The sequence below is a fragment of the Meriones unguiculatus genome, chromosome X, assembly GCF_030254825.1.
Source record: "Meriones unguiculatus strain TT.TT164.6M chromosome X, Bangor_MerUng_6.1, whole genome shotgun sequence".
In the NCBI taxonomy this organism is placed as follows: domain Eukaryota; kingdom Metazoa; phylum Chordata; class Mammalia; order Rodentia; family Muridae; genus Meriones; species Meriones unguiculatus.
The window spans coordinates 58,903,251-58,975,339 of NC_083369.1; the positions used below are offsets into that span (position 1 = coordinate 58,903,251).

Below are 72,089 nucleotides of genomic sequence, written 5' to 3' on the forward strand. Positions count from 1 at the left end.
CCTTTAGAATTGTTCATCAACCTCAGGTAGAAATATTGGAACTGATTACATAAGTCATCTATACTGTATAATTGAACGTTTAATATGGAGGGCTATTAATAAATAAAGGGGGTGGTGCACATCAGTAGGTTTTGCTGAAGGATGGGGGAGGCAGGAAGATCATGATGAGTTCGAACAGGAGGAGTTGTGAGTATACAGATACATCCACATATATGTGTGTATACTAGGAGAGTGGTTAATGTGTATAATAGGAGGATGGTTAATGCCCTTAAGCAATGGATACATGTGGGTTTGATGGAGACTTGTGTGAACTCCCATTGAGTATTTTGTTAATCTGGTTTCCATTTTGTAGTGAAATGAATTATTAACTTTAATCCAGTGTGCACTAGGTACATTAACATATATTTCATAAAAGTGGATCCAGTATCATAGTTGCTGAGTGAAGACCTCAACTCTTGTTAGTAATTCAGTGGGTGCAGGTTATTTGTTTTGTTTTGTTTTTAAGGCAGGGTTTCTCTGTGTAACCTTGGCTGTCCTGGACTCGCTTTGTAGACCAGGCTGGCCTCGAACTCAGTCATCCTCTTGCCTCTGAATCCCTGAGTGCTGGGATCACAGGCCTGCACCACTGTGCCTTGCTCACTGAGTGCTTCTTGGTGCCAACATGCTTCAGTATCATGAGCCAGAGGGTGTTAGTTAAGCTAATTCACCTAAACCCCACGTTTCCTTCCTGTGCAATTATGGGTATTTGAGAAACAAAGCAGATAAAGCCTTGCTGATATGTGAGGTGAAGGAGATAGGTGATTGGTCAGGTTTATAAAAGTTGTTAAAGTTCCTTGGTTAGGCCTATCAAAAAGGTATTCTGAATTCACTTTAGTGGCCCCTCTAGCAATCAAAGTATCTGTTCTTTGCTAAATCTTATTTTCCCTTTCAGAGAAGTTCTCTGGGTATATATACAGGTATGGATAGTAGGGGAGAGAAGCATGTCACGTTTTCAAAATCCAGTAGTTACAGGATTAATTACTAGAGTTGGTAAAGAAGAAAATAATGTATTTTTTTAAAAAACATTTTTCCTTGTGTTTTTCAAACCCCTGGTCTTACTGTATTTAGTAGAAAATTTCCTGTTGTGTTCCAAAAGTAAAGATGATGGTACAAATAATTATATAGCCCAATGCTAGGATTGCTAGACAGATAAATGCATTCAGGAAACTCATGCTGTTTTTACTCAGCTATGACTTCCATAGCAACTGTTATTGCCAATTCACTTTGTGTACTTGAGGGTTTTTTCCCCCTGCACTTTAGTAGGCTGCTAATAATAACTGCTGGTGTAATTGATTAAATTAATCTTAATATCCATTTCTTACTATCTCTTTTTTTAGTAGGTTCTCTCTAGTGAACACTAGTATACAATACAAATATTCTAAGTGCTTACTGACCCCTATTCTTTTAGTTCAGGGCCTTCTTCCCCACAATACCTTGTACCTGATACCCCAGCCATTCCCTTTGCAGTACACAGATAAATTTGATAAGCCATTTCCAGTACCTATAAATTTATAAACATTTTAATTTTGCTTTGAAACAAAGTAAAAGGCACAGATGCTCTGCCATTCACCTTTCACCTTCATGCTGAGCAAAGCCACCATAAATCATGTTTGGTCATTTTACCTCTCTATTCACTGAGACCTCAGGATTGATTCAGTGTAAGTATTAGTAATGTGGGAATCTGGAATACCTTGCCCCCATAGCTTCCTTGCACATTCTAGAGTTGCATATTCTAATCTTAAAAACAAAACAAACAAACAGAAAAACTACTTACATCTTACAATGAATTGTCATTGGGCACATTCAAACAAGATAATATTGTGGGCTTAAAAGTATTCAGTTAATGGTGGGAAATATCTTCTCTATACTAATATTTGGCTGAAGGATCAGATGTTCTGTCTTAAGCCCCAATAACATGCCACAGACTCCTTTGTAATTCATGTTTATTTCTTAGCTGCAGACAGCATGCCCTTGTTCCAGACCATCAAGGATTATGTTGTAAATTTCTTGTGATAGTTATTAAAAATTGCATGTGGAATATGTTCCATCCAAATATATTCTAATACTATAAGAGCCATTAGATCAGTTGTTCTCCACCTGTGAACTGGAAACCTTTTGGGGGTTGAACGACCCTTTCACAGGGGTCACATATCAGATACTCTGCATATCAGATATTTACATTATGATTTGTAACAATAGCAAAATTACAGTTTTAAAATAACAATGAAATAATCTTATGGTTGCGGGTCACAACAACATGAGGACCTGTATTAAAGAATCACAGTGTTAGGAACCTTGAGAACCACTGCATTAGATCATTTGGCCCAAATAGCAGTTACTTTTGTCCCAATTTTGACCCGTTACAGGATCTCTCCCTGATTTTAGTCCTACTCAAAGCTGGTATACTTGCATGTCACTCACTCAGTAAATGTATCAGCGCAGCAACTCCAACTTACCAGTGTTTTACTTTCACAAAAAGTGGTCACGGTGTGGTGTTTTCTACTTAGTGGTGAAATACACCAAAAATGTTGTAATAAGTGTGGTGGTTTTCCATGGTTGTCCCAGTATATTTTCAAAACTATTGGACCCCTCAAAATTTCACTGACAAGAATCTCTCAGCTGTGTTACTCACATGTACTGGTCCTTGGATGTAACTATCAATATTTTCTCTCTTGGTCTAATTGTTGGTGTTACCTGTGTAATTGATGAAATTGCCCTTCAGAATATCCATATGATCCAAATCTTTGTAACAAATTAGGAGTGTTTTATATCCCTGGAGCAAAGCCATCAATTATTTAGGCTGTCTAAATAATGTGAATGCAAGTTACTCCTATTTGTTCTACATGAGAAATAATTTCATTGGATTGGTGGCTATATACCATGTATCTGAAATCATGCTAATCTCTCCTAACATAGATAGGTCTAGTACAGATGAGATAGTTGTTTTGAGTTTTTGGTAACTCTCTCCTTTCTCGTACTATTGTGGAATTTTTTTTTTTTTTGTGGTCTACACTGGCTAATAGGAAAATAATTGGCATATTTTTCTACGTATCATCAGCTCTTTAAAGGTGGCATGAATTTTTATTGTTTTCCACAGAATTTTGTATAGGTGTTTGCTGTTGCTCTGTATTTCACTGTCTTGGCTATAGTAGCATCTTCAAAGTTTATACTTACAGATATTCCCAGAATCAGAATAAATTTTTCTTCACAGATTAAGGATGTGCTGATTAGCATTAACTGTCAACTTGACACAACCCAGAATCACCTGGGAAGATTTTGACTGAAGAATTAGCTAGAACTGGTTGGCTTGTGGACCTTTGTTTGGGGAAGTGTATTGATTGTTACCTGATATAGGTAGACCCAGTCCACTATGAGCAGCCCCATTCCCTAGGCTGGGCTTTGAACTATGTAAGTTTAAAAGCAGGCAAGAAAGGACTTGTGTATTTATTCTTTCTCTGCTCTTGACAATGGATGTGATCCTTTAATTTTCTTTCTTGACATCCATGCTATAATGGTATAATGGATTATAACCTGGAATTGTAAGCCAAATAAGCCCTTTCTTCCCTAAGTTGCTTTTGTCAGGTTATTTTTTACAGCAAAAATAATTGAAGAACACTGCCCCTATAATCAGATGCTCTGTGGCCAGATAGTCAAATTGGTAAAGTGCTTGTCATGCAATCATGAGTCTCTTTTGATCTCCAGAATCTACATACAAAAACCTCAAGCACGGCGGTATCTACTTCTAATTCTAGCAGTAAGGAAATAGTGGCTGGTGCATGGATACCTAGGGCTCAACCAGCCTGTCTTTATCGGTAGCTCCTGGCTAGTGAGATACTGTGTCTTTTCAAAAATGCTGAATGTGCCCAAGGAAGGATACCAGAAGTTGTTTTCTGGCCTCAATACATGCACGCGCACGTACGTGCCACACACCGCGTGCGCGTACACACACACACACACACACACACACACAAAACCACAATATAACTAACTTTTTTAAAAAAAATTTGCCTGTAAGCGTGTCTGTGCACCACACGTGCCCCTTGTACCTGTGCAGGCCAGAAGAGGGAGTCAGTTCCCTGGGGACTAGAGTACAGGTGGTTATAAGCTGTCATGTGTGGGTGCCTGGCATGGAACCCAGGTCCTGTGGAAGAACAGCCAGTGCTCATAACTGCTAAGTCATCTCCCCAGCCTACTTCCAATTTTATTTTGTATAAAATATTTACTACTCTGTGTGTATAAGTGTTCTGCCTCTATGTATGCCTCTGTATGTGTACAGAAGTTAGAAGGAGTGCTGGATCACCAGGAACTGGAGTTACAGTTGTTTGTCAGCCACAATGAGGTTTCTGGGACTTGTGTCTCAGTCCTCTGGAGTAGTAGCCATTGCTGTTAACTGTTGAGCCATTTCGCCAACCCCTCTATATTACTATCTTTTAATTATATATTCAAAATTGCCAATGTTAATAAATATACATTTAAGTTCATTTCTATAACATCAATTCCTCACCAGGTATGCCCTATGATTTTTGTCTATTAATAATAAAATTATTTTTTAAATGGAAAAAGATAATTAATTTTCCTCCATTTTCTTCTGAACCCTACCTTACCATACATTTTCTTTGTTTTTAGATACATTTTTGTGCATGTAATTCAAAGGCTATATCTATAGTCCCTTTTCTTTTTGTTCAATGCTGAATCACTTTATATTTAATGCTAGGTCTAAATACCCTCTACCCAAATTCATGAGTTGAAACTTAATTGCCAATGTGATAGTATTAAGAAATGGCACTGCGAGCTGGAGAGATGGCTCAGCAGTTAAGAGGACTAGCTGCTCTTCCAGAAGACCGAGCTTCAATTCCCAGGACCTACTTACAGGAAATACACAAACACCTGTAACTCCAGTTCCCAGGGATCCAATGTCCTACTTTGGCTTCCATAGGTACTACAAGATGGTACACATATACACATGCAGGCAAAACACCCATGCATATAAGATATATATATTTTTAATTTTAAAAAAGCAGTGGGATTTTTGGAAGGTAATTAAATTATGAGATCAATACTGCTAGCAGGGATTGAAGGCACATGCATACAAAAGCAGTGCATGTGCACAAGTACACACACATACACAGACATTTTATTTTGTATGCTAATCTAAAAATCATTTTTAAAAGGCCTTGAAGCAGTTCATTTTCTTCTGTGAGGACACATTATTCATCCTTTAACCCTCTTTCATCATTTCTGCCTGGCCAGACACCAAATACCAGTGTCTTGAGCTAGAAATCTCAGCCTTTAGAACAATAAGAAAAAAATTCTTTCCTTCCTTCTTTGCTTCTTTCCTTTTGAAGTAGGATATCACACTGTATATAGGTTAGCAATCCTCCTGCCTCAGCCTCCAAAGTTCTAGAATTTGGAACCTGAGTCATCATACTCAGCTTATAAATTTGTCTTATACATTATTTAGCAGCATAAGTACATATACCATTTTATGCATTTTCATTTGTGTAGTGTAATATGTCTATCTGACTTTCTTTCAATGTTATTGAACAAATTTAGATGTTTCTATTTGTTCTATTTGTTAAGAAAATTAAGCATTTCTGTTTTGTCCAGTCAGATTCAGTTTTGTCTTTTTAGTTGTGAGCTCTAGCATTTAAAAACCAAGACATCTCTCCAGCCCTGGTTATTTTTATAATGTGTATGAGTGTTTTGATTGCATGCATGTCTATGCACCAAATGTATACTTGGCTCCCACAGAGGCCAAAAGAGAGTATTGGTCTCCTGGCATTAGAGTTAAAAATTGCTGTGTGCCACCATGTGGGTTCCAGGGCCTGAACCTGAGTTCTTGCAAAAGATTGTGTAGAACATGGCAGCAATAGAAATCTATTACTTGGAAAAATGTACTACTATATAAGTTTCAAGGAGTAAGTAGACTTCATTAGGCACTTTTCTAAGATGAAGGGCCCCAGGTCATTTCAATAAATGAAAGGACAAATAAAGCACTATACTGTGAAATAACATGATTTTCACAAGACTCTGTAAAGCTTTAATATGGTTGATTTGTTTACTAAAAGAGAGAAGAGGTAAGGGAAGTGAAAGGGGATGAAATCAAGGAAGTGAGAACATTAGTAATATAAAAAACATATCTCAACTTTGTCCAGCCAAGCAAAAGAAAGCTATTGATGAGTGACAGCAATATGGAGGTTGGAGGGATGTACACACGAGGAAAAATGAACAGTGGAACAGATGCCATAGCTCTGAAGAGACATGACAAGGAATTAAGCAATAAAAGTGAGGCTGGAAAGAGAGCAAACACAAAAGAAACCACCATACAAGTCTGCTGACTTTGTCTATTAACAAGAAAACCTATGGAGTTTGTCCACTATTACCGGTGAATAACCACAGCTTCCAGTAGCAACATGGATGTAACTTAAAAGCAAAGTGTTAAATAAGTGAACTAAGTCTCAGAATTTTATCTAAAGAAAGTTCAAAACTTTGTAAGCAATCAAAAGTAAAGAATATTATTTATTCACAACGTGAAGTTGGTTGCATTATATAATTATTTACTTTTGCTAAGTAATTTTAAAACTGCAGGCAAACTTTAACATTATCAAAGAATTCAAAGTTTTAAAATACAGTGTTTTTTTTTTTAATTCTGAGAATTTCATACATATTTCACCCCTTACTCCTCCCCTGAGTCCATCTTTTCTACCTACTTCCTGCCCACTTCCAACTTCATGTCCTCTTTGGTTTTTTTTTTTTTTTTCAACAACCCAATGAGTCCAATTTGTGCTGCTCATACATTTATGGTTATAGGACCATCTGCTGAAGAGTGGAGGGGCCACAGCCTCAAAGAGATTTAGAATACTGGGCATGTGTTTCTCTTTTAAAGAGATTTGTTTGTTTGTTTTCTGAGGCATGGTTTCTCTTCTAACTGTCCTGGAACTTACTTTGTAGACTAGGCTGGCCTTGAGATCCACCTGCCTCTGCCTCCCAAGTGCTGGGATAAAAGGCATGCACCACCACTGCCTGGTTTTAAAAGAGATTTTTAATGTATGGACTCTTACAGAGTTGATGAACAATTGTTGAGACTATCTAATAGAATATAAGTTGTAATTTACTTGAAAGAGTGTAATACCAAAGATGAAATTGTTTCTTTTAAACTTCACTTTTTGGGGTCTGGAGAGATGGCTCAGCTGTTAAGAGCACTTACTGCTCTTGCAGAAGAGTTGGATTTGGTTCCCAGCACCCTTGTTGCAGGTCTCAACAATCTGTTTCAGTTTCAGGGGATCTGACACCTCTTCTGATCTCCTCGAGATCCTGCATGAATTATGGTTACTCACATACACTAAATCACACACAGATACACATAAAATTAAATAAATATTTTTTAAATTAAAAAATACATCTCTGGTGGTGCATACCTGTAATTCCAGCACTCAAGGATGCTGAGGCAGGTGGATCTCTGTGAATTTAAGACCAGCCTGGTCTACAAATCGAGTCCAGAACAGCCAAAGCTACACAGAGAAACCCTATCTCAAAAAAGCAAAAACAAAAACAAACAAACAAAATTATTGCTGTAAAACAGTTTGGAATCTTTCTAATTTACTTTAGGTATGATAATAAGCATGATGTAAAGTCCAAAACAAATTTTGTGTTAAAAAATGAAAAAAATTAAATTTAGTTACTTGTTCTATCTTTAAATTAATTTCTTTAAAAAATAATTATACTTGTACTTACTTTAAATACTGGTATGTCTGTATATGTGATCATTTTTCAAAATCTTTAAAATTTAATTCTTGGTTTCAACAAACTGAAAAGTATACCTGGGGAATTCTAAAGTACAAGTATTACACTGCCTCGCAGGCCAGCCAAATAGATTACTTCCATTAAACACATAATTATATTCAATTTTCAAAGTAAAACTCTTATCTTGTTTAGTAATACCTGGTTTTAAATGTAATTTTGGTTATAAAAAATCACTCTTTAGGCATAAATCTCTGTGACAATTAGTATGTTTTAAAGGAAGGGAAGTAAACATAAAATATTGGAGTTCTGAGCGGTTTGGTTTCACTGAAAGTGATGAGAACTAAATGATCAGTACTATTTCAGTTCGTCCACGGAGTGCCAGATTTACTATCATTTAGAGGGTGGTTTAAGGGGCCCTGAAGGTTTAAGTACCAGATTTTGCTTATTCCAATTTCTGTACTAAAGTTTATAAAGCAGGCAGAAATGTTTTTTTAGAGCTATTTCGGAGGCCGGATCAAGCGAGATCTGGCATTAAAAAAGGTGGTGTTAGATTGGCGCTTCAGTCCCCACCGTATAAGGACGTTTGTTTTTACATCCCGCGCTTTTTGCCCTTTGCCCTTGGCCATCTTTTCTTCCTCTCCGGGAGGAGGTCCTTGCTGCAGAACCACGGGGAAGGGGGAGGCCTCCTGCTGGTGCATGGCTCTCTCATTGGCGGACCCTGCAAGCTAGACCGAGGCCCGAGCTGCAAAAAGAGGAAGCGAAGGAGGAGAGGCGGAGCTAGACGGGAGGCGGTGCTAAAAAAGCCTAACGGAATCCAGACGCCAGTGCAATTGTGCGCGCCAGGCTGCGACGGCGGTGGTGTCGCTGAGAGCTGTAGCTCAGCTGGTGAAGTCTTCCCCTCAGGAAGCTCGCTAATCTGTCGCCTCCGCCGCCGCCCACGCGGCGGTAGCGGCAGGCGGCCTTGCTGGTGCCTCCCTCCTCTGCCACCTCCACCCCTGCCTGCTCACTTGCCGGTGCCGTGGAGAAGGCGGCGGCAGCTTTGGCGGCTCCACTATGGCGGCGGCGGGGAGGGGGGACAGTAGTTTTAAAGTAGACACCTGCCCTTGCCTCAGAGAAGGTGAGTTCCCGTCCCGGGACGCGATGGCGGCCTGTTCGCCTTCGCCGCCTGTCTGCAGCTAGCCGGAAACCCCGGCTGGGCGCGGTTCGACACCGCCCCACCCCCCACCTGCTGTGGCGCAGTAAAGGCCAAGCTTGCCCCGCCCCGTCCCGCCCCGCTCTACCGGGCTTGGTCCGTCCCACCCCACCCCACCCTCCCCCACCCCACCCTCCCTCATTATGCCCTAGAGTGCCAGAAGAACTGAAGTTGTAAAGGACATCCCTAACCTCCCTTCCCCAAAGGCCCCCAGGCAAAGGAGTGGCAGATACTCGTGAGGCTGGAGTTTCTAGGGAAAAAAATATACACATAATTTTTTTGTCTTAGCTAGAGATGCTTTAGTGTGAAGTAGGACATCGAGGTGCGATTTGGGAAGAGGAGGCAGAGAAGTGCTGTAGATCTCGAGGGCCAGGGTAAAGGAAAGGGAGAGCAAAGAGAGACTATCAGAAATTTTAATAGGAGCGCCCCCCCCCCAGGTGAAATTCAACGTATTGCAGGATAGAAACTCAGGGAAGAAACTCGGCAGGGAGATATTAACAGAGAGATGGAGTTAGCAAAGTGGGGAGGTTAGTATGTGTACTTGAGCTTTAGAGGAGGAGAATTTGCCAGATGATAGGGTCATAGGTTCCCCTGGAGCAGTGAGGACTGTACTAAAGAGAAACAGTGTTTGGCAGGAACACAGATTTCAGAAATCATTTGGAGAATTTCCTTCAGTATTTGAGGTTATGACCTAGTAAAACACTGTTTAAGGGCCCATCTTTAACATTTCTTTGTGTTCAGCTAAGTGCTGTTGTACCTGCCAACACTTACTATGCCAAACATGGAGAGATGTGTTTGAATATAGCTACCTTAACACAGACTATCATATCTCTGTAAACAGCCTACTATTAGACTGTGAAGTATGCCATTGCAATGTGTTTTAAAGCAGTTTTGGAGATGTTCTTAAATGGTAAAGACTGATTTTGCTGCAGAAGCTCTCAGATTTAATAATTATTGTAAAGTATTTGCTCGATTACCTTATCTTGCTCATCCAAAGTGAAAGACTGTGAATGTAAAAATAGAAGAAGCAATTTTAAGTTTCTTTCTCTTTGATAAGGACACTCATTAAAACTAACTCATTAAAATTAACCTCATAAAATAATATCTTCACATTAATAAATTATATACCCTTGTGGGCAATTCCATAATATTTCACACCTTTCACTTTGGTGGAATGGCAAAACGATAAAAAATCCCCCATAATATTTGTAATAGGTACATTATATTAATACCACCTACTAAATACAGAAATTGGGAATCCACTGTGATATGGTAGTGATTTATCAACAATCTTACTGAAAACAATTTTTGAAAGGCTTCATTCAGCCATGAAATATACCATTGTTTGGAAACTCCTGTGCTTTTACATTTTCAAGGGGATTTTGTTATTGCTTTTTCCTTTTTTTGTTTGTTCTGTTTTGAGACATGGTCCCATGTAGTTCACACTCGCCTCAAACTCACTGTATAGCAGTGGACTGATCCTTCTGTCTCCACCTCCTGAATCTGGGATTACAGGTTTGTGCCACCATGCCAGGCTTTAACTTGTATAACAAGCTTTGTCTATAACCAGCAAATAGGTGGGAGTGTTTTTGTAGACATCACACAGTTGGCCCTGGTGAGCTGTTCATGGTAAGGTTTAGAAAGAGTATTTCATAGAAAAATGGCTTTTTGCCTCGCTGTGTAACTGCTTTGGTTACAGTGTCTTTGAATATATGCAAATAATAAAAGCATTATAAGAGAGAGAATTTCAGGGGCCTGCATGATGGCACAGTAGGAAAAGGAACCTGTAACACGCTTCAGGACCTGAGGTTATTTCCTGGAATCCACATAAAAGGAGAGAACTGACTCTTACAATTTGTCCTCTGACCTACATACACACACACACACACACACACACACATATACAGTGTGGCCTTGTGTGCTCACACAAAGTGAATAAATGTAAAAAATAATTTAATAAAGTCAAAACAATATCTGGAGTCTGGCACAGTCAATACAGATTATGTGCTCATAAAACCACTAGACTTTGTGATCCTGAATTGGTCCCAGATTTCCTTGATTTGGGCTTCCATTACTGAAATAAGGGACTTGGACAAAACAAAGTCTGAGATTAATTTCTGATCTGAAAATATGAATGATGATTTTAGAGATTACGTTATTTCTTTTAGTAGAATTTGGTGGCTGCATATAAAAACAATTCATAAATCATAAGAAACCTTGACTATAGTTACCACTTGACACTCACTGAATAAGGAAATCTATGTTGAAATACTGTTGAGAAAGTTTACTAAGATATGAAAAAAGCAAATGAAATTGTTATTTTAAATTACCTGTTGTTTCATTTTAGTTTAAGTATCCTTCATTAACTCTGAAGTCCAAACTAAAACCCCCTTACATTTTCACTTTAAAATGGTAAATATTTAACACATTGAAATATCTTCAAAACACTATTAGGCTTCAGAATTTTGTTTAGATATTTATAAAACACCATTTTTCTAGTTGTACTGTACAAAAGACAAGGAAAAATATTTCTTAGTTGTGTGCCAATATCTGTTTTTCTAAATCTTCGTATGTCTCTGAAATATGTCAGCAGTGTTATCAGGATCACAATTATTATCATGATCACGCCTGATAATTATTATAGATCATGTTCACTATATATATATATATATATATATATATATATATATATATATCACAGTATAATCACAATCACTCCTGTTAAGATCATGAAAAGTGGTTTGAAAAGCATTTGCTGGCCCATTTACAGTTTGTAGCCAACACTCACAACGACCTTTTTCTCCCTTAGAGTTGGTAATGAGCAAATGGCAAGAGACATAAAAATTGTCATACAGGGAATGTTCAAAATTTATCAAAAAATTCTACTGAGATATCTAATAAAACAACTTAAAACAAGCAAAAGAAATGCCAAGAAAATAATTTGCAAACACACACAGACAGAGAAAGAGAGAGAGAGGAGAGAGACAGAATTTATGGATAAAGGGAGTCAAACAACATTTTAGAACTCTTCATATTTCATTTAGTGAAGTTTTTAAAATAATAACAAAATGAATTGTGATCCACTAGTGGTGCTAAATGTATTTGTAGTTTCATTAACTCTCCTTGCATATTTGGTTTTCCCTTAAAAAATCCAAGTTTGTATTTTAGATTGAAAAACATTGTGGATATCAATTTCATTGTTAAATAGTTCCAATAGCAGTCACCTTCTCATAGCAATTACAAAAGGCTTTCCTTTGTCTCCCTGCTGTTTAGTAAAACTTTGGGTCACTTGTCACTAAGTTCTCAATCATAAAACCTAGTTAAATCTTTCCTAAATTTACTAAGTAATCAATGAGTGCCAGTGTGTATGTGAACCATACTGGTTAGTACTAAGAACTTACAGTTCAACTTAGAAATAGGAAAAGGAACCTGTAACACGCTTCAGGACCTGAGGTTATTTCCTGGAATCCACATAAAAGGAGAGAACTGACTCCTACAATTTGTCCTCTGACCTACATACACACACACACACACACACACACACATATACAGTGTGGCCTTGTGTGCTCACACAAAGTGTGAGACATTAGAAACATTTGTAATGGGCCTGGACATATGACTCACTCAGTGGTTAAGGTAGTCTACTATTTTTCCAGAGGATCCAAGTTCTGTTCCTAGCAACCACATCAGGAGGCTCACAACTGCCTGTAACTCCAATTCCAGAAGTCTGTCCCCTAATGCATGCATATGGCATATATTTATGCAACACACACAAATACACATAAATAAAAATATAAAAAGAAATAGCCATAAAAAGAGCTCAGTAGCAGTTTGTGGACAAAAAGTGTTTGGTAAGTGTTTGCTTCAAAAGCATAAGAATCTGAGTTCCACATTCAGGCCTTTACAGCCATTGAAGCAGGACAGTCTCCCCAAGCATGGTTGGCTACCATAAAAAGCTAAAATGTTACTCTCAGGATGCGAGGCTAAGCACTGCACTCAGGGTCAGTTGCTTTCGACCCAGAGAAGAGCATGTCTGATTGCATGCGGGTTGATGCCCCAGGTCCCGCCTCTGAGAAAAAGGTATCAGACGGGTCTGATGCTCTTTGGGTGGATGACACCTAAATGAACATCAGTACAAAGTCCCAATTTATTTCTAATATCAGAGATCAGACCTCTACTCTTGCCTGATGCGTCTAAAACAAAAAGGGGGAACTGTAGAGAGCTGCGGAATGCTATGCCTTAAAGATGGAGCTGGTTTCCGCCTTCCACCTTCCCGATGGTGAGTGCTCTCTGTCACAAACAACTCCACATTTGGCTAAGGCCGAGGATCTGGCTTGCTTCCATGTATGTGGACCTATCTGCATTGCCCACGTGGCATGCTGGGGCTGGCTACCCAGAAGCTATTTAAGCTGTGGGCTGGCTTTCCCTAGGGTCAGATGATTGTTCAAGGTTCCTGAATAAACTGCATTGAAAAAAAAAAAAAAAAGAATCTGAGTTCCATCCCTCAGAATCCATCTAAAAACATGCATTGTGGTACACACTTGTGGTCCCAGATTAGAGAGGCGAATGCAGGAGGACCATTGAGGCACAGCAGCCAGCCAGTGTAGCCTAATTGGTGAGCTCCAGGCCAATGAAAGACCATGTCTCAAAGGATGTGGATAGCATTCCTGAGGAACACACCAAAGGTGGTTGTATCCTCCCCCCGCCCCGACCCCTACCCCACACGCCAGTGTACACACAGATGCGTAATAAAAAAAGAAAAGAAAAATAAGCTCAGGTGTGCTTGATAGTAAGATTATAACATAAATAAACAAGTAGGGCAAGTATAGTTTTAAATATAACTGGTCACACCCCTGAGCTATGAGTACCATTCTAGTGTTTCTTATAAAACTACTTCTGTGGTATACCAAATGTGCACACCAAAGCACATTATATTGTGAGTCTAATATTGGTATCTGTCAAAAATAATTAGTAAACAGGATTAAATTTCTGTTTCCAGCATTTGGCAGATTGGAGGTGTCTAGAGTTGAGTGTCCACTTATTAGTGTCTGTCCCCCCTGAATTACATCAGTATGTAAAAATAATCACTAATCATCTTATGTAAAAATAATCACTAATCATATTCTTAGCCTTGTACATTTTTTTCACATGCATTAAACTGTTGACGAGAGTAGCATATATTTAGTCGCTATCTTATATAAAGCAGCTGAGATGGAATCAAGGAAATTAAGATTACTCAGGACATTAGCTATATTTCTGGTTTCATAAGCATGACTCCTGAGCTCCCTAGCCACAAAGGCTTATCGTTACAAAGGTCAAATACTCCGTGTGCAGAAAGACAGAACAAATAACCATCATAAGCATAGTATTCCCAATCATTTTAATTGTTTTATTTTGTTATTGTTGAGGTGCCATGGAAAACTCTGCACTGATTGTGATGACCTGTGTAAAAGTACAAGAAGTTCTCAAACTCATAAGGCAGAAGCTATTTTAATAACCTAAAACTAAGGATGCAAAATCACACTGTAGTTATGAGCATTTCTCATATAGACAGGTATATATTCACATTTCTAGTAAAGATGATATTTCTGAGGACTCTTTAAATGGAGTGTGGCCATTAGAGACAAAAGTGTGTTAAAAATGTTGTGGCAAATCTAACATGCCTCCTTATTTTCTACCTCAAGAATATGATCTGCTGGTTTTTTTCCTATGATTATGATAGTATTAAAGGAATATGGAAGTCAAGTCAACTTTTGCCAAAAATCCTATTAATGAAGGACGTTTTAGGAAGGTTATCTCTAAAGGTCTATTCACTGAAAATATAGCTCATGTATTCTTTGCAAAAGCAAAATTAATCTTTCACAGATTTTTCTGTCAATAACAATGAGATTTGCAAATACAGTAAAAGCAGTTCACTATTTTGGATTTTTTTCTATTTTGTCACTATTAAAGTAGAATATATAAGTTCTTTACAATGCTGTATTTCTTTATATCAAGATCAACTAGACTATCAAATTCACAGTTCTGCAAAGCTTTAAAATAGCTAATATTAAATAATTTCATAATCATCTGGGTTGCTCTAAGGATAAAATTTTGTTATTTGAGAATATGAGATAGATTTTCATAGCTAGAAGCACCTAATTTGAGTAAGTTTAAATTTATCAGGCTAACCAAAGAATATTTTATTACACCAAACAAAGAAAGTTCTCATTCCGAGAACTGAGGAAATGTGGTAACCTTGCATTTGCTTTCTTCAGAAATAGTCTATAGTTTATAATTCCGTAAGTGAAATTGGAGAAAAACCATAATTCTTTTCTAACTTCTGCCATAAGTGTTAACTTTTTGTTAGAAAAAAATGTATTTCACTCTAAATTTCCTGTTACTTAATAGTAGAAGAAAGTTCCAAATCATTTGGATTTCACATGTAGTTGCATTATTTTTTCTTTTTTTATTAATTACACTTTATTCATTTTGTATCCCCCCATAAGCCCCTCCCTTCTCCCCTCCCGATCCCACCCTCTCTCCCCTTTCTGCATGCATGCCACTCCCCAAGTCCACTGATAGGGGAGGTTCTCCTCTCCTTTCTGATCTTAGTCTATCAGTTCACATCAAAAGTGGCTGCATTGTCATCTTCTGTGGCCTGGTAAGGCTGCTCCCCCCTCAGGGGGAGGTGATCAAAGAGCAGGCCAATCAGATTATGTCAGAGGCAGTCCCTCTTCCCATTACTATGTAACCCACTTGGACACTGAACTGCCATGGGCTACATCTGTGCAGGGGTTCTAGGTTATCTCCATGAATAGTCCTTGGTTGGAGTATGAGTCTCTGGGAAGTTCCCTGTGTTCAATTTTTCTTGTTCTGTTGCTCTCCTTGTGGAGTTCCTGTCCTCTCCAGCTCTTACTATTTCCCAGTTCTTACATAAAATTCCATTCACTCTGCCCAACAGTTGCCCATCAGGCTCAGCATCTGCTTTTATAGTCTGTAGGGCAGAGGCTTTCAGAGGCCATCTGTAGTAGGTTCCTAGTTTGTTTCCTGTTTTCTTGATTGAGAAGTTAATGTCATTTTACTGTAACATGACAGCTTAGCTGTTTTCAAAAGTCACAATCTAACAGAAAAAAATTAGTTTCTGTAGAGTGAATTTGCTTATATATCATTAAAGCATATATTCTGATAGAAACAATGAATATTTTAATCAATATGGGGAATTCTATTAAATCCTAGGTGTAGAATGTTACCAGTATTAATATTCATAATTACAAATCCATTTCTCTGCTGTTACTATTTTCTTTCCCTAGACTGTTGCAATTATTTTTGAATATAAACTTACAACCATAAATTTAACATTTTATCTTCACCAATCCTTTATTTCTTCTATGGTCCCTAATCTCTTCTTTTATGAAGTAAAGTCATAGATTGGATTGGTTCTAAACTACAGGTGGGTTCTACCCCACGGAGATTAATTGGCAATGCTTTCAGACATACTTGGGTTTTCATACTAAGGAATCCTCCTATTAGCTTACTGGTCAGAAGCCAGGGGTGCTGCCAGATAGCTGCAGTGTATTTTAGGACAGCCTTTCAACAATGTTATATGACACAAAGTCACTGTAAAGGTCACTTTATTTTTCAACCAAAGATTGAAAATTATGCAGTAGATCTTTTAAATAAGACTGAAGTGAACTAGGATAATTATACCTAAGAGTAAATAAAAATTTTAAAGCTTCTAAGTGAGTAAATAAGCATACTTTTATTGAGTATATAGCATGTGTTGAACATTTGGAAATAAACGTATTTGTCAGATCTTAGGAATTAAAATTATACATTATATTTCTATATAATTTGATGGAAATAGTTTAGCATAGTTAAATGATTTACTCAAGGTTACGTCTTTTTACTAATACAACATTTTTTCTCATTGCCAAGAACTATAGATTAAAGTCTTTAACTTCATTGCAAATTTTATGAAAGTTATATTTTCTCAAATTACATAAACCTTCCACATAGGAAGGAAATAAGTCAAAAAACAATTTTTTGAGGTAGGGTCTCACTGTGCTTTCCTAGTTGGCCTAGAACCCTTTGTGTAGTCCAGGTTACCCTCAAACTCAGATATTTGCCTGTATCTGCCTCCTAAGTGCTGGGATTAAAGGCATGAGCCACCAGTCACCACAGAAACATTGTTATTAATAGGAAAATAGTGTTGATCCATTCTCCAACCAAAGACTGAAGCCACATTTAAGTATAAATCCATTACATTGAATGGATGAACTTTCTTATTTGATAGCATATATAATTTGTCACAAAACTACTGTTTCATTTCAAACCATCTCCTAAATGTGGAAGAGAATCACTTGCATCATGATACCAAAATAAAGTTTATCAAATAAAGTCAAGTACAAAATAAGCTTTAGAAAAGAAATGTAAAAGGTTAGTCTTTGTAAACAACTAAGTAGTTGATAGCAAAATGAAACTGTTTCTCTTCGTGTAGTACATTTAGCCACTCCTTTCTTTTGAAATTAAGTGTCTTTATAATTTCATATTTACCCAACAATCAATAAAAGTTTTCTCTTCTATATTAATAAGGAAAAGGAAAAATGAGAAGAGTATAAGGGGCAAAAAGGAAAGAAAGGATATATATCCCTCAGGTTTCTTCAGCCATGCCTCAGTTATTAAATCCCAATTCTTTGACAAACACTAAGTTTAGGGGCCCACGAGTACTCTAGGAGTTGCTACACAAGGGGAGCAACAAAACCAAAATATCTGAGCAAAGGAGTCTTTTCTGAGACTGATACTCGAAACAAGGACCATAGCTATTTTTAAAAAAGGTTTTTCTCTACTCGGTAGTGCTAGTCACTTGGGTCACAACAAGAAAGTTGACTCTTCCTCTTCCAGCAGCTAGCAGATGCATGCCAATAGACTCTCAGCCAAAATAGCTTCTTTTCCGAGCCAGACTTGTTTTGTTCTCAACGTCTAAAGAAGTCTGCCATGCAACATTTCAACCTCTTTAAGAAGTAGCTCTCAGGGAACTCTTGTACAGAATTAGATTTGACTCCTGACTCTAACACATAATAGATGTGTGGCTTTGTGATGATCTCTCCAAGCTTCACATTTCACTTTTGAGCAGGTATATTCACATTCATAATGAATGTAATATACATGCTGCTTGAGGATAAATTGGACAGCATAGAATGGTCCTTAAGAAACAATAAATTTGTTCTCAGTGGAAATCCAACTTCCACAATCCTCCTGATAACAAATTTAAGACTTAAAAACATTATTTTTAATTTGGGAGAAGAGGGTGCATGTTAACATATGCCACAGGAGGGATGTAGTGATCAGAAGATAACCAGTAATCAGTTCTCCCCTTCCACCATATGGGTTCTGGGTAGCCAACCCAGGTCTTTAGGTCTGGCAGCAAACACCATTGCCCACTGTGCCATCTCACCAGCCAAAGAGAGATCTTAAAAGGCTTAAGTTAGTTGAATATAGCAAGACACAATGTAAATGGAATATAAATATATATTGAATCTTCTTTGGGATCCAGAAACATTTCTGTCCATATAATCGTATTCTTAAGGAGTACAGTTGAATCAACCCCAGGTGGAATAGAACCATGTACTTGTCAGAAATCAGCTGAGTGTGAGTCAGCAACATAGTGTGACATTATCTTGAGCTATGTTAGCAGAAGAAAGTATGTATTCAAAATATGGGTTTATCAGAAGAGGGAGAAAACAGGGAACAGGACAGAGGCCTACCACTGAGAGACTCTGAAAGACACTACACATCAGGGTATTGAAGCAGATGCTGAGACTCATAGTAAAACTTTGGGCAGACTGCAGGGAATCTAATGAAAGAAGGGGGAGATAAAAAGACCAGGAGGAGACAGGAGCTACACAAGGGGAGCAACAAAACCAAAATATCTGAGCAAAGGGGTCTTTTCTGAGATTGATACTTGAAACAAGGACCATGTATGGAGATAACCTAGAACACCTGCACAGATGTAGCCCATGGCAGCTCAGTATCCAAGTGGGTTCCCTAGTAAGGGAAATATGGACTGTCTCTAACATGAACTCAGTGGCTGGCTCTTTGATCACCTCCCCATGAAGGGGGAGCAGCCTTACCAGGACATAGAGGAAGAGGATGCAACCAGTCCTGATGAGACCTGATAGGCTAGGGTCAGAGGACCTCCCCTATCAGTGAACTGTAGGAGGGGCATGGGAAGAAAAGAGGAAGGAAGGGTAGGATTGGGAGGGGACAAGGGAGGGGGCTACAGCTGGGATATGAAGTAAATAAATTGTAATAAATAAAAAATAAGAGTTCAAGTATACTTAACACTGTCAAACCATATATTTAAAATAGTCGCAATGCTACATTTTATGTTTTTCAGATTTTAAAAACAAAAGATGGAACAGAGTGCAGTCGTCAAACATGTAATAACAGCACTAAGGAGGCTGAGGATATAAAGTCAAGGCCAGCCTGAGTTACATAATGTGATGCCTTCTCAAATTATGACATTGTTAAAGGGACTGTGGTTAAGTTACACACCATATGAAAGAACTTCAATTAATTCACTGGAGAAGTAAAGAGAAAGGGAAAGAAGAAAGTCTAACTATTGAAGGAATGTTATACTAGACAAAAGGGGATTTAAAGATACCATGTGTTAGGAAATCAAAGTAGATGCAGTGGAAGCTCTAAGTAGTATTCAAAGTTTTGCTCCTGTACCAGCACCATTGGTATTACCAGGGAACTTGTGAGCAATTTATAGGTTCAGCCCCAACCCAAAACTATTGAATCAGAAATTCTAGGTGTGGATTTGGGTGCTTGTTTTTATTATCTCTCTATCTCCTGAGTACTAGGATTGTGGGTATTTACCCCCATTCTTGGGACTGAACCCAAGACATTATACACTCATCCAGATGATTCCCATCCCCACCCCTGAAACCCTGAATAAGAAAAATCATTCACGAGCATGTGTTCCAGAAAATTTGAGATTCAATTATAGTTGAACTGCTTAGGACAACTTGTTATTTAGATAAAATTAAAATAAATTGTAATATGTTTTTTTATTTAATTTTATTTTTAATTACACTTTATTTACTTTGTATCCCCCCTCTACTTCCCTCCCTCCTCCCCTCCCAATCCCTCCCTTCCTTTGCTTTCTCCACACACTCCCCTCCCCAAGTCCACTGGTAGGGGAGGGTATCTTTTTCTTCCTTCTGATCCTTGTCTGTTAGGTCTCATCAGGAGTGGCTGCATTGTGTAATATGTTTTTATTTGACTTTTATTGATATTGGTATTTTTTTAGTTAGAATACAAAACAGTGGCTCTCTTTATGATATTTTAATACTTATTCATACTCACCTCTTCTTACCCACCCTTGGTTTAGTTTGTCCTTTTTCTTTGATCCTTTCTTTATGCCAAAAATATATTTAATATTTGCATTAAAATTTTACCCATTAATTTCTTTTATTCTCACCATATTATCCCCATTTAGACCCATTCCTCCACTGACATGGTCTGCCTTTGACTTCCATGTCATATACGTATACAAATAAAGATTAAATATATTACGTTAGCTAAAAGTTATAGAATTCATGTATATAAATAATATATATGTAATAATGTAAACTTTAGAGTGAAACAAATAATAGTAGGGTTCAATAGGGCATTTGAATTTAATTCTGCATTAAATACAGGGAAAGTAATGAGTTAACATGTGTATTTAATATATATATATATATATATATATATATATATATATATATATATATCTGAGTGTGGTGCACACCTTTAATCCCAGCACTTGGGAGGCAGAGGCAAGTGGATCTCAGAGTTCAAGGCCAGTCTCTTCTACAGAGTAAGTTCCAGGACATCCAAGGCTACACAGAGAAACCTTATCTTGAAAAATCAAACAAAAACCCAAGCAAAGCAAAAAAAAAAAAAAAAAAAAAAAAAATGGTATATGACGTACATATTTAACTGAAATTCTTCAAAGAAGTAATTTTTTTTCAGAGTCTAGCTAATTCTGCTTAATATGTCCCATTCATTTTCCTGCAGTGGACAAAGTTCCACCTGTACGTATGAATGAATTTATTTGCTGTGTATAAATATTATATTTTCGTTATCCATTTATTTGTTGATGAGCATCATGGCGAGTTCTGTACCTTGATAATTATGACTACTGCTCTAATCAACAGGGATGTGCAAATTTCTCTGGGGTATATTTGCCTTAGGAATATAACAAAAGCTTATATAGTAAGCATACTTCAAGAGTGAATCATCACTCATCTTCTTTTATAATTTCCCATTTTCATGCTTTTAAATTTTTATACACTAGACTTAACACTTTCGTGCTATACAGAGAATTTGCCAGTGATGATATTTGTAGATGGTAAGGTTGAAACTCCACTTCTTTTCAGGGACAGCCTTACTTAAGCTCAAACGTCTACCATGTTGATAGTAAATGCTAAGCTCAGCCAATACCCTTTAGTTTTGAGAGATGGACATTTTATCTATATATCTGTAGGTACTTCTAGTTCAAACCTCAAACCTACAACTGACTGCTAATTGAGATACCCATGTTGAGTCACTCATTTCTGTCTATTTAATGTAAATTCAATTCAAGTGGCGTAATATCTCTTGTCATTATTTCGTTTCATTTTAAGCTCTTCATTGTTATTTATACTCTTGCCTTCTTTAAAATACTTTTCTTAGACATTTATTTTGAAATGTATGTATTAATATTTTTAGTTAACGCACTATGTAAGTTGTTTTATTTTGACATTATCTTGTATATATATCATTATACATTGTTCTATTTTGTCTCCTTTCTCCACTGCCCTCCTCTGTGCCCCTCCTTCCCATGGTTTGTTCTCTTACACCTCTTGGAAGTAATCCGCCTCCTACTTCCTGTCTCTCCCCCCCCCCTTAGCTGTCATCCTTCCCTTTTATGATCCCCTTTCTAGCTTAATGATCTGCACACATAAATGCATGCATATGCACACATGTATACATAGGTATATATAAATACATATAATTTTAAATCTAGGTTCCATATATGCCAGAAAACAAGCAGTATTTTTTTAGAATCTTGCTTATTTCCCCTAGCATGATTTCTAGTCCATCCATTTTTCCTGCAAATGTCACAGTTTCATTTTTAATTATAGCTTAGTGAGATTCCATTGTTTACATGTATTTTTTATTTTAATTCTTTTCTTCACAATTTATTCATTATATATCCTGATTGAAGCCCCCTCCCTCAACTCTCCACAGTCCCACCCTCTCTCCCTCTTCCCTTTTCCCCTTCCCCTAATCTACTGAAAGAGAGAGTTCTCCATTATTGCCATCTGCTCATAGCTTTTTAAGTCTCATCAAGACTGCCTGGATCCTCTTCCTCCATGGCCTGGCAAGGCTGCATCATCAGGAACACGTAATCAAAGAGCAGTAAACTTCATGTTAGAGTCAGCCCCTGCTCCCCTCACTCAGAGATCCACGTGTAGACTGAGCTGCCAGTTGGCCACATCTGAGCACGGTGTCTAGGTCCTCTCGATGCATGGTCCTCCATTGGTGCATCAGTCTCTGTAGAAACCTCTGGGCCCAGATCTTTTAGTTTTGTGGTCTCAGTGTGGTGCTCCTGTCCCCTCCATGTCCCTCTATTTCCACCCCTTTCTTCTTCCATAAGACTCCTTGCTCTTTGCCCAAAGATATGCCATGAGTCTCAACATCTTCTATCCCCTGTTGGGTGAATCCCTTCAGAGTACCCTCTATAGTAGGCTCCCTTCCCTTTCTTCTCTTCTACCACTTCTGGTATCTATCCTGTTTGCAATTCTGAATGAGATGTAAGCATCCTCCCTAGGTTTCTCCTTAGTGTTTAGCTTCTTTAGGCCTGTAGATGGCTGTCCTATTTTAAATGGCGAATATCTGCTTATAAAGTGAGCATATACCATGCCTGTTTTTCTGTTTCTAGGTTACATCACTCAGGATGATCTCTTCTAGTTTCATCCATTTGCCTCAAAAGTTTATGATTTCCTTATTTTTAATAGCTGAGTAGTATTCCATTGCGTAGGTATACCAAAATTTCTGTATCCATTCCTCCTTTGAAGGATATCTCGGGTGTTTCCAGATTTTGGTAATTACAAATAAAACTGCTGTGAACAGAGTTGAGCAAATGTCCTTATTGAATGGTGGGTCAATTTTTGGGTATAGGCCTAGGAGTGGTATAGCTGGATTGTGAGGCAGTGCTATTCCCAATTTTCTGAGAAAGCACCAGGCTGATTTCCAATGTGGTTGTACAAGTTTGCATTCCCACCAGCAATGGAGGAGGGTTCCCCTTTCTTCACATACTCTCCAGCATGTGTTCTCTCTTGAGCTTTTGATCTTAGCCATTCTGATAGGAACAAGATGGAATCTCAGAATTATTTTGATTTGGATTTCCCTGATGACTAAGTATGTTGAGCATTTTTAAAAGTGTTTCTCAGCTATTTGATATTCCTCTGTTAGATTCTCTGCTTAGCTCTGTACCCCATTTTTAATTGGATTATTTGTTTTGTTGCTGTCTAATTTCTTGAGTTCTTTATGTATTCTTGATATTAGACCTCTATTGGATGTAGGGTTGGTGAAGACCTTTTCCTAGTCTGTAAGCTGTCGTTCTGTTCTGATGAAAGTGCCCTTTGCTTTACAGTACCTTTTCATTTTCACGAGATCCTATGTATGAATTGTAGATCTCAGAGCCTGAGCTGTTGGTGTTCTGTTCAGGAAATTTTCTCCTATGCCAATGAGTTGCAGGCTCTTCCCCACTTTTTCTTCCAATAGATTTAGCGTGTCTGGTTTTATGTTGAGATCTTTGATCCACTTGGACTTTAATTTTGTGCAGGGCAATTGATATGGATCTATTTGCATTTTTCTACGTGTTGACTTCCAGTTAGGCCAACACCATTTGTTGAAGATGCTATCTTTTTTTTTTTTTTCCATTGAATGGTTTTGGCTTGTTTATCAAAAATCAGGTGTACATAGGTGTGTGGGTTTATATCTGGGTCTTCTATTAGATTCCATTGATCCACCAGTCATTTTATATGCCAGTACCATATAGTTTTTATTACTGTTGCTCTGTAGTACGGCTTGAGATCAGGGATGGAGATACTCCAGGAGATCTTTTATTTTAGAGGATTATTTTAGCTATTCTGGATTTCTTGTTATTTCATATGAAGTTGAGAATTTTTCTTTCAAGGTTTGTAAAGAATTGTGTTGGTAATTTGATGGGAGTTTCATAAATCTGTAGATTGCTTTTGGTAAGCTGGCCATTTTTACTATGTTAATACTGCCAAGCCATGAGCATGGGAGATCTTTCCATCTTCTGATATCTTCTTCTATTTCTTTTTTTAGAGACTTGAAATCTTTTTTCATACAACTCTTTGACTTGCTTGGTTAGAGTTACACCAAGGTACTTTATGTCCTTTGTGGCTATTGTGAAGGGTATTGTTTCCCTAATTTCTTTCTCAGCCCATTTGTATATAGGTGGGATACTGATATTTTTGAGTTAAATTTTTGTCCAGTCACTTTGCTTAAGGTGTTTATCAGCTGTAGGAGTTCCTTGGTAGAATTTTTGGGGTCACTCGGATATACTATCATATCATCTGCAAATAGTGATAATTTGACTTCTTCCTTTTTGATTTGAATCCCATTGATCTCTAATTTTCTTATTTCTCTGGCAAGTACTTCAATAACTATGTTAAAGAGATATGGAGAGAGTGGGCAGCCTTGCCTTGTCCCTGATTTCAGTGGGATTGATTTAAGTTTCTCTCCATTTAGTTTGATGTTGGCTATAGGCTTGTTGCATATTGCTTTTACTATTGTTTAGATATGTGCCTTGTATCCCTGATCTCTCCAAGACTTTAAACATGAATTGATGTTGGATTTTGTCAAATGCTTTTTTGGCATCTAAGGAGATGATCATGTGGTTTTTATCCTTCAGTTTGTTTATATGGTGGATTACATTAATGGATTTCCGTATATTGACCCACCCCTGCATATGTGGGATGAAGCCTACTTGGTCATAGTGGATAATATCATTGATATGTTCTTGGATTTGGTTTGCAAGTATTTTGTTCAGTATTTTTGCATCAATGTTCATAAGGCAGATTGGCCTGAAATTCTCTTTCTTTGTTGGGTCTTTGTGAGGATTAGGTATCAAGGTGACTGTGGCTTCATAGAATGAGTTTGGGAATAATTTAAAGGGTATTGGTGTTAGCTTTTCTTTGAAGGTATGGTAGAATTCTGCTCTGAAAACATCTGGCCCTACCTAGGCTTTTTTTTTTTTTTTTTTTTTTTTGATAGGAGACTTTTGATGACAGTTTTTTTTTTATTTTAATTTTTAGGTTATATAGGATTCTTTAATTTTTTTTACCTGATCTTTATTCAGGTTTGGTAAGTGAAATCCATCAAGAAAATTGTCCATTTCATTTAGATTTTCAAATTTTGAGGCAATAAAAGCTTTTGAAGTGAGACCTAATGATTGTTTAGATTTCCTCAGTGTATGGTTTTTATGTCTGCCTTTTAACTCAGAATCTTTTCCTAAAATTTGCTGGGTATCCTGAGGTTAGACCTGACATTTCCCTCATCGTGGGTTTTCCTCCTGACTGGGAATCCCAGTCTCTAGTGCTTTGGGGCCCACAGTTTAGTCTGGGATGGTGATTAGAGCATGCAGGTATGTGGCTCTGAGATGGTGACAGAGCACCTTCCAGGACCCTGGAACGCTTCAAGGGTTTAGCTGGGTGACCCGAGAATGGACCTGATTGCTTCTGACGCTGTGGAGTTTCCTCTCACTTGGAAAACATAATCGCTGGTGTTTTACGGTCCACAGTTTGCTTTGTTTTTTGCTGTGCAGTCACTGCTGTCCTGCTTGTCAGACATAGTGTATCTCTGTGCCACCATCTTGGAGCCTCCTGTTTACATGTATTTTAAAGCACAGAAAAGAATTCTTATCTATAATTTTAATCCCAGTTTCCTCAGCAAGATGTACTGTATCTTCTTACATATTTTATCACCTGAAACATTTTGTTCTGGGCATTATAGTTTTTTCCACACACACCTTATCTTCCTTATTGAATTGTAATCTCCTTGGAGTTAGGAACTAGTCATTTCCAACATGTATAACAGGCATTTATATATAACAGAAAGAATCATGGTAAAACAAAGGTTTATGTACCAGCTCCAGCAAAGAAAGCATGACAGTTATTTCAGTTTCACTTAATCCCAGTTTCCTAACTTAGAATGGACAAAGTACTATTTGTTGTATATATTTGTGTTAAGGTGTAAGAGTTTCATGTGAAAAGATCCTCAATTATATTAATCTTTTTTTGTATTTCTAGAATTTAAGTAACATGAAGGTAAGCTTAAGTAGCATTGATAAAACTAAATCATGTTGGAATATAGAGAGGGAATGAATTCAAGTATTGTTATGAGAATTCAAAGGAAGAGGCAGATAGGAAAAATATTGTAAGTTATGATTGTTAGGAATCAGTGAAGAGAATGGCTGGGATTTTGAAACCAGATGTATTATGCCATTTGATAAATAAAAATAGGCCAAACCTGTTTGAAAAAATAAGTTAAAGCAGTTAGCCTTTTTTGTTGTTGTTTGGTTTTTCAAGACAGGGTTTCTGTGTGTAGCCTTTGCTGTCCTAGACTCACTATGTAGACCAGGCTGGCCTGGAATTCACAGAGATCCACCAGTTTCTACCTCCCCAAATGCTAAGATTATAAGTGTGCACCAACTGTGCCCAGCAAGACAGTAAGTCTTCACAGTACTGTTCTAAAGAAAAAAAAATTATAGTGGAGCAAATGTAGATTTTTTTTAAAGAAAAGTGAGAGAGAACTGCCAAGACTTGGAAAGGCACTCAGATGGGGAATGGCACTTTCTTCTTCAATCAATTTCCCTTATTTTGCCTGGAGATTTCAGTTTCTGGTAACTAAGTAAATAAGGGCTTAGTCTAGGTCTTGAAGCTCCAGGAGCCAGCCTGGGAAGCAGTTATACAAGAATGATGCTGGAACCTGGGTCTGTGGGAAAATGTCCAGCACTAAGGACTAGTAAGAGACCTGAGCACTAGTCTTCTAGAGCATGGGACTACAAGTTTTAGCATGGAGGGTGATGCTGCAGATATTAGCCTAGAGGATTAAGGTCCTAATTGGTACTGTGACAAGCTAAAGGTTGTAGCTACAAGTACAAGTTTGGAGCTTGTATCCACAATAGCTATCTTAGAGGTTGGGATCTATGTGAGGTGGCTTGATGCACCAGGACTTTCAGAAATCAGCCTGATTGTCAGGCTAGCCTGAAACTCAAGGCTGTTGATGTCAGTCTGGTGCTAAGGAGAAGCTAGCCAGACATTAAAGTAGCCTGGAAACTAAAATAGCCCTAGAGTCTGAGATGGCAGGATCCACACATTCCCAGAGCTAGCTTGGAGACCCAATCTGGAGACATCTGCCTGAAGTCTGGACTTTTGGGAGCTTGCTAGGTACTAGGTCCTTAATAAAGTATTCCTACTATTATGGTTGCAAATAAAACACGATTTTCATTACTTGCTTCTCTCCTCACACACAAATATATTTTCATTCTGTGCCGTTTTAGGATTTGGGGAGAAATGATACAGGTAAAATAAAAGTTTTCGTATTATGCCGTTCAGCATATTTTATTTCTGAAACACACCCAGGTAGTATAATCTCCAGACTGATTTCCTCAACCCCTGCAATGGTATTTTGTGAGTGGATAATTATTTGAATTAAGGTCCTCCCGTTTTCTCATATCTATCCTCACCATATGTAGAAAGCCCTACATGTTTTTGTTCTCTACTCTTCCCTCTTTAGAGAACTAAATAGATTTACATTTAGTTTAGATTCTGTAACTTTCTATGTGTATATGTATGTGTATTTCATGTTAACATCATTAGAATTGGGTAGATTGTAATTTAATAACTTTAACAAATTTTAACTTATTTATTTAGTGTATCATTCATGTGTGATACAAACTTACTAATTTAAGGAGCCAAATAATAAGGAAAAGTTTGATTTTGATTAATAATCTACAGATAAGCCGAGCAGTGGTAGTGCACACTTTTAATTCTAGCACTCAGGGAGACAGTGGCAGGCAAATCTCTGCGAGTTCGAAGCCACCCTCATCTACAAAGCAAGTCCAGGACACCCAAAACTACACAGATAAACCCTGTCTAGAGTAAAAAAGAAAAGAAAAATTAATAACCAATAAATAAATGAATAAACATTGGCAACAGAATATACTAAAGCTGTTAAGGACATTAGATATAAGTGCAGACCTAAAGTATAGATATAAAACTACTTGGTAAGTGCTGTTTATTCCAGACACAGGCATGATAGCATAATTTTTTGATTGTAGTATATGAACATTACTTTATATATTTGGAGGGAGACATGTGAAATCTGTGTGTACAAGTTAAGTACCCTGGTATTTTTAGAACAATGGGAGAGATTTACCCATCACAGACAATGATGATTTTTAGATAATACTTGTGCCTCATCTAAAGTATATGACAGTCTTACATACCTTAGGATTGTCTTAAATTTCTCAGCATTGTCTTCTGTAAAACAAAATATCAAGGCTATTTTTAAATTTAGCCTTTCATTACTGATTCCTTAAATCATTCTATGAAGTTCATTGAGTTACTGGTATTCATTTAACTATTCCTTTAGAATATTATTGCCTAGAATTAACCATTTTAATTTAGTAAATATTGTCATATTACACATTGTGTGTATGTGTGTGTGCATGCGTGCATGTGAGCATATGATATTACACATTGAATGACATATTTGAGGAAAAGGCTGTTACTATATGCTCTCAAACATGAAGTTTTGATTAATTCAAATTTTATTGATCTGATATTTTTTTTCTTTGTTGATAGATGCCACCTGTGATGGACAAAATAGATCTGCATATTTTGCAGGTGATTTTTGTCAAGCATGTGGAGTGGCACTGCATCTTGAATCAGAAAAAATTTCACATTATGAGGTTGGTTAAGCACAGTGGGAATAAGGATGAGAAAAATCACATATTTAAATGTAGCAAGTCAACTCTTCTTACTTGATTAGTAAGACACATGGTGTCATTTCTATTTGACAAATGAGAATATTGGCTCAGGAAAGGATAGTCACATACAAATTTAAGTTTAGGGACTCTAAATTAAACTGAGTGCTTTTGACTGCAAAGTTCCTTTTTTGCCTTCACTGATTCTGCTTCTGTTATTATAGTAAATATAATATAGGTATTTGCAAGTTTGAGAGATACTGTAGAACTCCTAGAGTCTTCTTTTATAATAAGCATAGACTATAGATTATGCTTATCAGCATCCTGTTATTGATGTGGGAGAGGCTCATAACTGCCCCTATCCCCAGATCCATTGACTGTTAACATTTGCTAGGACACAGGAGATCATGAAGCCTCACCATTACCTGTGGATCTATTAGCAACTGATAGTTGCTGGGGAAGGGAGAGATTTTCTGCAGTGATATTGTCTCATCATTCAGGTGCTCGCAATCCTGTAAATACCTCTTACCCATCTTCATTAATGAGAACCGTGTGTCACATATAAAAAGACATGGAAGTATAAGGGGTAGTGAGCTGGAAAGAGGGGGACTTAGTGGGCACTAGAGAAGAAGAGATGATAATAGGTAATATAATTAAAATATATAAATGCATGGAAATGTCATAATGAAACTCATTAAATGTATAACTAACACAATAATAAAAAGATTGACTTCTAAGTTGTAGAATCTTTTATTTTAATTTTAACTGAGGTTGAGAGATTTGAAAGGAGTGACACTCTTTCATAGTTATTGCAAACATGGGTTAAGGATGTAGCTCAACAGTATGTCACTTGCCTAGCCTGTTCAAGGGCCTAGTCTCAAAGAAAAGTTAATGCAAAGCCTGCTAAAGCTCATGTCTCCAGCCCTCACATTCAGAGAGGTGTACATTTTATGTGTCTCTGTTGTTAAATAAATAAAGCCATATCTTTTTTTCTTTTTCAGAGTGAAATACATGCTCAAAATGTTAAGTTCTGTTTTCAAGTGCGTGTGGAACAAAACGAAGTGCCTGGTCGGAAAGTGAACATGCATGTTAGGAATTCTCAGGTGAGTTGTCTCTGTGGAATGTTATAATTATGAAATGCAAGGCTTTGAATCTTTCAAAAGTAAAAGGTTGTGCTTTTTGCAGGTGTACAAAAGTGGAGATGTCAACAGAAACAAATTTAGTGGTTTTTGCAGCATGAGTTTTGACTCCTCAGCTGTTGCTCAATCTCACTATGTGGGAAAGAGCCATACACAAAATCAGAAGCTGTTATTATTGGAAGAACAGGAACGAGTATCTCAATCAGGATGTCAACCAAAGATGGGTAAGACACTATTCATATCTTTATCTCAGATGAATTCTACACACTGTACCATCCTTTTTGGGGAGCAAACTTGTACTACAGTTTAAACAACTTGATTATTCTATTTAGTGAATCTCTTTCTGTGTCCTTGTCTGTAGAGATAATTGCTCACAGAATTTTAAGAAATTCTATGACCACTATTCAGTTTAATAAATACAAATGTAAACATGTGATTTCTGTATGATATAAATAATAATAAGTAGCTATTAATAACACTATGTCATTAGGTATTTACGCCTGGAAAATATTCATCAGCATTCAAATCCATCACATCATATACGTATTGTCCAAAGCAAAGTCATTACCTCATCATATTACTAGAATTTATTTTTTCTTAATAAGTTAAACTAAATTAGATTTTATATTTATTCTAGTCTCTCAAATTTTCATGTTATTGAAGAAAAATATGAACTTAGAAGTTCATACCATGTGATTTACCCTGTGAATTACAAATAACCATCTTGAAATGGTTCCCATGCTTTTAATGTTACCTCAGATGAATATTGTCAAATAATACTAAGTGTAAAATATTCCTTCCATCCCATATCTTAAGAGTACAAACTGGATGACATCTAGTATTCACATTTATCTCACGGAAGTGCATTTGTGACAGTTCCCTTAATCCAGAAGGTCTGTAATGGAAAAAAAGTGGAAAAAGAGTAATTTTTACAGAATATCTCTAATATTTAATTTAATATTATACTGTATACAGTTCTAATATCTGAATACATGTTGATAATTTCTCATGATAATTATTTCTACAGATAAACCCAATCCTACTCCAGCAGCACCAACCTTCCTGAAGTCTGTTATTGTGAAGCCTCCTCCAGGTAGGAATAAAGACACAACTCTCTTTTCTTCCAGCAGTGCTTTGGATCTGGATAATCCAAAGAGACAGTATGAACTCTTCACTACTTCTTTAAATAATCTGCTAATGTTCCACAACATTATATTAGGAGCACAAAGAAATGAAGCTAGGAGAACACCTATAGCTGGAAAGCAGAGAAATGTCTTCCAGCAAAATCAAATACAAATGGCAAACAAGAAAAGCATTCTACCATCTTTCATATCAAGTTTGTATTTTATAAAAGATATAGATGACTAGTTTATTTATAAACCACTTTCTTTTTATTGATTAAAGAACTGACATTATTCAAGCAAGTGAGTCCATGTAGTTTGATTTATTTTTCTAGGACATGAAAGCCAGAAATTCTTTTATGTCAATTAATTTTAAAATCATACATGAACATGTGTGTTGTGGTGTTGTTCCGTGTTATTTTAAGGAAGTACTTCAAATTAGTATGTGATAGTGACATTCATTTTCGCTGTTAAGCTAGTCATTCTATGTAGTATGAATAGGAATATATTTTCTATTTCTTCTTTACTAAAGAAGAAAATATGTAAGCTAGTTAATAATAACTCACTGCAAAAGACTACATATTTGGTTTTATGCACATATTTTGCTACCAGAGGTAATGAAACATTATAGTCCATAGATTTCTATGGTTTTAATTAATCAAAAAAGAAAGGTTAAAAAAGGACCAGATGGCTTAGCGCTAAAAAATGATAGCAGAAATTCAGGTACTGAATGGATACTGGCCTTGACTGGAACAACGCGTATCTTCTCTTCCATCGTGCTTTTTCATCCCCACTACAGCCGAGCACCTTCTCACTAATAGTGTGTCTTACTGCCCTTTATCCTCTCTTCTTTTCCCCAATTCATTATGTTTTACCTCTTATTACTAAATAGACTCTGCTCCACATGAAAATGTTCAACACTCTTGACTTATTAAAATTCTATTACTTATATTCACAACTCCTCACAGTCCGGTTCTTTTTTTATTTCTGTTTATTTGCTTTCTTTTTATTTTTTTATTTTTTAATATTAGTTACAATTTATTAACTTTGTATCCAAGCTGTATCCCGCTCCAACATTCCCTCCCAATCCCACCCTTCCTCCCTCATTTCCTCCCTGCCCCTTTCCAAGTCCACTGATAGGGGAGGACCTCCTCACCTTTCATCTGACTCTGGTTTATCAGGTATCTTCAAGACTGGCTGCAAAGTCCTCCTCTGTGGCCTAGCAGGGGTGCTCTTCCTTCGGGCGCGGGGCGGGGGTGGAGGAGGTCAAAGAGCCTGCCATTGAGTTCATGTCAGAAATAGTCCCCGTTCTCCTTACTGGGGTACCCACTTGGATACTGAGCTACCATGGGCTACATCTGAGCAGAGGTTCTAGGTTATATCCATATATGGTCCTTGGTTGGAGAAACTGTCTCATAAAAGACCCCTGTGCCGAGATATATTTGGTCCTTGTGGAGCTCCTGTCCTCTCTGGGTCATATTAACTCCCTCTTCTTTCATACGATTCCCTGCACTCTACGGAAGATTTGGTTATAATTCTTAGTATCTGCTTTGATATGCTGCTAGATAGAGTCTTTCAGAGGCCCTCTGTGGTAAGCTCCTGTCCTGTCACTTGTTTTTTCCTACATCCAATGTCCATCCCATTTGTCTTTCTGAGTGGGGATTGATCATCTTACCCTGGGTTCTCCTTCTTGTTTATTTTCTTTAAGAGTATAGATTTCAGTATGTTTATCCTATCTTATAGGTCTATATAAGTGAGTATATACCATGTATGTCTTTCTGCTTCTGGGATACCTCACTCAGGATGATCTTTTCTAGATCCCACCATTTGACTACATATTTCATGATTTCCTTGTTTTTAATTGCTGAGTAGTATTCCATTGTGTAAAAGCACCACAATTTTTGTATCCATTCCTCAACTGAGGGACATCTGGGTTGTTTCCAGGTTCTGGCTCTTACGGATAAAGCTGCTACAAACATGGTTGAGCAAATGTCATTGTTGTGTACTTGAGCATCTTTTGGATATATGCCTAGGAGAGGTATAGCTGGATCTTGTGGAAGCAGTATTCCTAATTGTCTGAGAAAGTGCCAGATTGATTTCCAAAGTGGTTGTACAAGTTTGCATTTCTAACAGCAATGGAGGAGGATTCCCTTTTCTCCACAACTTCTCCAGCATATGTTGTCACTTGGCACATGAGACAACCTCCTGAACAGAATACCAACAGCACAGGTCCTAAGATCAACAATCAATAAATGGGACCTCATGGAACTGAAAAGCTTCTGTAAAGCAAAAGATACTGTTGTCAGAACAAAACGACTGCCTACAGACTGGGAAAGGATCTTCACCAACCCTATATCTGACAGAAGGCTGATATCCAGAATATATAAAGAAGTAAAGAAGTTAAAAATCAACAAAGCAAGCAATCCAATTTAAAAAATGGGGTACAGATCTAAACAGAGAATTCTCAGTAGAGGAATACAGAATGGCAGAGAAACACTTAAAGAAATGCTAAATGTCCTTAGCCATCAGAGAGATGCAAATCAAAATGACCATGAGATTTCACCTGACACAAATCAGAATGGCTAAGATAAAAAACTCAGGAGTTATAGCTTTCTAAGTATTTTCCCTCCTACTAGTTTTGTCTCCACAAATCCACTCTCAGTTTTATTCAAAATACATATATTTCCATGACACTGTCTTAACTTTTTTCCAACTTCTTCACTCTTTTTCCAACTTCTAGGGATGAAATCTAAATGCCACAGTTCTCTCTTTTTTCCTCCTTTTCTTCATGCTTGTCCTCTGCAACTGACCTGCTGCTCTCTATGCAGACTAGTACCTGCAAGTTATATGGCTTTCAAAAACTTTACCTTACTTCTTTTATTTGTGTTCTTGCTCATACTTCCTCCTCCTTTGTTGCCTGAAATAGTCCCATAACCTGCTTTTGAGTAAACTCATATTCATTCTTAAATGTACTGCAGCTACCTGGAAATCTTTTTACTTCTCTTAAGGTTACCTATCTACCCTTCTGTATATCTTTAACCTGTGTGACTACTTACCTCTCTACATGCTTTTTCCTCCATTTCAATTTGATGTCTTTAGGGAGGAAATGTCACCTCTCTTTCTAGTGCTAGACATAAAAACCAGCATAGAACTACTCCTTCCTCAGTAGAGACTAGTTTAATGTATGAATCAGTGAACTATTAATGAATCTTTATCAAAAGTGTGTTCTCTTTGTTAGTACTATTTCAGTTTCTTACATAGTTTGGTTAAAATGCTATAACATTTTGTAGGGACATGCAGTTTTATGTAGGATTTTAAAAGATGTTTATTTAAGTAAGCACGAAAGTAGAAATGGCAGTTGATTTTAAAATAATCATCTGAAAAACCAGCCAATTGCCACTTTTTGTTTATTTTTTCTAATGGTGAGATGAGGGTATCTGAAATACGTGGCTTCAAAGTAAATTTGAACAGAGTCGTGCTTGGATTGTTGCTGCTATGGGAAAAAAACATTTAGCAATTTAAACGTTAAGGTTATTTGAAAGAGGGAAGAAGAATATCTTAGTTTGCTTTCTATGATAAAACATCATGACCAAAAACAACTTTGGGAGGCAAGCTTACCACGTATCGTCAATCATGAATGGGATTCAAGAAACCTAAAGGCAAAAACGGAAGCAGATACCATGAAGGAATACTGATTACTGGCATGCACATATGACTGGCTCAGTCTGCTTTCTTTTTTATGTGATAACATTAAATCCTTTAATTTACTCTTTCCTTCTACATCACCACCACCACCATCATCATATTCATTATTATTTTTTAATTTTAATTTTTTATATTAATTAGAGTTTATGCACTTTGTATCCCAGCTATACCTCCCTCGCTCATTCCTTCATAATCCCAATCCCTCCCTCATCTACTCCCACGCCTCTCTCCAAGTCCACTGATAAGGGAGGTCCTCCTCCCCTTCCAACTGCCCCTATCCTGTCAGGTCTCTTCAGAACTGGCTGTATTGTCTTCCTCTGTGGCCTGGTAAGGCTGCTCCCCCATCAGGGAGAGGTAATCAAAGAGCCAGCTACTGAGTTCATGTCAGACAGTCCCTGTTCCCTTCACTATGGAACCCATTTGGAGAATGAGCTGCCATGGGCTACATCTGTGCAGTTGTTCTAGGTTATCTCCATGCATGGTCCTTGGTTGGAATATCAGTCTCAGAAATAACCCTGGGCTCAGATTTCCTGGTTCTGGTGCTCTGCTTATGGAGTTCCTGTCCCCTCCAGGTCTTTCTATCTCCCCATTCTTTCATAAGATTCCCTGAACTGTACTCTAAGTTTGGCTATGGGTATCAGCATCTGCTTTAATGCCATGCTGAGTAGAGTCTTTGAGAGGCACTCTGTGGTAAGCTCCTGTCCTGTTCCCTGTTTTCTCCATCTTCAGAGATCTTTCCTGTTTTCCTTTTTGAATGAGGATTGAGCATCTTACCCAGGGTCCTCTGACTAGTTTAGCTTCTTTAGGCGTACAGCTTTTAGTATGATTATCTATATTATATGTCTAATATCCACTTGTGAGTTTATACTTTGTGTGTCTTTTTGCTTCTGGGATGCTTTACTCAGAATGATCTTTTCTAGTTCCCACCATCTGCCTGGCAATTTCATGATTTCCTTGTTTTTAATTGCTGAGTAGTATTCCATTGTGTAAATGTACCACAATTTATTTATCCATTCCTCAGTTGAGGATCATCTGGGTTTTTCCCAGATTCTGGTTATTACGAATAGCTTCTACGAACATGGTTGAGCAAATGTCTTTGTTGTATGCTTGAACGTATTTTGTAAATATGCCTAGGAATGGTATAGCTGGATCTTGAGGTAGCACTATTCCTAAGTTTTTGAGAAAGCACCAGACTGATTGCCAAAGTGTTTGTACAAGTTTACATTCCCACCAGCAATGGAGGAAGGTTCTACTTTTTCCACAGCCTCTCAAGTATGTGTTGTCACTTGAGTTTTTGTTCTTAGTCATTCTGATGTGTGTTAGGTGATATATCAGGGTCCATTTGATTTGCATTTCTCTGACGACTAAGGAGTTTGAGCATTACTTTAAGTGTTTCTCTGCCATTAGATATTCTTATGCTGAGAATTCTCTATCACTGTACCTCATTTTTTAATTGGATTATTTGGTTTGTTGTTGTCTACTTTCTTCAGTTCTTTATATATTCTGAATTTTAGCCCTGTATTGGAGGTAGGGTTGGTGAAGATCTTTCCCCAGTCTGTAGGCTGCTGTGTTGTTCTGTTGACAGTGTCCTTTGCTTACAGGAACTTTTCTATTTCACCAGGTCCCATTTATTAATTGTAGATCTTAGAGCCTGAGCTGTTGGTATTACTTTGTGCCAATGTGTTCGGGGCTCTTCCCCATTTTTCTTTCAACAGATTTAGTGTGTCTGGTTTTATGCTGAGATATTTGATCCACATAGACTTTAAGTTTGTTCAGGGTGATAGATATGGGTTTATTTGCATTTTTCTACCTGTGGACTTCTAGTTTGACCAGCACCGTTTGTTGAAGATGCTGTCTTTATTCCATTGACTGGCTTGGCTTCTTTGTCAAAAATCAAATATTCATAGGTATGTGGCTTTATTTTTGGGTCTTCGATTAGATTCCATTGATACACCAGTCATTTTCTATGCCAGCACCATGTAGTTTTTATGAGTGTTGCTCTATAGTAGAGCTTGAAATCAGGAATGGAAAGACTGCTGAAGATCTTTTACTGTAGAGGATTATTTTTTTTAGCTGTTCTGGGTTTCTTGTTATTCCGTATGAAGTTGAGAATTTTTTCTTTCAAGGTCTGTAAAGAATGGTGTTGGCATCTATGAATACTCGATTTTTGACAAAGAAGCCAAAACCATTCAATGAAAAAAAAGACAGCATCTTCAACAAATGGTGCTCCTCCAACTGGATGTCTATGTGCAGAAAAATGAAAATAGATCCATATTTATCACCCTGCACAAAACTAAAGTCCAAGTGGATCAAAGACCTCAACATAAAACCAGATACTCTAAATCTGTTAGAAGAAAAAGTTGGGAACAGCCTAGAACTCATTGGCACAGGAGACAACTTCCTGAACAGAACACCAACAGCACAGGCTCTAAGAGCAACAATCAATAAATGGGACCTCATGAAACTGAAAAGCTTCTGTAAAGCAAAGGACACTATCATCAAAACAAAACGACTGCCTACAGATTGGGAAAGAATCTTCACCAACCCTTTATCTGACAGAGGGCTAATATCCAGTATATATAATGAACTAAAGAAGCTGAAAAGCAACAAACCAAGTAATCCAATTTAAAAAATGGGGAACAGAGCTAAACAGAGAATTCTCGATGGAGGAATATTTAATGGCAGAGAAACACTTAAAGAAATGCTCAACGTCATTAGCCATTAGGGAAATGCAAATCACAGCGACCCTGAGATTTTACCTTACACCCATCAGAATGGCCAAGATGAAAAACTCAAGTGACAACACATGCTGGAGTAGTTGTGGAGAAAGGGGAACCCTCCTCCACTGCTGGTGGGAATGTAAACTGGTACAACCACTTTGGAAGTCTATCTGGCGCTTCCTCAGACAAGTAGGAATAGTGCTTCCTCAAGATCCAGCTATACCACTCTTAGACATATATCCAAAAAATGCTCAAGTATACAACAAGGACATTTGCTCAACCATGTTTATAGCAGCTTTATTTGTAATAGCCAGAACCTGGAAACAACCCAGATGTCCATCAATGGAGGATACAGAAATTGTGGTATTTTTACACAATGGAATACTACTCAGCAATCAAAGAGGAAGGAATCATGAAGTTTGCAGGCAAATGGTGGGATCTAAAAGGATCATTCTGAGTGAGGTATCCCAGAAGGAGAAAGAGAAACACGGCATATACTCGCTTATATAGACCTATAAGATATGATAAACATAATGAAATCTATACACCTAAAAAAGATAATCAAGAAAGCAGACGCGGGGTAAGATGATCAATCCTCATTTAGAAAGACAAATGGGATGTGTATTGAATGCATGACAGGAGTCTACCTCAGAAGGCATCTGAAAGACTCTACCTAGCAGTGTTTCAAAGCAGATACTAAGACTCATAACCAAACCTTCGGCCGTGTACAGGGAATCATATGAAAGAAGGGGAGTTAGTATGATGTGGAAAGGATAGGAGCTCCACAAGAACCAAATATATCTGGGCACAGGGTCTTTTCTGAGACTGACACTCAACCAAGGACCATGCATGGATATAACCTAGAACCTCTGCTCCGATGTAGCCCATGGTAGCTCAGTAACCAATTGGTTTCCTATAGTATGGGGAACAAGGACTATTTCTAACATGAACTCAATGGCAGGCTCTTTGGCCTCCCCACCCCCTAAGGGAGGAGCATTCCTGTTAGGCCACAGAGGAGGACTTTGCAGCCAGTCCTGAAGATACCTGATAAAACAGGGTCAGATGAAAGGGGAGGAGGTCTTCCCCTGTCAGTGGACTTGGAAAGGGGCAGGGAGGAGATGAGGGAGGAAGGGTGGGATTGGGAGGGAATGAGGGAGGGGGATACAGCTGCAATACAGAGTTAACAAAATGTAACTAATAAGAAAAAAATGACTTGAAAAAAATAAAAATAAATAATTTTAAAAAAAGAATGGTGTTGGTAATTTGATGGGAATTGTATGGAATCTGTAAATTGCTTTTGGTAAAATGGCCATTTTTACTATCTTAATCCTACTGAGCCATGAGCATGAGAGATCTTTCCATCTTCTGATATTTACTTCTATCTCTTTCTTCAGAGACATGAAGTTTTTTTTTCCCCTACAAGTCTTTGACTTGCTTGGCTAGAGTTACACCAAAGTACTTTATGTCTTTTGTGGGTTTTGTGAAGGGTGTTGTTTCCCTAATTTCTTTCTCAGCTCATTTGTCTTTTTTTATACAGGAGAGCTATTGATATTTTTGAGTTAATTTTTATCCAGCCACTTTGCTCAAGGTGTTTATCAGCTGTAGGAGTTCCTGGTAGAATTTTGTGTCACTCATGTATACTATTGTATCATCTGCAAACAGTGATTCTTTGACTTCTTTCTTTTCAATTTGAATCCTGTTGATCTCCTCTAATTTTCTTATTGCTTCAGCAAGGACTTCAAGTACTATGTTGAAGAGATATGGAAAGAGTGGGCAGCCTTGCCTTGTCCCTGATTTCAGTGGGATTGCTTTAAGTTTCTCTCCATTTAGTTTGATGTTGGCTATAGGCTTGTTGTATATTGCCTTTACTATGTTTAGGTAAGTGCCTTGTCTCCCTGATCTCTCCAGGATCCAGGACTTTAAATATGAACAAGTGTTGGAATTTTTCAAATGCTTTCTCTGCAAATAAGATGATGATTACATGATTTTTTTTCTTGCAGTTGATTTATATGGTGTTTAGCATTGATGGATTTCCATATATTGAACTACCGCTGCATATGTGGGATAAAGCCTGCTTGGTCCTACTTGGATGATATCATTGATGTGTTCTTGGGTTTGGTTTACAAGTATTTTGTTGAGTATTTTTTGCATCAATGTTCATAAGGGAGATTGGCCTGAAATTCTCTTTCTTTGTTGGGTCTTTGTGAGGTTTAGGTATCAAGATGACTGTGGCTTCACTGAATGAGTTTGGTAATGTTCCTTCTGTTTCTATTTTGTGGAATAGTTTGAAAAGAATTGGAGTTAGCTCTTCTTTGAAGGTGTGGTATTGATTTCAGCCCTGAGTTTGAGTATTTCTAACCACCTACTCCTCTTGGATGTGTCTGCCTCTTCTCTTCTTTCTTTCTTTCTTTCTTTCTTTCTTTCTTTCTTTCTTTCTTTCTTTCTTTCTTTCTTTCTTTCCCTCCCTTCCTTCCTTCCTTCCTTCCTCCCTCCCTCCCTCCCTCCCTCCCTCCCTCCCTCCCTCCCTCCTTCCTTCCTTCCTTCCTTCCTTCCTTCCTTCCTCAAGCTTTCAGGTGAGCAATTAAGTTGCTTTTAAAATGTTTCGAACTTCTTTATGAAGGCACTTAGTGTTGTGAACTTTCCTCTTAGCCCTGCTTTCATTGTGTCCCATACGTTTGGGTATGCTGTGCTTTTGTTTTTATTGAATTGTAGGAAGTTTCAATTTTCTTTATTTCTTCCTTAACCCAGCTCTCACTGAATAGAGAGTTGTTCAGTTTCCATGTATGTGTAGGCTTTTTGCTATTTCTGTTTTTGTTGAGGCCTGCCTTTAGTCCATGTTGTTCTGATATGATATGAGATATTATTTCAGTCTTCTTGTATCTGTTGTGGCTTGCTTTGTGACCAACTATATGTTCTATTTTAGAGAAGATTCAATGAAGTGCTGAGAATAAGGTATATTCTTTTGCATTTGGGTGAAATTTTCTGTAGATGTCTGTTAGGTCCATTTGATTCATGACCTGTGTTAGAGTCATTGTTTCTTTGTTTAATTTGTTTTGTTGACCTGTCCTTTATTGAGAGTGGGGTGTCAAAGTCTCCCGCTATTAAGTGTGGGGATCTATGTGTGGTTTCAGTTTTATTAATGTTCTTTTACAAATAAGGGTGCCCTTATATTTGGGGCATAGATGTTCAGAATTGTGATGTCTTCTTGGTGGAATTTTCCTTTGATGACTATGAAGTGACTTTGCCCATCTCGTTTGATTAATTTTGGTTGAAAGTCTATTTTATAAAATATTAGAATGGCTACTCCTGCTTGCTTCTTGGGTCCATTTGCTTGGAAAACTGTCTTCCAGCCCTTTACTCTCAGGTAGTATCTCTCTTTGTGACTTAGGTGTTTCTTGTATGCAACAGATTGTTGGGTCTTGTTTACACATGCATTCTGTTAGTCTGTGTATTTTTATTGGAGAGTTGAGTCCATTGATGTTGAGAAAGATTAATGACCAGTAGCTGTTAGATCCCTTTATTTTGATGTTGGTTTAGGTAGTGTGTTTGTGTGCTTGGCTACTTTTAGTTTTAGTTTGCTGATAACTTGGCCAAAAAATAAGCACCCTGCCTATTCAAAGGGCATATATATTTTTACTTATTAATTTTGAATTATTTATATTCCAGAAGATGGTAACATCAACCTGTAGAAAATCCAAGAGCTAAAGTAAACGTGATCACACACTGAATTTTCCCAGTCTTGTATGATTTTGGAATAATGATCAGGTCTATGGGAGAGCAGACTTCACATTGTCCATTCCTTTTAGAATTTGTGTTAGGATTGGTGGTGTTTTACTACTGTTAGTGTTTCTATTTTCTCCAATAAAAATGTATGAAATAACTTATATTTTTTGTTAAATCTAATTTGCAGTAACCAGCAACCCTTCTAAACTTCTGTATTTCCACTATTGGAATGTAATAATGATGGAAGTTGTGGAGAAACAAACAAGGAACTAAGCAGAGAACTATACAGTAACTTTTATATATACTAAAGAAACAAATACATTTAATGAGACATATAATCACAAAGAAGATCATTGACTCAATAATCTCGGTAGACCTTCAACAATGACTGCATAGTAAAATTATCTAGAAAGCTTTCAGGAAGTAAGAAAGTTCTTTTCCAACCCTGGAGAATCAGGTATCCTTGGTTTCATGTGACGCTGACCAATATAATTATTCTAGAAAAAGATGGTATCTGTGTATAAGAAAGCCAAGGGTTAAGGTGATATGAACATTTTCCACATGACTTCAATGTATAGCCAGCTTTGAAAACCACACATCTAAAGAAAACTAGGAGTCTTGTTTATTCTGCATCACTTGTGTATATGCAGTAAATATGCTGTTGAACAAAGTCATCTCTGGTTCATTTTTCGTATCTGTAAAATATAGTATTAATTTCCTGTTTGCTATGAAGACTCTCAGTTTCTGGCTGAGTAGTTTGTTTTACTGAAAATCCATAGTATTCAGTAAATCATCTTTAAACCATGGATTCAGAAACCAAACCACAAACTTGAAAGAGGCTAATACATGGCCAGAGAATTGGAAAAGCTTTTTCTTCAGGATATTTCTCACAGCATCTTTTTTTTAACTCACTTGTAGTACTAGTTTTTTTTTTAATTAAATTTTTATTTTTTAATATTAGTTACAGTTTATTAACTTTGTATCCCAGCTGTAGCTCCCTCCCTCATTATTCTTTTTTTTTTTTTTCAATGCAGTTTATTCAGGAACCTTGAACAATTATCTGACCCTGGGGAAAGCCAGCCCACAGCTTAAATAGCCTCTGGGTAGCCAACCCAGGCGTGCCACGTGGGCAATGCAGATAGGTCCACATACATGGAAGCAAGCCAGATCCTCAGCCTTAGCCAAATGTGGAGTTGTTCGTGACAGAGAGCACTCACCATCGGGAAGGTGGAAGGCGGAAACCAGCTCCATCTTTAAGGCATAGCATTCCGCAGCTCTCTACAGTTCCCCCTTTTTGTTTTAGACGCATCAGGCAAGAGTAGAGGTCTGATCTCTGATATTAGAAATAAATTGGGACTTTGTACTGATGTTCATTTAGGTGTCATCCACCCAAAGAGCTGTAGTACTAGTTTTAAAAACTAATTCCTAACTCCATTCCAGAAACTGAACTCTATCCTCCAGGAAAGGGAGATAGAGGATGGTTTATTATTATTATTGCTGTTGTTGTTGTTATTTACAATTCATTCATTTTGTATCCCAGTTGTAAACTTCTCCCTCATCTCCTCCCTGTCCCACCCTTCTTCACTCTCCCTCACCTATCCCCCCCTTCCCTAGTCCACTCTTAAGGGAAGTCCTCCTGTCTCCTCCAGCTCCTTTTATATCCCCCTTCTTCCATAAGACTCCCTGTGCTTTGTCCAAAGTTTGGCTGTGAGTCTTTTTATCTGCTTTGATCCCCTGCTAGTTGGAGTCTTTTAGAGAACCTATGTAGTAGGCTCCAGTCCTGTTCCCTCTCTTCTACCCCTTCCGGTGGCTGTTTCACCTTCTGAATGAGAATTAAGCATCTTCCCTAGAGTTCTCCTTATTGTTTAGCTTATAGGTTTGTAAATTTTAGTATGTTTATCCTATGTAATAGGCTAATACCCACTTATAAGTGATTATATACCATGCAAGTCTCTGCTTCTGCGATACCTCACTCAAGATGATCTTTTCTAGTCACACCTATCAGAATGACTAAGATCAAAAGGTCAAATGACAACACATGCTGGAGAGAATGTGGAGAAAGAAGAACCCTCCTCCATTGCTAGTGGGAAAGTAAACTTGTACAACCATTTTGGAAATCAATTTGGTGGTTTCTCAGAAAACTGGGAATAGTGCTACCTCAAGACCCCGCTATACCATTCCTGGATGTAGATTCCAAAGATGCTCAAACATACAACAAGGACATTTGCTCAGCTATGTTCAGAGCAACCTTATTTTTAATAGCCAGAATCAGGAAACAGCCTAGATATCTCTCAACTGAAGAATGGATACAGAAAATGTGGTACATTTACATAATGGAATACTACTCAGCTATTAAAATCAAGGAAATCATGAAATTTGCAGGCAAATGGAAGATGGTTTTAAAATAATCTGTCATTCAAAGTTTTAACACATGAAAACCATAAAGCTGTGGGTTTTCATGGGACTATCATAAAATGTTTGATACAAGCATACTTTGTGTAATATGTAAGACAAGTCAAACATATTATATTCAAAAATATTTATGATTTTTTTCTGGTGAAATCATACAAAATCCTTTTCCTACGTTTTTCAAATATATAATATGTAATTGTTATCTATAATGACTTTATAACAAACTAATACCTCAGACCTTCTTTCCTCCATATTACTGTTAACAGTACACAGAATCAACCTGTGTATAGCCTTTCCTTGTTTCTTATTGTCCTTGGCCTCTGGTGATGACTATTCTACTCTAAATTTCTATTGTATTATAAATATTTTAGATTTAACATAGGAGGATAGACACATAGTACTTTCATGCCTGGCTTATATCAGCTAACAGTTAAATTCAGTTTCATCCATGTTGTCACAAGAGACAGTAATGACAGAATAACATCTTATTTTTTTTCTGTTCGTTATTTTTCTTTTTTTTATTTTTCATCAATTACACTTTATTCATTCTGCATCCCCCCATAAGCCCCTCCCTCCTCCCCTCCCGATCCCACCCTCCCTCTCCTTTCTGCAGGCATGCCACTCCCCAAGTCCACTGATAGGGGAGGTTCTCCTCTCCTTTCTGATCTTAGTCTATCAGTTCACATCAAAAGTGGCTGCATTGTCCTCTACTGTGGCCTGATAAGGCTGCTCCCCCCCCCCAGGGGGAGGTGATCAAAGAGCAGGCCAGTCAGATTATGTCAGAGGCAGTCCCTCTTCACATTACTATGTAACCCACTTGGAGACTGAGCTGCCATGGGCTACATCTGTGAATGGGTTCTAGGTTATCTCCATGAATAGTCCTTGGTTGGAGTATGAGTCTCTGGGAAGTTCCCTGTGTTCAAATTTTCTTGTTCTGATGCTCTCTTTGTAGAGGCCCTGTCCTCTCAAGCTCTTACTCTTTCCCAGTTCTTACATAAAATTCCATTTACTCTGCCCAACAGTTGCCCATCAGGCTCAGCATCTGCTTTGATAGTCTGTAGGGCAGAGGCTTTCAGAGGCCCTCTGTGATAGGTTCCTAGGTTGTTTCCTGTTTTCTTCTTTTTCTGATGTCCATCCTCTTTGCCTTTCAGGATGGGGATTGACCGTTTTAGTTAGGGTCCTCTCTCTTGCTTAGTTTCTTTAGATGCACAGATTTTAGTGGGTTTGTCCTATGTTGTATGTCTATATGACTGAGTATATACCGTGTGTGTCTTTTTGCTTCTGGGACAACTCACTCAGGATGATCTTTCCAGGTCCCACCATTTACCTGCAAATTTCATGATTTCCTTATTTTTCATTGCTGAATAATATTCCATTGTATAGATGTACCACAATTTCTGCATCCATTCTTCAGTTGAGGGGCATCTGGGTTGTTTCCATCTTCTGGCTATTACAAATAAAGCTGCTACAAACATAGCTGAGCAAATGTCCTTTTTGTGTACTTGAGCCTCTTTTGGATGTATGCCCAGGAGCCATATGGCTGGATCTTGAGGAAGCACTATTCCTAGTTGTCTGAGAAAGCGCCAGATTGATTTCCAGAGTGGTTGTATAAGTTTACATTCCCCCCAGCAGTGGAGAAGGGTTCCCCTTTCTCCACAACCTCTCCAGCATATGTTGTCACTTGAGTTTTTCATCTTGGCCATTCTGATGGGTGTAAGGTGAAATCTCAGGGTTGTTTTGATTTGCATTTCTCTAATGGCTAATGAGGTTGAGCATTTCTTTAAGTGTTTCTCTGCCATTCGATATTCCTCTATTGAGAATTCTCTGTTTTGCTCTGTTCCCCATTTTTTAAGTGGATTACTTGGTTTGCTGCTTTTCAGCTTCTTTACTTCTTTATATATACTGGATATGAGTCCTCTGGATATGAGTCAGATAAAGGGTTGGTGAAGATTCTTTCCCAATCTGTAGGCAGTCGCTTTGTTTTGATGACTGTGTCCTTTGCTTTGCAGAAGCTTTTCAGTTTCATGAGGTCCCATTTATTGATTGTTGCTCTTAGAGCCTGTGCTGTTGGTGTTCTGTTCAGGAAGTTTTCTCCTGTACCAATGAGTTCTAGGGTATTCCCCACTTTTTTTTCAAGCCGATTTAATGTGTCTGGTTTAATGTTTAGGGCTTTGATCCACTTGGACTTCAGTTTTGGGCAGGGTGATAAGTATGGATCTATTTTCATTTTTCTACATGTAGACCTCCAGTTGGACCAGCACCATATGTTGAAGATGCTATCTTTTTTCCATTGTATAGTTTTGGCGTCTTTGTCAAAGATCAGGTGTCCATAAGTGTGTGGGTTTATTTCAGGGCCCTCTGTTCGGTTCCATTGATACACCATTCTGTTTCTATGCCAGTACCATGCAGTTTTTAAAACTGTTCCTCTATAGTACAACTTAAGATCGGGGATGGAGATACCTCCAGAAGATCTTTTATTGTAAAGGATTGTTTTAGCAATTCTGGGTTTCTTGTTATTCCATATGAAGTTGAGAATTTTTCTTTCCAGGTCTGTAAAGAATTGTGTTGGTAATTTGATGGGCATTGCATTGAATCTGTAGATTGCTTTTGGTAAGATGGCCATTTTTACTATGTTAATCCTGCCAAGCCATGAGCTTGGGAGATCTTTCTCATATCTTCTTCTTATTCTTTCTTCAGAGATTTGAAATTTTTTTTCATACAAGTCTTTGACTTCCTTGGTTAGGGTTCCTCCGAGGTACCTTATGTCATTTGTGGCTATTGTGAAGGGTGTTGTTTCCCTAATTTCTTTCTCAGCCCTTTTGTCTTTTCTATACAGGAGGGCTACTGATTTTTTGGAGTTAATTTTGTATCCGGCCACTTTGCTGAAGGTGTTTATCAGCTGTAGGAGTTCCTTGGTAGAGTTTTTGGGGTCACTCACATATACTATCATATCATCTGCAAATAGTGATAATTTGACTTCTTCCTTTCCAATTTGTATCCCCTAGATCTCCTTCAACTGTCTTATTGCTCTAGCAAGGACTTCCAGAACTATGTTGAAGAGATATGGAGAGAGTGGGCAGCCTTGTCTTGTCCCTGATTGTGTGATTGCTTTAAGTTTCTCTCTGTTCAGTTTGATGTTGGCTGTAGGTTTGCTGTATATTGCCTTTACTATGTTTAGATATGTGCCTTGTATCCCTGATCTCTCCAATACTTTAACCATGAATCGATGTTGGATTTTGTCAAATGCTTTTTTCAGCATCTAGGGAGATTATCATGTGTTTTTTTTTTTTCTTTCAGTTTGTTAATATGGTTGATCACATTGATGGATTTCCCTATATTGAACCACCCCTGCATACCTGGGATGAAGCCTACTTGGTCATGGTGGATGATATCTTTGATGTGTTCTTGGATTCGGTTTGCGAGTATTTTGTTGAGTATTTTTCCATCAATGTTCATAAGTGAGATTGGCCTGAAGTTCTCTTTTTCTGTTGGGTCTTTGTGAGGTTTAGGTACCAAGGTGACTGTGGCTTCATAGAATGAGTTTGGTAATGTTGCTTCTGTTTCGATTTTGTGGAATAGTTTGAAGAGAACTAGAGTTAGCTCTTCTTTGAATGTCTGGTAGTATTCTGCGCTGAAACCATCAGGTCCTGGGCTTTTTTTGGATGGGAGACTTTCGATGACTGCTTCTATTTCCTTGGGAGATATAGGACTATTTAATTGATTTAGCTGGTCCTGATTTAGCTTTGGTAAGTGGAATCGATCAAGAAAATTGTCCATTTCATTTAAATTTTCAAATTTTGTTCCGTATAGACTTTTGAAGTAAGTCCTAATGATTGCTTGGATTTCCTCAGTGTCTGTAGTTATGTCCCCCTTTTCATTTCTGATTTTGTTGATTTGGATGGTGTCTCGCTGCCTTTTAGTTAGCTTGGCTAAGGGTTTGTCTATCTTGTTGATTTTCTCAAAGAACCAGCTCTTGGTTTCATTGATTCTTTGAATTGTTTTATTTGTTTCTAATTGATTGATTTCAGCCCTGAATTTGATTATTTCCAGCTGTCTGCTCCTTCTTGGTGTGTCTGCTTCTTCTTTTTCTAGGGTTTTTAAGTGAGCCATTAAGTTGCTTGAATGCACTGTCTCAAATTTCTTCTTGAAGGCACTTAGTGCTATCAACTTTCCTCTTAGCACTGCCTTCATTGTGTCCCACAAGTTTGGGTATGTTGTGTCTTCATTTTCATTGAGTTCTGGGAAGATTTTAATTTCTTTCTTTATTTCTTCCCTGACCCAGCTGTCATTTAGGAGCAAGTTGTTCAGTTTCCATGTGCGTGTAGGCTTTTTGCTATTTCTGTTGTTTCTGAGGTCCAGCTTTATTCCATGGTGATCAGACAGGATACAAGGGATTATTTCAATCTTCCTGTATCTGTTGAAGCTTGCTTTGTGACCAACTATGTGGTCTATTTTGGAGAAAGTTCCATGAGGTGCTGAGAAGAAGGTAAATTCTTTTGTGTTTGGGTGTAAGGTTCTGTAAATGTCTGTTAGGTCCATTTGATTCATGACCTCTGTTAGAGATATTGTTTCTTTGTTTAATTTCTGGTTTGTTGATCTGTCCTTTGTTGAGAGTGGGGTGTTGAAGTCTCCCACTATTAGTGTGTGGGGATCTATGTGTGGTTTAAGTTTTATCAATGTTTCTTTCACAAAAGTGGGTGCCCTTGTATTTGGGGCATAGATGTTTAGGATTGTGATGTCTTCTTGGTGGAATTTTCCCTTGATGAGTATGAAGTGTCCTTCCCCATCTCTTTTGATTAATTTTGGTTGAAAGTTTATTTTATCAGATATTAGAATGGCTACTCCTGCTTGCTTCTTGTGTCCATTTGCTTGAAAAGCCATCTTCCATCCCTTTACCCTCAGGTAATGTCTATCTTTGTGACTTAGGTGTGTTTCTTGTATACAACAGATTGCTGGGTTTTGTTTACGCATCCATTCTGTTAGTCTGTGTCTTTTTATTGGAGAATTAAGTCCACTGATATTGAGAGAGATTAATGACCAGTGGCTGTTAGATCCTTTGAATTTGATGTTGGCTGTGGTCTTATGGTTGTGTGCTTGGTTGTTTTTTGTTTTACTGTAGTGGGGTTATTTATTTCCTGTGTTTTCTTGAATGTAGCTAGCTTTCTTGGGTTGTATTTTCCCTTCCAGTGTCTTCTGTAATGCTGGATTTGTTTGTAGATATTGTTGAAATTTGTTTTTGTCATTGAATATCTTGTTTTGTCCGTCTATGAGGACTGAGAGTTTTGCAGGGTATAGTAGCCTGGGCTGACATCTGTGTTCTCTTAGGGTCTGCATGATATCTGTCCAGGCCCTTCTGGCTTTCATAGTCTCTGTTGAAAAGTCAGGTGTAAATCTCATGGGTTTGCCATTATATGTTACTTGGCCCTTTTCTCTTGCAGCTTTTAGTATTTTTTCTTTGTTTTGTATACTTACGGTTTTGATTATTATGTGGTGGGAGGATTTTCTTTTCTGGTCTAATTTATTGGGTGTTCTCTAGGCCTCTTGTATTCTTATTGGCCTCTCCTTTAAGTTGGGGAAATTTTCTTCAATGATTTTGTTGAAAATATTTTCTGGGCCTTGGTGCAGGGAATCTTCTTTTTCCTCTATTCCTATTATTCTTAGGTTTTGTCTTTTTATGTTGTCTTGAATTTCTTGGACAGTCTGTGTCAGGAATTTTTTAGATTTAACATTTTCTTTGACAGATACATCTATTTCTTCCATTGTATCTTCACACCTGAGATTCTTTCTTCCATTTCTTGTAGCCTATTGGTTATGCTAACCTCTGTAGTTCCTGCTTTCTTCCCTAAGTTCTTTCTCTCCACAATTTCTTCCATTTGTGTTTTTTTTTAATTTTTCCAATACTATCTTCAGTTCTTGAGCTATTTTGTTCATTTCCTTTCCCTGTCTGACTGTATTTTCATCTTTTTCCGTCAATTCCTTCAGCTGTTTGTTTGAACAATCCACTGTTTCTTTTATTTCATTCAGTGATTTAAGCATTTCCTCTCTAAAGGCCACAAACTGTTTGGCTGCAGCTTCTCCTATTTCTTTTAGTATTTTATTTGTTTCCTCTGTTATCATCTTCGTGAGCATAGATTTTAGGTCGTCCCCTTGAATTTCATTTATGCTGGGGTGTCTAGGGCTATTTGCACCTGGATTACTGGGTTCTGGAGATGCCATAATGCTCTGTCTTTTGTTCGTTGAACTTTTACGCTGTTCTCTACCCATTGGGCTATCTTAGTTGTTTGAATTTAGTTTCTGGTTGTTCCTGGACTCTTGTAGTGGAGAGAATCCCTTTGGCAGGAAGATGGTTTATCCCTTAAGGAAGCCTTCCCAGCTTTTTGGGTATAGTCCCTGGATGTCCGGTGTTTTTCAGGAGTTGTTACAGCTCACCTCAGGCATAGAGACCTGGGTGGTAACTGTGGTCCTGATTAGTCAAGAGGGCTCTCCTCTCACCGGGAGAAGTCCTGGAGATAGCTGCTCTCCTTCTGGGTTTCTTGCTGTAAATTTAGTGATCAGCTGCTGTAACCTGTGTGTCCCGTGGTTTGGTCGGTTTTGTTAGGGATAACTGGTTGCCCCTTGGAGCAGTATCTGGGGGTTGATCTCAGGGTTCCCGGTCTTTTGTAGGTCTGAGGTTGGGGCTCTGTGCCCCAGAACCCAAGGGGTAATCTGTGGCGGGTGAGTACTGCTCTGGTGTCTTGGGGCACACAGTTCTGTCTGTAAGGAGTAGTTGGTACAAAGCAGGCCTCTGGGCTGGCGGAGCGTGCGCCCACCTGCTAGTCTGCAGGAGCTGAGTTTTCAATCACTTTGTGCTCCCTGTTTGGGCCCAGATCTGTGATGGCTGGGCGTACTCGCCTGTTTGCGATCTGCAGTCTGCTAGACTTTCCCTAGGTGAACCCAGCAGCACGGTTTCTTCCTTCTCTGTGGGGTCCTCTCCAGACAGGGGTTCCCAGTCCCTGTTGTACTGGGGCGCACAGCTTGTCTGTACCGCTGAGCTGAGCATGCAGCTCTCCTCGCGCGGCAGGAGCTCAGCTGTGATGGCAGCAGGCAACTGCAGTCCCAGAGACCTTCCGGGGAAAGACTAGGTGACCCGCGATCAGACCCGCAACCTTGCTTCCCCGTGGGGTCCCCCCGCGACTGGGACTCCCAGCCTCAGGCACCCTTGTGCCCACGGATCAGCCTGGGAAAGTGATGGGGACACACAGGCTGAAGTCACCAGCCCGGAGACCCAAAGCCCGCGCCACCCGGGACCTCTTCCGGGTTCTGGCTGGGCAACCGAGAGTGGACCGGACCGATTCCCACACGGTGGGAGCCTCCCCTCACCTGGGAAACACGATCACTGTAGTTTTAGGGCCCAGAGTTCAGTCTCCAGGTCGCTGCACGGAGAGTGCTGTTCTGCTTCTCAGACACAGTGCTCTCCAGGCGCCGCCATCTTGGCTCCCTTTTGCTCCCCTTAGGAATAACATCCTATTTTATTTACCATGTTTTATCCATTCATCAATTGATGACCACTTTAGTTGTTTTATGTTTTGCCTATTGTGAATATGTAATAAACCTGGGAATACAAATATCTTTTAAATACTGATTTCAATTCCTTTTATATACACTAATTATGCATTTGTAAAATATAGTAATTCTTTTCTTATTTTTTAAGTGCCCTCCCTACTTTAAATGGCTATTATAATTTAGGTTTCCACCAACATTTTCTCCACATCCTCACCAGCATTTCCTAGCCTTGGGCTTTTATTTTATTAGTTGTTCTTCTTGGGGTATGGTGGCATTTCCTTGTCCTTTCAGTTTGCATTTACCTGATGACTAGTGATGTCCTGTAGTTTTACATACTTAATGGGCATTTGAATGTCTCCTTTTGGGAAATGACTAGAAGAATTTGTTGTTGTTGTTAAGGCTTTAGAGTTCTTTATTTATTCTGGATAACAATTGCTTATTATAAATATTATCATAAATTGCTTATAAATATTATCATAAATATTTTCACTTGTGTTTATGTCATATGCCCTATGCCAATGTTAATATTTAATTTTTAGTACATTTTGACTTGATCAATTTAACTGGCAAGAGACAGAAATATACCTACGTTTTTATGTAGATAATCAATTTTCCTAACATCATTTATTCGAAAGACTGTTCTCTGTCTAATGGATGTTCTCAATACCCTTATCAAAACATCCATTTAAATTTTAATGTGACCTGTTGATCGCTGGTCATTAACAGTGTATGTTAATACTCAATGTCATTACTTTTATTTTACCCTCTAAGTAGTCTCTTGTTCCTCTAAATTTTTGTTCAGCAAATTTTAATATGTTTAATTATTATTAATTTATCTTCCTGTAAGTGATCAAGTTGCTGTTTGATTTACAAGAAGGTGATTCTTGTTATCCTTAACATTTATGTGGTACCAGTTTGTTGCCTAATCTCTAGAACTGTGCTGATTTTATAGTTGTCTCATGGAAGTTGTTACTCTTCGTCTGACGAAGAAGAAAATGGAAGAATGATGATATTTAGAAAATAAGTTTATCAGCTGCTTCTCATTCTGATGTAGAAGCTGGATAGTTAGGTAGCTGTTATACAGCTTCATTTATAGTTTGTTTGTTTTTTTTTTTTTTTACTCAACTATTATGTTGGAGTTTTGCTTTCAACTCTTATCCTATGCATGGGGCTTACTAGTTTTCTTTTCTAAAAGTTGTGGGATTTTTATTTTGGTAACTAATGAACTACAGTGATTGATTACAGGTAAGGGAGTAAATTTTTGCAATTTTTCAATTAAAGCTTCGGGACATTTCAGGGTTTGATTGAGTATAAAAATAACAGCAAACAAAAAGGCTATGAAGAACTATGAATAATAAGTTTGTTAGCCATGTTAAGTTTGAGGTCCCTGCTATATGGTGTGTATGGCAACAGTGGGCAGTCAGATAGCAGATTCTTAGGAAAGAAATGAAGACTGTAAATATAGTGTACAGTATAAGGAATTCTGTGCATTAAATTTAGAGTCATGAGCTCCAAGATTCTAACTCTACTATTTGCTTCTGTGACTATCAACAAATGATTGTATCTTTTGGGAACAATCTTTCCTAGGACATTTTAAGTATAGGGTTTCTAAATAAATTCTTTACCTGTTGCTGACATTATGGGATTCTAAGTGTTTCCATACTGACCTTTTAAAATTCTATCATTTTTATAGCATATAGAATGAGAAACTATGTATGCCATATCTGCAGAATCACCTTTACATCTTTACGTATGTTCCGGTTCCATATGCAAGGAAGTGAACATCAAATTAAGTAAGTGGTTTTTCTTACAAAAGAAATACATTCTTATGTTATCGAAGACCAAAGCTTCTATTCAAATACTCTTTAATATATTTTACAAACTTTCTAGACATTTATTTTCCTATGACCTGACTGTAGAAGTGATGGGTGGTATTTAGAACATATTACACAGTAGTGCCAAGGATATTTTCTTATCACAGTGGTGAACTGGCAAATCTGTCTGGCAAATTGGTACCCCTTCTGAATAGACATTATTTTTTCTGTGTAGACCTGCTAAAAGATCATTTTTTTCAGGGTAGCCATGCAAATTCAAAGCATCTCCAAAAGCTTCTCTTAGTTCCAAGATTTCAGTGATCCTATCATCATCTTTATAGTGAGGTATAATGATTAAGAGCAAAAGCCATGCTATTATAGCTAAGATATAGAACCCAGATCCATTTTTAGTAAATATTTATACATGATTTTAAGAAGAGGAGAAGTTAGTGGACAGTTGCTAAGTAGCTTATTTTGGTAGTAGGGCAAAGGGACATTTATGTTTTGTTTTGTTTTTTTGATTTCTTGATCTTAAAATCAAAGCAGAAGATTTATTATTTTATTCTATAAGAAAGTATTTAAAGTAGTTGAGTGTGGTTACTTAAGAGTTGTCTTAGTTACTTTTGTATTACTATGACAAAACACCATTATCAAGGCAACTTATAAAAAGAAGCATTTAATTTGGCTTAACGGTTGTTCAGAGGGATAAGAATCCATGATGACGAAGCAAAGGTCTGCTTTTGATCTACAAGTAGGAAGCAGAGAAAAATAGAACACTGGGAATAGCCAGAGTCCTTGGAAACCTTAAGTTCTGTCCCTAATGATACCTCCTCCACCAATTCTAATTCTTTTCAAACAACTAATTCTTTTCAAACAACTCTATCAACTGGAGACCAATTATTCAAACATGGACCTATGGGGGTCATTCTTATTCAGTCGACAACAGGAACTAGATATCAGACACAAAAAATGAAAATACGCTTTTGACATTAAAAAGAAAGTGTTGAGGTCTTAACTAAATAGTCCATCACATCTGTATATCTATTCAGATAATTTATTAGGACATTGGTTATTAATGTTGATTATCCATACATACCGACATGTATTAACATTTGTTCTATTACAGTAGCATGTGCTATTCCTACTTTTATGTCCATCCTTCATTTTATCCCAGGCCTGAAAATTTTTATTAGCATGTATTTCTTATGTAAAATAATTAGCTTTGTTGTGACATTTTCATGTATTTATGAAACACACTTGGGTCATATTCATTCTCCCATTATCCTAATAACCTCCCTCTTTCCTAATGCTCCCCCTTATACTGTGATGGGAATTTAAAAAAAATATCTAGATCCCATATATGAAAAAAATAGTCAATACTTGTCTTTCTGGGTCTGGAGTATTTCACTTAGTACCATAATCTCCAGGTCTATCCTTTTTTCTCCAGCAAAAATACGATTTTTATTTTTCTTTGTAATAGTATTCCTTTAGTCATCACAACATACTTATTATCTGCTGGTGGTCACCTAAACTATTGTGTAACGTGGCTATTGTAAATGTTATTGCATTAAATATCACTGTGTAGGCATCTCTCTTGCAGACCATGTAGGATTCTTTTGGGTATATGTCTAGGAGTAATATAGTTAGAACATATGGTAGTTACACATTTAGGTTTTTAGAAACCTCCATATAGATTTTCATAGTGGCTGCACTTATTTACATTTCCACAAAAATGTATATTTGTTTTTTTTTTCTCTTCATTCTTTTCAACATTTCTTGTCTCGTGTTTTTTTCTTTCTCTTTTTGTTAATTAGTAAATTTTGTTCTTTAACAATTTTGTGCATATACAGTATGTATTTTCTTTTCTATTCTCCCTACCTCTCCTATTTCCCTCCCACCCTACTGTCCCCCTTCCTTATAAGTCTCTTTTCCAAGTTCACTATTTTTGGTTCTGTTTAGTGTTCATTAGAGTGTAATTAGGGCTGTTTGTGTGATCTTGAGTTTGGAACTTAGCATCCTTATGGGATCACCATTGGGTACATATCTGGATAATATGCTTCCCCCTCTCCAAGAATCTGTTGGTTGACAGTGGATCAACAGTATGTGCTAAGACTTCGTGAATCCTTTTTCTCTCCATAAGCTGACTGTTAGGAGGGCTCAACTTATGTGGGCCCAGTAACAGTTTAAACATCTTCTATAAGTTCATAGTTGTCATATCTGTGTTGTGCTTGTAAGATAGAATTTTCAGCTCTTCTCCCTATTCAATAGCACTTAATTCTTTCTGACCCATTTTCAACGTTATCCTTTAACTCTTAACAAGTTAGTGTACATGTCTAGTATAGGGCTGAGCCTTCATTCTTAGCAACTTGTGCAGCCATGACTCTGCATTTATCTGCAATGGAGAGAATTTTCTCTTTAAGGCAGAGAATAGCCTTTATTGGTGTAAACATAAATATTTATTGAATAATTTGATGCTATATCAATTTAGCCCAACCATCTTACCATCCCTTTCCAGGGTCTAAGACATCTTCCATCGTGGGTTTTAGAGTGGATTTATATAGGCATAAATTCCCCTTACAAATTAAGCCCCAAAATCCATTTAGAAAGCAGCTTTTCTCTTCTCTCTAATGTTTCCCTTGCTATTCAGTTCCAGAAGATGCTGAATAAAATATATATTTTTAAACTGTTGAATCAAATACTATATGCTTAGTCCATTTGTTTTATGTTTTAGTTTAACTCTAAAGTCACTTTGTTGGTCTTTTTAGTCTGGACCATGTTTATATATATAGTGGAACAGTGGAATTTGGAGGTATGCATGAATTTATTTATCAAGAATAAGGCTGGACAACAGAACAACTTTTTAAAATGGTTCTTCATTTCAGCAGCAAGGAATTCAGCTGAGGCATTCAGGAGACTTCTTTGGGGGCAACTTACTAATTTAGATCACACATGGGTCTTTATCTTAGACTGTATTTTTTCAAGGTGCTGGTTTCACCAAGAGTTTCCTTATTTCTTCTGCTTAAGGTCCCACCGGTGGCTATTTCCCCTTCCCTAGTTTATTGCTATACACTCAACATTATGGTTGTCTTTTTAAATCTCTACTACTTCCAACATTCAGGGTTCTCGTATCTTACTTTGTTATTGTCTGCTGTTGCAGCCTGGTATTTTTTCACACATTCTCTTTACCTGGAACTGTACACCTGTGATTTTATTTCAATATCATGAAGAAAATGAACATCTTGGTGTCCCCACTCTGCCATCTTCTAAGAAGTGTTTTTGTATAAAACTTGTGAAATTCTAGAGAGATATTTGACTATCCATACTATGTCCTTTGAGCATCAAATTTATGTTTTTATAGTTTTTCAGTTTTTGTTTCAACATTTTTAGGTTTTCTTTAAACTAATGTTTTAGAGCAAGGAAAATATCCGTAGTAATCAAGACTTTCTATTATTTTCTTTGTAGAGAATTGCATGTTATCAGTCAAGTGAAGAATTCAAAGAAGATACAAGAATCTTACCAAAGTGAATGTGTAGATTATGTCAAAGTGAAGAAATCTAGAGAATTGCAGTTCAAGGCTCATTTCAGGAAGATGGAGAATAATTACATAGAAGCCCGTGGGTACAGAGAAATGGTTTATTCCAGATCCAGACATAAAATGCTTGAACAAAAACTTCCACCTGAAAATCTCTGGACACACCCAGGACCATACAATAATTCTGGAGCAGTAGAAGAGCAGTTACCTCATTGTTTACCAGCACAGTCAAAGACATATGATTCTTTCCAGGATGAACTTGAAGATTACATCAAAGGGCAGAAGGCCAGAGGACTCGATCCCAATATTAGTTTTAGACAGGTGACAGAAAGCTATAGGTATAAGGATCATAGGAACAGAGAAAGGGTTGATTCTGGACATAGACAAAAGATGTGTGAGGAAAGATTGTCATTTGAGATGCCACAGACCCACCAGCAACAATACAATGGTTCACAAGTGGAGGGGCAGTTACCTCAATGGTTACCACCTCATTCAAGGAGGAGAAATAATAATTTCCAAGATGAATTTGATGGTAACAGCATGTGGGAATCTAGAGAATTCAAGCTAAAAACTTCCTTTAGAAGAATTGATAGCTCTTTTGAAACCCACAGTTACAGAGAAATGGTTGACAGAAGACCCAAGCACAGAATGTTTGAGCAAAGACTCCCATGTGAGACTTTTCAGACTTGCACAGATCCATGCAGCAGTGCACAAGCAGTAGAAAACAATTTACCTCATTCTTTCCCAGCTTATGAGAGCCAACAAAGCCAAGACTCTGATAGCATCTATCAGCTTACCAGAGATTATTTCTCAGAAAAACCTGTTCCCCTGAGCCTTAGTCAGCAGGAAAATAATATTGGCTCATACAGTGTAGAATACAATGTTTACAAGCAGATGCCCTCAAATGACAATTCCAGTGTGCATGAAACAAGTCATAAGAGGCGACATCAGAAGAGAAGACGACATGTGGGGGAAGGGAAAGAAAAGCCAGAAAAGGAACAGTCCAAGCGTAGAAGGAAAAAGTGCTATCAGGATAAAGATTTAGACAAAGACAAGAGTATCGAGCAAAATAAAGGAGAGGAAGAGAAAGCTGGAGTAAGTTCTGAAAAAATCAAGCATCGAAAAAAGAAAAGAAAGCATGAAACAACCTCAGAGAGAGAAGAACGAAAGCACAAGAAAGAGAAAAAGAAATCTGTGGAAGAAAGAACAGAAGAGGAAATCCTTTGGGATGAGTCAATTCTTGGGTTCTAAAATTATAGTATATCCAAGAGGAGCTAAAAGAAAACAATATTGATTTAGATAAAGAAAGGAATAATCGGTGAAGTCAAGGAAACGTAGGTGCTGTATCACTTCAGAAAACCTTTGGGTTGTTTTGTTTGCAAAAATTGAAATTGACCATAAGAAACAATATACAAGACATATAAATGAAGCCTTTAAAGAACTGTTTTGAAGTAAACCTACTCAAGGATTTTGAGTTTTTAGTTTTACATACAGAAGAGTGAATCGAGAAAATCAGTGTGAAAAAAAAAATCTGAGGAAATCAGTGGAGAAAATTTAGGTAAAATAAAGTACTTTAAATGAAGAGAAGAAACTTCAATTTGTGGGTTTCTCTCTTTCTGTGTGTGTATGTGTGTGTGAATGTGTGTGTATATGTGCATACATACATATATGTATGTATGTGAGCATGTTTATGTGTAATGTGTGTATGTGTCCTCTGCTCTGCTTTTCTCTCTCACTTTCCTCCTTTCTCTTTCTGTCACTCCCTCATTTCAAAATTCATTGAAAGAAGAACCACAAAATCTAAATGTAGCTTTCAAAAAGCAAGAACATAATACTAAGAATGAGAGAAGAAGAAACCTACTGAAGAAAAACCAGAAGATTCAGTGCTTTCTGTTTTGCAATTGTGTTCCCAAACTTTTGGTTTCATGCAGTTTGTGTGATTTGTGTCTTTGTACATGTGTACAGTTAATCACTGACAAAAGCCAGATGAAGTAAACTTATTCAATAAGCTTTTTTAAGTTACTTTCTCTGATTTTATAAGAAAGAAAACTGAATCTATTACATATATATATACATATATATGTATATATACACATACACACACACACACACACACACACACACACACACACACACACATATATATATATATATATATAATGGTTTTCCTAAGTAGAGATGTTTCTTTGTCCATCAAGTTGCAATTAAAATGAGTTCTTTACTCATGGAAATAATGTGCTTATAATAGTGAATTGCAAAACAGGCTACAGCCATACCATCCTGAACTTTTCCAGTCTTGTTTGATTTTGAAACAATTGTCAGGCCTGTGGGAGACCAGACGTCACAGAGTCCATTCCTTTTATAATTTGCATTAGGATTGGTGGTGTTTTGCTACTGTTGTGTGTTAATGTTTCTGTTTTTGCCAATGAAAATGTATGAAACAACTTAGAATTTTTTGTTAAATCTAATTTGCAGTGTATTTTTCTATTTTCTAGTTCCGAAAGTGGAAAATTAGTGTATAATAAATTAGATGATATATACTTTTCAAATGTTCTCCAAAAGGGCTGAAATCAGTCTATATTCTGAAAAATGTTTATATTAAAGTGTTTTAATTTCTAAATACTGCTTTTTGGTCGTTTCTATCAAAAGATAATTGTTCTACCCAGGTGAGGACAAGAAATGGAGTTTGCAACGAATTCTCTATGAAGACTACACAGTAAAGCTGTAATTTCATTTAATCTACAGATTGCTTAGTAGAAGTTAGCATTCAGTTTTGAACTTAACTTTAGGTTAGAAAAAGACCGTCAACTTGAAAGTGAAGTAGAAAAATGTTATAAGTGGTAAAGGACTGTGGGAGTGTCTTAAATTTAAATTGTTTGATTTGAATTTTTTTTTGTTGCTGCGCTGTGTTTTATGATCACTACTTTCTGTAAGCATTTGAGCATTACTCAGACATAGTATACAGTGTAAAGGCCTATGATTCCAAATCCCAGGATTATGATCTAGTTGTAGTATCAGGTTACTATATGATTTTGCAAAGATACCACCAAAAATCCAATATGCAGTCCTGAGACATAAAAAATGAACCATAATAGGCCTTGTATATGCTAATCCAAAATCATGCCAGATATGATAGTGATATATTTGCGTTTGGGTAAGCTATTTTTTTTCCTGAGGTTTGAATTAATGGCAAGTAGTTGCTCGAACATAATGATGGTTGGCTTTATATCTCAATGAGTGAATAGTTCTAAATGATGTTAAATCGTCATAAAATCAATTTCTTTTCCATGAGAATTTTAGTATAACATGAATTTATTAATGCATTAACCCTGTCTTTTAACAAATATTTGATATACTGATGAAAAAACTGGTAAGTCAGATAGAGAAAGTAGACTGAATTTCTAGCCACAATGCTGACAAATATTCTTTGATCACTCACATGTCTGAGCACACATGTGCACATGCAAGTGTACACATACATACGTACACATTGTGTTCACATAAAATAGTAGAAGTCAATTGGATTGGTATAACTTTTAGAATTGGTAGGTTATATTTGGATGTCCATTTTGTCCTCAAATCTGTTGGAGACATTTAAAACTATATCATATTTTGTGAGTGGACAGGGTGCAGATCTAGATGGGAACAGGAGGGATCAAGTGGGGAGAATGAGGGAAGGAGAGAGATGACAAACTGGGAAGACTTTGTTGGGGGTGGGGTGTAGAAACCTACTGCAATGGAAACTCCCAGGAATCTATGATGGTAATTCAAGCTAAGACTCCTAGTAATGGGGATATGGAAACTGAACTGGACATCTCCTGTAACTAGGCAAGGCTTCCAGTGGAGGGACTAGGACACCAATTCAGTCACAAAACCTTCAACCTACAATCTTACCTACCTCCAAAATATGCTGGGATAATGGTGGTGCAGAAATTGTGGGAGTGACCAACCAATGACTGGTCCATCTTCAGACTCATGCCATGAGAGGGATTCCACTCCTGACACTGCCTGGATGGCCAGGAACCAAATGCTAGATAACCCAGAGACCTAGGATAAAACCAAACATGACTTGAAAAAAATCAAAGAAATGATTATTAATATTAATTTACTATACTCATATTACAGTGCCTAACACAATTGTCATCAGAGGAATGATAAAGGAAACAGGAACTGATGGAAGCAGATTCAGAGCTCCATAGCCAACACTGAGGAGAGCCAGAGAAATAGACATCATCAGGAGAAGAAAATCAGTTAAGCAGAGACAGGAACACAGAGATTGAAATAACAATCATGGGCCCTGTATAGGTCTGAGCTAGATCCACTATTGTAGGAACAGTGGGAACAGGGTCTGTTCTGCCTTTCACCTTTGCTTGGAGCCCGTTTACTCCTACTGCATTGCCTAGTCCAGCCTTGACATAGGATTTGTGCCTAGTTTTGTTGTAACTTGTTATTGCATGTTTGGTTCATATTTCTGGGAGGCCTACACTTTTTTGAAGGAAAACAGATGAGTAGATTAGCGGGGGTGGGGGTGCGGACTGGAAAGAGTGGAAGGACGGAGAAAAAATCAAGAAAAAAATTTAAAAATGAAAAAACTGCCATAACATACACTAAGGTAAAGAACTAATGTGTTCCTTTCAAAATATATAGATTCATTTTTTTGGATTAAAATTAGTCACAGTTTTATTAGCTAAAACAGTATTGTTTTTCAAATTAAACATATTTAAATCTTGTATTGTGCATGGAGAGAAGGAAAAGTTGTAGTGTTGATTAGTTTCAAGGAAGTCACCGGTTGCTGATTCTAGAAAAGGGATTTTCAGAGATTTTAAGAATACATGTTCTGCTCTCTAAAATGTTACGCTACCCAGAACACTTAACGTTCTGGTTGAAGCTAGTGCCAAGGACCTGGAGTCTAACTTTGGCACATTTGCTTTGTTCTATTGCCTGTTTCTGAGCACAAGACTATATTCAAGTTAGGTTGCAACTGTGAGTTATAACACCTTTGGCAAACCTCAGTCTTCAAAAATATTTACATTATGATTCATAACAGTAACAAAATTATACTTATGATGTAGCAACAAAAAGAATTTTGTGATTGGTGGGGTCACCACAACATGAACTGTCACAACCTTAGGAAGATTAAGAACCACGTTTTTAAGTGAAGTAAATGACTAGGAAGAGATTTGGTGGTGCTTCGGATCCAAAGTCAAATGATCTTTGACCAGACTATAAGAGGTTTAGAGGCATCTAAAATCAGCTGCACATGAAAGGAATAGAATAGAGAATAAAATAGAGAATAAAATCATGAATGGAGAATATACATACATCTAAAGAGGGGCATCTCATATGAGGCACTCATGACAATAGATATGAAAATGGAGGGTATGATCAGGTAAGGTCAGACCTGAATGATATTGACAAGTAAATGAGAGCTAATGTATTAGTCAGATATTAACATGTTTTGAATGACTTCGATCCCCTATAAATTCATGTCCTTAACAATTAATTCATAACTCATGAGTGTTGAGACGGGAGCCTAAAGTAATATGTTTAGACCGTGAGAGGCCTGTCCTCACAAATATATTAATTCCAATATAAAAATGGGGCTTGTGGAAGTGACATCATGTTTTGGCATTTTGTCATGTGAAGGAGAATGTTCGCCCCTTGGAGGGTGTAGCATTCAACACAACATCTACACCATCTTGGAAATGAAGTTTGGGCTCTTACCAGATGCTTAACATGCAAGAAGCACTTCACCAGTCTTCATAAATAAGAAATGTACCATTCAGTACATATAAACAGTTTTAAATATTCTGCTGTAAAAATAAAGTGGGCTATCTGACAGGTTTATTGAGTATTTCTAAGCATAAAGTATTTGTTATACAGAAATAATTTCCTATAATTATGCTGATATACTGAGAGTAAAAGAATGGAATAAAATATTCCAGTGAAGTGGAAGCCAAAAGATATCAAACATAGCATACATTTTCATAAATTGAACTTAAAAGTATAAAAGTAAACAAGAAAAGTTATAAAATGATATCAAACAGTTTCTTTTTCCTTTTTGGTTCTAAAGTACCTAGAATTGTACCTAGGGTCTCATCCATGCTGAGAAAGTACTCTACCACAAAGCAATCATGCTCATAATGATAAAATTGATCAATTCAACAAAGGTAAGATACATATACTTACTAAAATTAAATCATTAAAATTTTTAAGTGGGATATAGATGAGTATAATAGAATATCAGTAGAGTACTTCAACATCATATTTTAAGCCGCCACCACACTATCAGAGTTTAGTTGAATGTTAAACCAAATAGACACTCATAAAATATTCTGAATACACATTCTTTTTAATTTATTGATTGATTATTATGATTTATTCACTTTAAGCAAGCAAGTGAAAGACTTTTTCAAAAAAAAAAAAAACTTCAAGTCTCTAAAGAAAGAAACTAAAGAAGTATCAGAAGATGGAAAGCTCTCCTGTGCTCATGTATTGATAGAATTAACATAGTGAAAATGGCCAGCCTGCCATAAGCAATCTACAGATTCAATGCAATTCCCATCAAAATACCAACACAATTCTTTAAAGACCTTGAAAGAAAAATTCTCTACTTCACTTTGAAAAAGAAAAAAAAAAAAAACTGCCCAAATCATTCTGTACAACAACAGATCAAGAGGAGGCATCTCCATCACTGATCTCAAGCTGTACTACAGGCAATAGTAATAACAACTGCATAGTACTGGCAAAGAAACATAATGTTGGATCAATGGAATCGAGTAGAAGACCCAGAAATAAACCCATACACTTACTGATACTTGATTTTTGACAAAGAAGCCAAAGCCATACAGTGGAAAAAAGACAGCATCTTCAACAAATGGTGCTGGTTTAACTGGATGTCTACATGTAGAAAAATGCAAATAGATCCATATTTATCATCCAGCACAAAACTAAAGTCCAAGTGGGTCAAAGACCTCAACATAAAACCACACACACTAAACCTGTTAGAAGAAAAAGTGGGGAAGAGCCTGGAACTCATTGGCACAGGAGACAACTTCCTGAACAGAACACCAACAGCACAGGCTCTAAGATCAACAATCAATAAATGGGACCTCATGAAGCTTTACAGAAAAGCTTCTGTAAAGCAAAGAACACTGTTCTCAGAACAAAACGACAGCCTACAGACTGGCGAAAGTATCTTTACCAACAGAGGGCTAATATCCAGAATATATAAAGAACTCAAGAAATTAAACAGCAACAAATCAAGTAATCCAAGAAAAAATGGGGTACAGAGCTAAACAGAAAATTTTCTACAAAGGAATATCGAATGACCGAAACAATTAAAGAAATGCTCAAAGTCTCATCAGGGAAATGCAAATAAAAACAACCTTGAGATTTCACCTTACACCCTTAAAAATGGCTAAGATCAAAACCTCAAGTGACAACACATGCTGGAGAGGATGTGGGAGAGGATGTGGAGAAAGGGGAACCCTCCTCCATTGTTGGTGGGAGTGTAAACTTTTATAACCTATTGGAAATGAATCTGGCCCTTTCTCAGATAATTAGAAATAGTGCTTCCTCCAGATCCAGCTATACCACTCCAAGGCATATATCCAAAAGATGCTCAAGTACACAGCAAAGACATTTGCTCAACAATATTCATAGCAGCTTTATTCATCACAGCTAGAACCTGGAAACAACCCAGATGTCCTTCAAAAGAGGTATGGATACAGAAATTGTGGGACATTTACACAATGGAATACTACTCAGCAATTAAAAACAAGGAAATCATGAAATGTGCAGACAAATGGTGGGATCTAAAAAAGATCATTCTGAGTGAGGTTTCCCAGAAGCAGAAAGACACATGTGGTATATACTCACTTACAAGTGGATATTAGACATATAATATAGGATAAACATACTAAAATCTGTACACCTAAAGAAGCTAAGCAAGAAGGAGGACCCTGGGAAAGATGATCAATCCTCACCAGAAAGACAAATGGGATGGACATTAGAAGAAGGAGAAAACAGCAAACAGGACAGGAGCAAACGGCTTCTGAAAGACTCTACCTAGCAGTGTATCAAAGTAGATGCTAAGACTCATAACCAAACTTTGGGCAGAATGCAGGAAATCTAATGAAAGAAGGGGGAGATAGTAAGACCTGGAGAGGACAGGAGCTCCACAAAGAGAGTAACAGAACCAAAAAATCTGGGCACAGGAGTTTATTCTAAGACTGATAGTCCAACCAAGGACCATTCATGGGTATAACCTAGATAACCTAGAACCCCTGCTCAGATGTAGCCCATGGTAGCTCACTCTCCAAGCTGGGTTCCATAGTAAGGGGAACAGGGACTGTCTCTGACGTGAACTCAGTGGCTGGCTCTTTGATCACCTCCCCTGTGGTTAGAGCAGCCTTGCCTGGCCACAGAGGAGGATGATGTAACTAGTTACTTTACTGTTTGATTACTAAAACAGCATAAAGAAAGAGAAGGCAGAGAGAGAGAGAGGAGTTTGATCTTCAACAGACAAGACTATGCTTATTATCACATTGAAGGACAGCATCTCTCCTGTGGAAACTGAGAGGTCAGCCAGACTTAAAATCTCCCTGAGTTAGAATCCATCCATGTGTTCTATGCCTGTCAAACTGCCCAGGAGTCTTGCCGGCCTGACTTGGTGTTACTTGTGTGCTGGTATCTGGGTTTCTCAGCTCAGTGCTTGTCACTTGGCCTGAGGGACAGTGAGGATAAGGCCTCATTTCTAGGCATCAAAAATTAAAGACATTGTTATAATCTGGGTCTTTGGGATTTTATTTTTTACTTCTTGTTATCAAGGCTTTTGTAAATAAAATAATAGAGATTAAAGAAAAAAAGCTGCCTGAGACCCCTTATAGGTGTGGGATAAGGAGCTTAGAAATGAGGAAATGATTGCAGCACATAGCCCATGTTTCTCTCCTGCAGTCTTCTTTGCTGAAGTTGTTTGCCCAATGCAAGCCAGGCTGTCCCAACAGTCCTTTTTTAGGATGATCAAAGAAGGTCATCTGTAATGTTGTGGAAATCGTGTTTTAGAAGGGAGATGACAGTGTCCTTTGCTTTACAAAACTTTTCAGTTTCATGAGGTCCAATTTATTGAATGTTGATCTTAGAGCCTGTGCTGTTGGTGTTCTGTTCAGGAAGTTGTCTCCTTTGCAAATGAGTTCAAGGCTCTCCCCCACTTTTTCTTCTAACAGGTTTCGTGTGTGTGGTTTTATGTTGAGGTCTTTAATCCACTTGGAGTTTATATGAAAAAAAATTTCAAGTCTCTGAAGAAAGAAATAGAAAAGATATCAGAAGATGGAAAGATCTCTAATGCTTATGGCTTTGTAGGGTTAATATAGTAAAAATGGCCATCTTACAAAAAGCAATCTATTCAATGCAGTTCCCATCAAGTTACCAATACAATTCTTTACAGACGTTGAAAGAAAAATTCTCAACTTTATATGGAACAACAAGAAACCCAGGATCGCTAAAACAATCCTATACAATAAAAGATATGGAGGGATCTGCATCCCTGATCTCAAGCTCTGCTATAGAGCAACAGTAATAAAAACTTCATGGTACTGACATAGAAATTGACTGGTGGATCAATGGAATCGAATAGGAGACCCAGAAATAAACCCAAACTTATGGACACCTGATCTTTGACAAAGATGCCAAAACCATACAATGGAAAAAAGATAGCATCTTCAACAAATGGTACTGGTCCAACTGGATATCTACATGCAGAAAAATGCAAATAGATCCATATCAGTATCCTTAAATGGAAGAAGGTGGCAGACAGAGTTAGTGTGGAATACATTTGTGAGAGAGACTTCAGCAACCACTTGGAGTTGTGGAAGGTTATAAGCTATTATGTGTGCTGGGAACCAAATCCAGGTCTTCTGCAAGAGCAACAAGTACTCTTATCCATCTCTCCAATGCCTTACTTTTTTTTCTAAAGCTATCCTCTCTACCATGTACTTGACCTTCACACCAACTTCTCTCAAAAAGCATGGGTTGCTTTTGTTGTTGTTTTTCCTTCTCTTCTCCATCCTCCTCCTCTGCTTGGGGCAAATGAAATTTCTTGTCCTGGGGTTTTTCTTCTAGATGCCAAAACAAATTGTCCTAAATATTTTATTTGACCTTATTTTTTTCCATTAATGAGACTAAGAACCACAAGAGAGGACCCCCAATTTCCCAAATGTAATATGGTAGCTTCACTGGAACTCCTCATGATCTCTTGTTTTTACTCCTTTTTCTCCTTTAGTCAGCAAAGAAAATGAACTTGGTCTTATGCCCCTAGGCAGCATCAATACTATCCTAAGACCTTGTGACTATTTTAAGTTAAAAAGAAAATGAAATTAATATTACTAATCAGGAATTTAAAACACCACAATTTTCCTGGATTACCTGGGTAGACTCTATCTTTATAAGAATCCTTAAATGGAAAAATGTGGAAGGCAGAGTTGGTGTGGAATACACTTGTCAGTGAAACTTCATCTGCTACTCAAGCAAAAAGCCACAGGCCAAAAACATTGGCAGCCTCCAGATACTAAAACAGGTGGCACTTCCAAAGGGAGTGTTTCAAAAATAATGCAGCCCTTATAACACTTTAAATTAGCCCCAAAGGAGCATTGAGATCCTTGACCAACAATAGTTAGATGGAAAAATTATGTGAAGTCACTACGTTTTTCCTCCATATAATGGTTAAGAGTCCCCTGGCTATAGAGCATGAACCATCAATACCATAACTTACTTTTTATTTTTCTTTAAGCTGTGGGCTGGCTTTCCCCAGGGTCAGATGATTGTTCAAGGTTCCTGAATAAACTGCATTGAAAAAAAAAGTAACTAATAATAAAAAATTAAATTAAATTAAAAAAAAGGCCAAAACTAGGTAGTGGGTTTTTAATCTCAGCACTAAACAGGCAGAGGCAAATTGTGGGTTTCTGTGAGTCTGAGGCCAGCCTGATAGATAAAGTGAAACTTTCAAAAAAAAAAAAAAAAAAAAAAAAAAAAAAAAAAAAAAACCAAAAACAACAACAACAAAAAAAAAAAAAAACCCTCAATTTTTCTGAAAAGAAGAGACCCAAAGTCCACTCAGCAGAACCAAAGCCCCATCGACCAACCTCAAATGTAGTTTACAGGAAACTTTTAAATGCAAAGAACAGAAAAACTATACATTTTACTCGGCAGTTGCAGGGAGAAGTAAAGCAAGCAAGTAGTTTAATGGAAGCCAAAACCATGACATTAACTGGGGCATTTCAGCCTTGAGTTTTTAGAACAAAGTTGGGTAGTTTTGCATGAGACTTTTCAGGTCTGGGGTAGAAAAGGGGGATCAGTTTTTAGATTAAATTAAAGATGGTTGTAACTGAAACAAGATGGAGAAATCTTTGCCCTGTTACATTTTCCACAGTTCTTAGTGAATGAGTCAAATGATGGATTCAGTCTGTTCTGAAAGAGTGTAGTTGGTCCTAAGACTCATCAATTTGTCTGAATTAATTCTTTGTTTTATATAATTAACCATACAATTTAAGATGCCAGAACCTATCTTTAATCCAATCAGAATGACAATTAAAAGACCAGTCAGTACTGATAGCAGAGTAGTTGGCCAGGAGGACCAACAGAACAGAGACTGGTAGCAATGATCTGATCTGAGTCTTTGTCTCTTTCTCTTTTTGAAGATTTCTCAATGATGGCACGATTTTTTTTCTAATTACTCCTCATCAATTAACATAGAAACAATCTGCTCCAGGACAGGGATGGAACCTCCCACAATGATCTGGGCCCTCCCCTATAATCTCTAATTAAGAAAATGCCTTAGAGCCAGATCTTATGAGTGCATTTTCTCAGTTGAAGTTTCCTTCTGTCAGATAACTCTAGTTCGTGTGTCAGGTTGACATAAAACCACCTAGTTAGCATAAATCCCATGCTAGGCTGTCCAGGCTAGGTATAATATACCTTTATCTGAGCAACTCAGAAAGTTTTGTGAACCCCAGATGAGTAGCATCGTTGAAGGTCAAATATGAGTGTCCTACTAATTGTTTCAGGGAGAATGATATTTCGCTCTGGTGTCTTTCACAAACCTGTCCATATTTTTTTGCATCCTCTATTTCATCTTGGTTGTACCATGGAGTCTCAGGCAGTACAAGGTCTGGATATGTCACCAGAATATCAACAGGCCCCAAAAAGAGGCCTTTTTTTCAGGTCTCAAAAAAAAAAAAAAAAAGAGCATAGGTCTTAAACGAAAGGGTTCTCACACTAGAGAAAGCCATTGATAAATATAGGGAAACAGAAATGACAGAAATGCATAAACACACAGAGGACACACATAGTAAAGATAACCAGGGTGGCCACCACACTATCATACACCTGAATAGACTGGGGTTGTCCTGTGATGTCATGTGGATCCCAGACACCGGATCAGCGGCATGACCAGCCTCTGCTTTGTGTCCTAAACAGAAGATGCCTTAACCAGACTTACCTCCAAAGGTGACAGAGCAGGTGACTCTTACTGAAGGAAATATAGTGTTGTAAGGGCTTGGACAGCTGCAAGCACTGAGATCTCTCCCAGAGCCTTCGGACAGCTCAGGTTTCACATAACTAGAAGGAAGTCTCTGTAACCCAAAATCTGTGCAAGTTGGTCGAACTGGCTGGTGAGGGTCTCAAAAAGATCTTACTGGGTCCTCTGAATGTTGCCAAGGAAAGACTTCAATGACTAATCAGCATGAACAAAATCTGAATTGAGAGAGTCTGCATTAAGTGGCTCAGGCAACTGCCCAGAGAAAGATTTCTGATAGAACAGCCTTGAATGCATTTTTCAAGGAGATTTTAAAGGCAAAGAACAGAGAAAAACTACATCCTGCTTGGCAGTTGCAGGGGGAAGTGAGGCAAGCAAGCAGCACAACAGAAGAAAAACAAACAAAACCCCAAACAAACAGAGTTTCTAGAATAAGGTTGACTGTCTCCCATTGGACTTTTCACAGTAAGTCTACAAAAGGTGTTTTCAATTCAGTTTAAGCCAAAGATGGTTCCAGCTGAGATGGAGGAAACTTTGCCCTGTCACAACCTGACATTGTGTGTGTGTGTGTGTGTGTGTGTGTGTGTGTTGTGGGGTCAGGGGTGACTGTATGTGAACAATATATACAGAACCTTAAACTGGGAATATAGAAATGTAGAGTGCTTGCAAGCCTGTGGAGAATTGGTTTACTGATCACCATTATGAAGAGGGGTCAGAGAGAGAGAAAGAGAGAGACAGACAGACAGACGGAGAGACAGAGATTATGACTTGAATGCTGAGGTACTTAGGAAAAGTATCAAGAGAAGGGCTGGGGTGTAGTGAAAAACCACTTGCCTAGCACATGCAAGGCTCTAAATTAGATCCTCAGAACTACAAAACAAAACAGTAAAAAACAGAATATGTGTCTTATATTGAAGTCCTCCCTTTTAACCATATTTCCTAAAAAACTGTTTTAGACTCTCATTTACTCCTTCCTTCCTGTGCTTACATCACCCCACAAAGACTGAGTTTCAGAGATTGACCTGTAGATTCAGTGATGGGCTGGGGAAACCACACACAAGAACACACACAGTTCAAGCCTCTGCTCAAGTCAGGTGAGATGATGCAAAAGCTCTTTGTATATTTGTTGTGTGTAACTAGGCTAATGTGGGAAGCAGTTCAGGCTCTCCTGCCTCAGGTCTAAATTCATATAGGGTCAATACAAAGCAGCAGAAGCCTCAGATTGTCTCAAGTCATATACAAAATTTCTCTGTGTTTCTCTCTTTGTCTTTGCCATACATGCACACAGCACACACACACACACACACACACACACACACACGTCTGTCTCACTGTTATGGGCACAGCATATTGATCGTCCATATGTCAAGCACTCTACATTCCCACTTTAAAGTCCTGTGGATTCTTCATACAAACATGGGTGTCAGGTTCAGCTTTATTTTATTATTATTATTATTTTATTATTATTGTTGTTGTTGTTGTTGTTCACTGAGGCTGGCCTCAGATCCACTTGCCTTTGCCTTCTCAGTGCTAGAATGAAAGACCCACCTAGGTTGGGCCTACTTAAGAAAAACTTATGAGTTATGGTACTGATGATCCATGCTCTGCAGCCAGGGAGGGGCCTCTTAACCGCAATAGGGCTGAGAGAATTGTAAAAAAGGACTGAGCTATGGCTGATTTTGAATTTTATGTTTATGTAGACCGTTATGATCTCGTGAGTCTGTTATCCCTTAAGTGACGACTATGGTCACGTGATGCTCAGTCGTCTATGGCATAGAGCATTCTCGCGGCACACCCCGAGCCGAGGGCACGTGCAGGCAGTTTCCTGGAGACTGACTAGACCAAGCGGCGACTCAGTTGCCTCGCAATGTGGTCCTCTCCAGACGAGAAACTGGAAAACAGGTAGGGGGCCGAAGCTTTGTCTTTTATCACTCTTACATATGTCTCTAAGAACAAGTGTAATTAGTTATCTTGGTGGTGGTTTCAGGAGATTCGGGGCGGAGCTTATCTTTAGAGCTTTTCTTTAGAGCTTGGCTCTGAATACAGTTTGAATTAACTCGCACTAAAGTAATTTCTCAGTTTTCCCACTGACTTTTCCATCTCTCCAGTGTTAGGGTAAGGTGTTGGTAGACGGCCTAGATAGTTCTACAGGTTTGTCAGGGTGTGGCCGGCTGAGATGCTGAGGCAAGGAGTTTCCATGAAGGCAAAGGGAAATTTTATGAATGTGGCCTAACTTTTTCCGCGGACGACAGAGAAACCCTGTGGGCAGAGAGCAGGGTGGGCAGGAGTCTTATCATGAGTGATTGGACATCTAGTTCTGTGGTAGTGAGACTGAGGACTGAGGCCAAGGAGGGAAAATGGCGTGAAAGCAGAGGAATGGAGGCAAAGTGGTGGCAGGGTGGCAAAGCAGCTGGGACCTACAGCCTCAGGGTTTGAAGTCTGCAACTGGTGGAGACTTTGGAGGCCAAGCAGCCATGGCAAAGGAGACCTTCTGTGGTTACAAAGCCACCTTGCCGTGGCAAAGCAGCTAAGCAGGAAAGCAAAGGCCCCCTAAAAGAGAAGTGACCACCTCATGGAGGCAAAAGGGCTTGGGAAGGGTGAGGGGAGCTGCACTGGGGAAATGAAGTAGCAGGTAGCAGGGGTAAGAGCCACTGTGGGGAGGTGGTAGAGGGAGGGAACGAAGTGACCAGAAGAGGGGTCCTGGAAATGGGGGAGAACCTCCCCATGGGGAAGCGTGGTCATCTTTGGGAATGCCAGAAAACCATGGTAGAGAGGTGAAGTGGGCAGGAGAGGGAAAGCAGCCAGTGTAGGGACAACAGTACTGTGAGGCGAAGTGA

The 72,089-nt window shown here is 37.8% G+C and overlaps 2 protein-coding genes across 2 annotated transcripts in view; both read left to right on the forward strand.

Moving 5' to 3' along the window:
* The first annotated feature begins 8,575 nt into the window (after nucleotides 1-8,575).
* Nucleotides 8,576-59,340, forward strand: Zmat1 (zinc finger matrin-type 1). Its single transcript, XM_060374804.1, has 7 exons — nucleotides 8,576-8,899; nucleotides 28,891-28,997; nucleotides 30,014-30,115; nucleotides 30,198-30,375; nucleotides 31,179-31,244; nucleotides 53,068-53,167; nucleotides 56,651-59,340. The coding sequence occupies exons 1-7, from the start codon at nucleotides 8,836-8,838 to the stop codon at nucleotides 57,969-57,971; spliced, it is 1,938 nt and encodes a 645-aa protein (XP_060230787.1). The 5' UTR covers nucleotides 8,576-8,835; the 3' UTR covers nucleotides 57,972-59,340.
* An 11,779-nt stretch (nucleotides 59,341-71,119) lies between these two features.
* Nucleotides 71,120-72,089, forward strand: part of LOC110542807 (nuclear RNA export factor 2-like) — a 12,232-nt gene continuing 11,262 nt past the window's right edge. The window contains exon 1 of the mRNA XM_060374646.1: nucleotides 71,120-71,154. Coding sequence (XP_060230629.1) covers nucleotides 71,120-71,154 — 35 coding nt within the window. The remainder of the gene's footprint in view (nucleotides 71,155-72,089) is intronic.

Excerpts from the sequence above, each read along its gene's own strand:
- Zmat1 (XM_060374804.1), top strand. The coding sequence starts at position 8,836 with ATGGCGGCGGCGGGGAGGGGGGACAGTAGTTTTAAAGTAGACACCTGC. Across the intron at positions 30,116-30,197 it reads TGCATGTTAGGAATTCTCAG|GTGTACAAAAGTGGAGATGT; the intron begins GTGAGTTGTCTC and ends TGCTTTTTGCAG. Across the intron at positions 31,245-53,067 it reads TATTGTGAAGCCTCCTCCAG|CATATAGAATGAGAAACTAT; the intron begins GTAGGAATAAAG and ends TCATTTTTATAG.